The sequence below is a fragment of the Chenopodium album genome, chromosome 4 (genome assembly GCF_948465745.1).
Source record: "Chenopodium album chromosome 4, dcCheAlbu1.1, whole genome shotgun sequence".
Classification (NCBI taxonomy): Eukaryota; Viridiplantae; Streptophyta; class Magnoliopsida; order Caryophyllales; family Amaranthaceae; genus Chenopodium; species Chenopodium album.
In genome coordinates, this window is record NC_137837.1 from 31,933,059 (window position 1) to 32,005,147 (window position 72,089).

At 33.9% G+C, this 72,089-nt stretch overlaps 3 protein-coding genes and 1 long non-coding RNA gene across 6 annotated transcripts; 2 read left to right on the forward strand and 2 right to left on the reverse strand.

The window, feature by feature from the left end:
* Nucleotides 1–11,765: 11,765 nt before the first annotated feature.
* On the reverse strand, nucleotides 11,766–15,747 carry LOC145627837 (uncharacterized). Its single transcript, XM_081680181.1, has 4 exons — nucleotides 15,573–15,747; nucleotides 14,840–15,485; nucleotides 12,729–14,752; nucleotides 11,766–12,634 (listed from the first exon to the last, which is right to left on the reverse strand). The coding sequence occupies exons 1-4, from the start codon at nucleotides 15,745–15,747 to the stop codon at nucleotides 11,766–11,768; spliced, it is 3,714 nt and encodes a 1,237-aa protein (XP_081536307.1).
* A 1,698-nt stretch (nucleotides 15,748–17,445) lies between these two features.
* Nucleotides 17,446–37,962, forward strand: LOC145629079 (phosphatidylinositol-3-phosphatase myotubularin-1-like). 2 transcript variants are annotated; one of them, XM_081681563.1, is made up of 19 exons: nucleotides 17,446–17,697; nucleotides 17,793–17,861; nucleotides 18,011–18,085; nucleotides 18,927–18,998; nucleotides 19,850–19,919; nucleotides 20,998–21,047; nucleotides 23,743–24,035; nucleotides 24,139–24,212; nucleotides 24,296–24,359; nucleotides 24,449–24,514; nucleotides 25,494–25,593; nucleotides 25,686–25,799; nucleotides 28,042–28,211; nucleotides 29,444–29,528; nucleotides 30,860–31,072; nucleotides 31,825–31,884; nucleotides 32,000–32,064; nucleotides 34,585–34,864; nucleotides 36,912–37,962. In XM_081681563.1, the coding sequence occupies exons 1-19, from the start codon at nucleotides 17,590–17,592 to the stop codon at nucleotides 37,422–37,424; spliced, it is 2,541 nt and encodes an 846-aa protein (XP_081537689.1). In that variant the 5' UTR covers nucleotides 17,446–17,589; the 3' UTR covers nucleotides 37,425–37,962. The 2 variants fall into 2 exon arrangements, with proteins under 2 accessions (XP_081537689.1, XP_081537690.1); XM_081681564.1 differs by having other exon boundaries at nucleotides 25,518–25,593.
* Nucleotides 37,963–46,037: 8,075 nt separating this feature from the next.
* Nucleotides 46,038–49,339, forward strand: LOC145626907 (uncharacterized). 2 transcript variants are annotated; one of them, XM_081679364.1, is made up of 10 exons: nucleotides 46,038–46,345; nucleotides 46,878–46,971; nucleotides 47,058–47,105; nucleotides 47,178–47,255; nucleotides 47,514–47,807; nucleotides 47,893–48,160; nucleotides 48,262–48,402; nucleotides 48,480–48,554; nucleotides 48,765–48,844; nucleotides 48,953–49,339. In XM_081679364.1, the coding sequence occupies exons 6-10, from the start codon at nucleotides 48,020–48,022 to the stop codon at nucleotides 49,059–49,061; spliced, it is 546 nt and encodes a 181-aa protein (XP_081535490.1). In that variant the 5' UTR covers nucleotides 46,038–46,345; nucleotides 46,878–46,971; nucleotides 47,058–47,105; nucleotides 47,178–47,255; nucleotides 47,514–47,807; nucleotides 47,893–48,019; the 3' UTR covers nucleotides 49,062–49,339. The 2 variants fall into 2 exon arrangements, with proteins under 2 accessions (XP_081535490.1, XP_081535489.1); XM_081679363.1 differs by having other exon boundaries at nucleotides 47,522–48,160.
* A 2,275-nt stretch (nucleotides 49,340–51,614) lies between these two features.
* LOC145626908 (uncharacterized) lies at nucleotides 51,615–52,977 on the reverse strand. Its single transcript, XR_014111156.1, has 2 exons — nucleotides 52,454–52,977; nucleotides 51,615–52,107 (listed from the first exon to the last, which is right to left on the reverse strand). It is a non-coding gene; the product is annotated as an uncharacterized LOC145626908 (long non-coding RNA).
* Between the last annotated feature and the right edge of the window lie 19,112 nt (nucleotides 52,978–72,089).

The window sequence follows — 72,089 nt, forward strand, 5'->3', positions numbered from 1 at the left end:
TTGCTTCCGTTAAAACCACTATGTCGGTGTCTCCGTGATGAGCCAATTCTTAGGCGCTTTAAGCTAAGTGAGAAGATCTTTCGTCAGGTCGATCACTTATTTGCGGTTGTAATCAAATCGACTACTCAATCATGTCAAATTGCTTATAGGGGCTGACTGGCGTACCAAGGAACCCGAAATTGTTGTTCTGTCGCTGCTGGAATATCTCTAGTGCCAGGAATTGACTCTGTCGCCAGACCCTGTGATCTAGCGTCAAGCGCTGAAATGTATTTCCAGACGCTAGATGTTTTCGTCCGGCGCTGGAGTAGGGTCTTCCCTGTTCTGCTGCACCTGTATTTATTTTTGACTATAGAACTTTGCCAATCTCTTTAATTATCTTAGGGTTGACCTAAGGTTTAATGTTGCTTGACTCATCGACTTGACACGACTCAAGGTATAAACTTCACTCGATATGTTTGACTGACTCGAGGTTGACTCGACTGAAACTGTTTGACACATGTGTTAGACTCAAATCAAGGTGATGTGATACGACATGACTCAATGTGTACATGACTTGTGTGTGCATTGTAATGTGATCGTGCGACTCAAAAATGCAAAAAAGCAAAAATTTTCCATCATTTTTGTGGAGGGTACCGACTTTCTGCCGAAAAAGAAAGACGCGAAAAAAGAGTCGAAAGTTTGAAGATGCATGTTGAATGGGCTTAGTCAAATGTTGTTTGATACTATATCTCAAGGTGCAAGGATTAATCCATCCTAGACTATCTCAACTGTTGACTCCATGATGAAAGTATTTGGGTAACTTAGGCACGGAGGCTAAGTACTTCATACTTCATGATGCAATGACAATTATGATTGATGAGTGATGTGACAAGGCATGCTTCATCGTTATGTTAAGATTTCATGACAAAGAGTTCCTAAGGGAAGTATATTTGGTCATGTATCTGTGCAGCGTGTGAAAGTGACACTAAAGCTAGGCCGCAAGAGCTAAGTGTGTGGAAAAATATTATTTTTAAAGAATCAAATGGTGGTGACTCTTGGGCTAGGTAAGCTAATGATGTAAGGATCAAGCCCCCAAGTCTAGCTCTACATGAATAGGGATGAGCATAGGGAATCCCTTGATATGATCATGGTGTAAGTGTGTGAATGTGAATATAAATGCATTTTTATTACGGCCGAACCTCGATGTGAGGTTGCCTACGTATCCGTTAGGAATCAGGCCGAACGTAGCTCTAGCCGAACCTCGCACAAGTGTGTGTATACCTCAAAAAGGTCTTTTTAAGGGTTGTAACGTGGTTAGGCTAAAGGCTGAAGAAGAAGGGGATAAAGGCTCAAAACCCTAGATAAGCCCCCAAGGTGTGCAACCTCGCTTTTGAATCTTTGTATTTTCATGCTTGAGGTTTTCTACTCTATTTTTTTAGCTTTTTCTTTTGTTTTAGCATTTATTTCATTTTTATAAGTGTGGGCAATCTCGATCATGTGGTCTATCACTCACTTGGCATTCATGTTTCTCAGGCACGGTACCGAGCACTCGATAAGAGACGCAATCTGAGACGTGTTCTTATCAAAGACATTTTCATATCAAAGACATTGGAACACTTACCCTTTTGTACACTTTTATTATTATTATTATTATTATTATTATTATTATTATTATTATTATTATTATTATTATTATTATTATATATATATATATATATATATATATATTGCTTATTTTTTGCTATTTTAATCTTTTGAAGTCATTCAAGCTTTTATGATATTGAAAATTGCATAAGTTACACACCATCCCATCCCAAGGTTAGGTGGATGTAGGTTGAAAAAGAAAGGTCTATCGTTAGACGAGACTCAAAGTGGTTTATGAAGAAAGGATGTATATTTGAAAGGTAAAAGAAGATGTGATATGGCTACAAGGGGTGCCTCAAATCATTGGTATACCTTGTGCTTAATTCGACATGAATTTTTTTTTTTTTTATGCAATATAATGAAATGATCATATATAAGGAAATAAATGTTCATTTTATTAAAAGAAAATATATAATGATCCTACAAAATAAATCTAAGGAGAATAAATAGGTGCCTATGCTAGACTTATTAGGGAAAGGGTAAACAAAAAAGAAATAGAAAAAAGAGGTCGCGAAATCTTGTCGTTGAAGCTTGCCTCTTGTCTTGTGTTGTTTCCTTTATCATCACTCGCTCTTCTTGTTAACTGGAGGCATGGGAAGCTTGTTATTATCAATCAAATGTTGGATAGCCTCCTTTAGCTTCCAACAGCTCTCAGTAGTATGACCCCTACCTTGATGGTACTTGTAGTGTTCGTCTGGATTCCAACTAGGCAAGCTCTTTTCAGGTATGGGATCTTGAATAGGTCCAATGGGAGTAATGAGTCCTTTGGCATGGATTCGATCAAAGGCAGTATCGTAGCTCATCCCAATGGGGGTGAAGTCTTTCCTTAGTTTCTTCTTAGATCCTTGGTTATTCATGGCTAAAACTTCACTGAGATCAAAGGTACTAACATTGTTACTAGAGTGGGCGTTTTCGGAAGAAGAAGGATTGTCGTTCTTCTTTCCTTTCCAGCCACCGTGGTTACTATTGTTAGTAGCTTTTTGCTTTGCGAGGTCATCTTCGATTTCAATTCCGATGTCATAAACGGCCTTGAAAGTATTCAGATTGTGTTGATACTTTAGATGCGTCGAATACTTCTCTTGGAGATTCTTGATAAACATCCTCACAGATTCTTTTTTAGTGGGCACCTCAATCATCTTAGCAGAAATTTCCCTCCATTTATTAAAGAAAGAAGTAAAGCCTTCATTCTCCTTATGAGGAAGAAGTTCCTTGTCCAGCGAGACCCCTTGTGAACTCATGCCCTGAAATTTATAGTCACTAGATAGCTTGCTCAAACTTTCTTGCATGAGGTTCATTTGTTGTTGCTTCACGGGATCATCGATCTTGAGTGTGAGTAGCTTCAATGTCTCAGTCACGGTAACCAATTGTTTCCTAAGCTCATTGACTTCTTCTTGACTTGCCATTATCTTTTTAGCCTTCCTCTTTTGACGAATTGGTTTATCAAAAAGTGAGACTTGAATAAAGAGGTTGTCCTTGATTAATCGCCCTTCTCTCCTCGACCAAGTACTGTGCAAAAAGGAATTTGGGGATATTCACTGTTAATTATCTGACTCAAGCTTTATTCGACATGCGATGGATGGAGGAAGTGAAGAAAGATTGGAATAGAATGTGAAGGAAAATGATGTATATGGAAGGATATGAAGAATTAGGAATAGGATGTACTCCCCAACTCAAATGACGGAAAAAACCGACTCATGCATGAACCTAAAACATGGTCATGGTGACATATACTCAAAGTGTGTGCTAGGACTAGTGAGTGTAGGTGACATGTTGAGACTCGTGTCATGACCATGTGGCTAGACTATGTGACTAGACTCAATTAATGACTTGACAAGGTGTTATTGACAGCGAAAATTAACCGAATTAATTAGCAAACTAGTTAATTAGACACTAGGTGATGACTCGACCAATAATCCAAACTGTCGGCCAAACGACAGGACTGGCGTCGCACTGTGTAGTGTAGTTCCAGATGACAGAGCTGTCGCCAGGCGCCACACTCCACAGAGTGGCGCTACAGTCCAGACTTTGGCGCCAATGTTGGAGCTTCAATCTGGGACTGTTTTCGGTGTTATTAATCAACAGGGGTATGCCTAAAGTCGTACTAGGTCAATTCTGATTAAAATATTAGACTTTATCGACTCAAATTAATTAATTAATTAGGAAAAGTTCTTTAAGTCATTAATTTATTTAATCTCAACCCAAGTCAAACAAACGGTTAAGAAAACGTAGAGTATATGTGCAACAAATAATGCACAATTAGTCAAGTAGGCACAATATGATGCAATGAGTTTGCAACCTAGCCATGGCTCTAGTTTTCTAAAGTTCGGGATATGGTTTAGTCAATAGAGGTTCCATGTTTAATTGTTCAGATGCACCGCGCGGAAGCCTAATCGTGAAGGGTTGGCGCGAGTGGATGGGACACCGCGAGCTTTAGAAAAACTCGCTTCCATGGTTTGGTGAATTCAACATTCTCGGATGTACCCTTTGTTGCACACAGCGTTCAATCGGGTAGATGGAGCATGAATTCCCAGAGGGTTATGTCCATATGTAGAACACATATGGGTTTCAGAAAAGTGAGAAAAAATTCAATCAGGAAGTAGGATCGAGCAAACAATACGAAAAACTGGTCGAAATTAGAACGCATATTTCTGGCTCGGTATTGGGGGAAGTTGGCGCCAGCAAACAGAGACTGGTGCCAGTTTTTAGCTGTAGCGCCTGGCGCCAATGCTGGCGTTTGGCGCTACAGTTAAAAGTCTGGCGCCAATACTCTAGCCCCTGGCGCTAATTCCCACATGCCTCAACAGCTTTCTGTGCTCGATAAAATTTTCCAGTTTCGCGCGGTGTTATTTCGGTCCTAGTTGTGAAAGATATTTCTCAAATTTCCTACGTGTAAAATCCTATGTTTTTAACTCATTACGGATGGTCTTTCCAATGAGATCTTTTTTATGCATATGACAATAATGTTAATCAAAATTACGCACATGAACTACTTAGAACGTTTCGAGTCTCATCCACTCATTCTAAATCATTGCCGAAACAAATTCAGGAATTAAAATAGAAATCCTCCCCAGTGGAGTCGCCAAAAACTGTAGGGAATAAATTTCAAGCGCTAACCCCTAGCTTGAACCCCACTGTGATCATACACTAAAGTACGGTGGCGTCCAAAAGGGAAGAACATAGAGCAAAAGAGTCGCCAACAAGTTTTAGGAACTTGTAAACCGTTCACAGGGTGAAGGTTACACCCCTTAACGATCCAAGAGATCATCAACTCCATAAGGTCTTGAACCAAATAAGGGTTCGGAGATGAAGGTACAAATCCAACCTAAAAGAGATTGAACCTGCCCTAATAATAGGCCTCTACTTTATTCTGATCGTATTCATGTGCGCTTTCTGACTAACATGCAATCAATAGGATTACCCTAAACCTGTTTATCTATGTTGGTTGAATATTAATGCACAAATAAACTATTATTGGCGATCACTTGAAATTATAATCACATTAACCCTAACAAGATTATTAATTATCTTATTAAACGTGATTACAAGTACAAATTCCCTTTAAACATGCATAAAAGGTGTGATCAAGTAATAACAATAAATATCAAGAAACATAATAATTATAATAATAATCATCATAATAGCAATCATACTAATCATAATAATAATAATTATAGCAATAATAAAATTATAATCATAATCAAAACAATTATAAAAATAATCATGAATCATGTTAAAGCATAATAATAGCAAGATCCTAGGCATGATACTATCAAGATTAATAACAAACCCCAGCATGTCACTAAGCAATAAAAATCAAATCTTTAACCCTAACATGATACTAACAATCATAAATATTAGGAAGAGAATAGGAAGCATCGTAACAATCATATTTAATATTAAAATTACCCTAGACATGATACTAGGAATCATAACAATTTAAACATGATTTCTACATCATAAAATCAATAAAAACCATTAAAGTACTTACTTTGATGCCTCGTACCTCTTTCTAATAACAAAATACACACGTTAGTAATTTCAAGGAAAATAATAAACAAACAATTAAATTAAATAATTGAAATAGAGATTTGGGACCAAACCCTCAGAAATTAAACCTTTCACGTCTAGGGGGAAGGCAACTTCGAATATGGCTAGGTGTTTCTAGATCTAATGAATGCGGAATTTTGTATTTGAAAAGCAAGTTTAGAAAAAGAGAGAAAGAGATGATGAATGATTAAAAGAGAATAAGAATGAAAACTGGTTGTAGGTGAATATAGATGAATGTTGATGAGAATTGGTGAATGAAAACGGAGTTTTTACGACGTTATTTATAGTGAAAAATCAGCCAAAAAGATAAAATTATTAAAACAGAGTATTGGCGCACAAAAAAAACGAACCAACGCCAACGCTGGCTGCTTGGCGCCAGGCGCCAAGCGTAGCGCCAGGCGCTACAGCTGACGTTTGGCGCTGATTTCAGAATTTCACGCGTTTTCTAAAATTAGATAAATATTGCCGTACAGGAGGATAAAATCGTATCTTTCCTCAAAAATGCTCTTTGATTTTAATTAAAACTCTGAAAAGTCAACAAAAGTCAATTTATCAATGCTAATTGAATTAGGAATGAAAAGAACCTTCTAGAAGAATCTAGAAGACTAAAACCATTCCTAATTGCATTAGGAATGATAAATCATATCAGGCCCTCCCCTAGATCATTGGGCCGCATATAAGGCTCAAAACGGCCCAGTTTAGTAAATTGGCCATAACTTCCTCAATATTCATCGGAATTAGACTTATAATATATCGTTGAAAAGCTCTTGTCAAGCCCCATCCAACTACACTAATATTGGACCCATATCATGGACCAACCAAACTGGATTGGTTGTTTTCTTAAAATAAGTTTTCAAAAACAGGGAGAAGAGAAAAGAAATAAAACTATCCGCAACACTAAACTTTCCACACTTTCACTTCATTCGATTATGGTTTGACGTGAAAGGTACTCATCACCGGGTTTGGTTTTGGGGAGACACAAATGGGTGTCTACAAAACTACATATTGTAGTATTTATGAAATTAGATTTACCAAAACAATTTATATCTATACTTTATTATTAGTATTTAAAAACTATAACGAAGAAACTAAGAAAGACACATGTCCCCATCCATTATATTAAACTTCTCTAACCATAGTGACACATGTCATCTTACACTATTAATTTATGTCGTGTTTTTAGAGAATAATGCTCGATTCGCGTGTTTTTGTGTTAGTTTAGAGAAATGCATGCTTTTAATGGCTTTCTTATCATTTTATTCATTTCTCGGCTATTTCTCTTGCTTCTCCGTTTCTTTGTCTTGTTTTGTAGGTACGTCGCGGGCTATATGCATGGGAATTGAAAATAGCACCCACTAGGATCAATATGCACTTTTCGGAATTGAATTTGAGTTTGAAACAAAGGAAAACGAAGGATTGCAAAGTATCAAATAGGACCTTTGTGCATTGTTTTAGTCATATCTCAAGTTCTACAGATTGGATTAGGGTGATTCAAGTTGGGTTGGAACCTAGACTTGAAGAGCTTTCCAATGATAGGTCGCACGATTTCATACAATTCTTAGATTGGAAGTTACAGCCTTCTGAAGTTGGCCCTGGAAAACTGCCGCGGGCGCGGGCTACAGTACCCGCGGGCGCGGGGTTGCTGCAGCTCCAAAACTGCCGTATTTGGGCAGTAAGCACCCGCGGTTGTCCCGAGGGCTCCCCGAGGGCGCGGGCCTTGGCCCCGCGGGCGCGGGCTTGGGCCGCGGGCGCGGGCTTGGGCCGCGGGCGCGGCTATCGGGGTGTTAGTTCCCCTCCGCGGGCGCGGGTTTCTAGGTCTTTTACAATTTTAAGCTTCTTTTCTCCTTTTGTTTATATAGTTTTTGGTTTCCTTTATTATTCATTCATGTAATTCTTTAGTTTTAGAATAGTTTTCTCTCTCTTAGGTTGAGAGCTTCTCTCTCTAGATTAGGCTAGATTAGGAGTAGTTTTAGAGAGAGAAAGTGAGGAATTTAAATGGTGATTGAGAGATTGAAGATGCAAGTGTGACAATTGTGTTGGAGATCTTCTTAATTATCAATGAGCATTTCTAAACTCTATCTCATTCAATTGCTTTGTTTAATTTGATGTTTGTTTGGTTTGATTTTGATATTTGATGTTTGATTAGAGTAATTGTTCTTGATATTTTGTTGATTCTTGTTCTCTATAGTTGATAGTTGATTTGATGATGTTGTTTGAGTAGTTGTTGGCTAGGAATTGGGTGAAACTTGTATGATTGATTAATTGTGATTAATTTTGGAATTGTGTTGATTAATTGTTGAGATTAAAGTGATTAGTGAAGGTTTGCATGTGTGTAATTCAATTTGGCCTTGAGAATTATGCTAGATTGCATTGTAATTGCTAATGACATGAACAATTGATTTAGGAATTGTAATTATCAATTGGTTTTGATTGTGATTCTCTTAGTTTGTTATTCATAGTGAACCCTAGCTTAACAATTAGGAGATAGCTCTTTGATTCCTATTGATTGCTCTTATCATTTATTCCTCACAACCTTTGATTGGCATGCTCTTCCCAAGTTGTTGCAATTGACATGATTACTTGTTGATCCCCGTTCCTAGTGTTTTATTTCCTCGGTTACTTGTTTTGTTAGTTGTTAGTATTCTCTCTTACCTTCGTCTTCGACCTAGCTTAGGCGCATAATTGAAAGTGCTTGAACATTACCGTTCCTTTGGGTTCGACCCTTGACTTGCCTCTATACTCGTATTTAGGTTTGTTAAGTGTTTATAAATTTAGTTTGATCGAGGGAAGATTAGATAACGACCTAGTTTTCCACTCGTCATTCATACACACTTCATCTCCCCCCTTTAATTCAACCTTTTCCTATTCTCTCTTTAATTTAGCCCTTCCACTATTTCAGCCTCTTTTTCGATTAAAGTTCCAAAATTTTAATTTCTTTAATCATGTTTCCTATTACATATTATACCCTATAGTGACTAACTAATATTTCCTCACTTATCTCTCAATACAATTTTTTCGATTACATATTATACCCTATAATGACATACTGATATTTCCTCACTTATCTCTCAATACAATTTTATATGAATAACCAGTGCATTGCACGGGCCAGAAGACTAGTTAATCAATCAATCAACAATAGCTTAATATTAAAACAAACACCAAGAGTGACACGTGTCACATCCTTGTACTGTTTTTTCCTCCAAAATTCCCCTCTCTTTTTAGTAAAAATATTTTCTTTATATTTATTTGAAATATTTGTATATACAACTACAATGATTTTATTCCAAATCTTTTAAATTACGGAGTATCTTTATAATGATATGTTCGTTTTTATTTGGCATTCTTAATTAATTCTTCCACACACGCATATTTAACTAAAAAATTATTCCAATTCTATTTTAATAATTTTTTAAATGGAGTATTATTAAAATTTACCAAAAAAAGTAATAATAAAATTGATTCTCATAATTGTTATTAAAGAAATTATGTTAAAACATCACTTAATTTTTTTTTCAAATGTCACTAATATTTTATTTCAATTTAGATATTAATTATACATTCAAATTAATGAGAATTTTGTTCAGATAATTTACTAATATGTAAATTTTATCACAAATTAAGGACTTATGGGGTATTAGATATGACTATAAAAATACAAACAAACAATACATCGCAGATGCTTCATCTAGTTAAATGCTATTAGTGGGATTAATAATTTTTTTTTCGATTCTTATAAATATCTTTGTAATTATGTTAATATTTGCACATTTTCTTTATAATTATATATCCATATATATGCATTTTAGCAATTACTAATTATTAATAGGAAAATTACCTAAAATAATTTGAACTTTGCCTCATCCGCAAAAATTTATCCCAACTTTTGACTATTTTAACAGTCCAAACTTTAATGTGAACCTGCTTTAAATGGTTCTAACCGATCATCCAACGTAACTTGTTATAAAAAGTTACTTGACAAGTGTCGACACATGATTGATAAAAAATAAATTAATTAAAAACAACTGAAAACAAACAACGATGCCAAACAACCCATAATTAACTACTTCCTCCGTTATTTTAAGTGCTCCATTGGTGTATATGCGGAGTTTTAGACAAAGTTGTTAATATATATGTGGGTATGGCTAGGAATAAAAAATTTGAAAAAGTAAGAGGAAGATATATAATTGGGAGACCATTAGGCATAATGTGAGAGGGAGAAATCAATCAATAACTATATACTCCCTCCGTCCCAAATTACTCGCAACGTTTGACTTTTTGCACTATTCATACATCTCATTTTGACCATCATTTTTAATTATTATATGAATGCCAATGTAATCATATAAGATGTTGTTGGATCTATTTTAATGCATAGTATCTTAATATAAACTTTTTAAAGCTTTTATAAATATATAATAAAAGATATGGATGGTCAAACATATGAATCAGCAAGCGTGTCCAGTCTAAATGTTGCAAGTAAACTGGGACAGAGGAATTACTAAAAGACACACCAACAATGACACACACACACACACACATACTAGGTTAATTCCCGTGCCATGCACGGTCATAATTAAATTTTACCATAAATAAATAATAAATATGGTGTTAATTCAACAATAATTTATCCAGAAAATTTTTTTGTAACAAAATAACTTAAATTAAATGTAAATATTATTGAATGAGATTGTATAAAAAAAATCTATAGTAATAGAAACTTAGAAGATATAACGTTTTATATAAGAAAATTAAATTATTAGCTTAGGTAATTAGGTTAGTACCCATATACGAAGTCATATACATTTGTCCATAAATTTTTGACACACTTTGATCGGCATAATATGAAAATTTATTTGAGTTCATTTTACTTTAGGATAATTAGTATTCCTTAATCAACTTTTTAAATATATTTTTAGTGAGTAGTAGGTTTTTTTAAAATAAAATAATCACATAAATGTTTAGAACAATTAGATTTAATTTTCTAATATATGTTATGTACGAAGTATACTATAACAAAATTATTTTGTTCTTATAAACGTTATGTATAGTTTTAAGATTAATACTCCGTACAAAGTATGCTACCAAAATGATTTTTCTTTAAAATTGATATTGATAATATTATAATAATCTTGGAAAACAATATATTCCAATACCTTATTTTTTTAAATCTATGTTAGTATTTTTGTAATTAAAAGTTTCCTAGTATATATAGAATATATGTAAAAATTTTAATTGAGTAATATTAGATTAAATATGTTGTCAAAATGGAAATGACTATTATCAATGGTTATAAAATATATAGATGTCGTTAAAATATGGCAAAAAAATTAAAAAGGAAAGGGAAAAAAAAAGCGTGAAATTTTTTAACCAGGAAATGACAAGTGTCATTCCTGGTTTCGCCTTTAGTATAAGTTATTGATTGATATATATATATATATATATATATATATATATATATATATATATATATATATATATATATATATTCCATGCACGGTGATCGTTATAGATTATTAATAGATAAATATTATAATTATAAATTAGTCGAGGAATAATAAAATTATGTGATACGTTAAATTTTAATCGTAGCTTCTAATACACAGTTAAAAATAAAACAGGCAAAAAATCCAAACAATATTTTTTTTTTGTTGTAAAACAAATCACAAAATATTTTTAAGAATATAATTTTTGGTTATAGTTGTCCAATTTTCTGTTTTAGAAAAATTATTTGTGAGATCTTTTTACTTTAAATATACTACATTAATATGGAATGTGTACCATAAATAATATTATTTTTGAAATTGATTTGCTTCCTTAATTAATAGACTTTTTTATATAAAATAATAATAATAATTAAAGACACACCAGGAGATGACACGTGTTATTGCTGGTGTGTCTTTTAGTATATAATATTGATTGATTGATGATAATATATATATATATATATTAAACTTTTAAAAAAATTATAGAAAATATACGTAAAATATTTTCTTCCAAAATTTAGGAAAAAAAAAATCATAAAATAATATATTTACCAACTTAGATATCTAACCATATTTTTTTTTTTTTGAAGAAAAGCTCCAATGGAGCAACTAGCTTTCATTCATAGAGAGATCGTCGTTCAACAAAGAAGAAATACAAGAAGGAAAATTAGAAAACCAAATACGACTACCAACCTCCCATGGCAAGCAATGAGCTAAACCATGAGCGACCTTATTACCCTCTCTACGAGTAAAGCTCCAAGAAACACTACTAAAAAAAGAACTAGCATGATAGATATCATCAAATATAAGGTGAAGACTGCTTCTTCCCCTTTCTCGTGCCACAATTGCGTTAATGATAGCAAGACAATCACTTTCCACCACCACCTTAGAATAGCCCGCCTCTACTGTTGCATTAATTCCCAATAAAATCGCTTTTGCTTCAGCAACACAAGGCTCCCAACGCTCCTCTGTCCTCCAGGCTGCAGCAAGCAACACCACTCCCCTCGAATCATGCACCACCGCACCAGCACTAGCCCCAAGACCTTCACAAACACCCCCGTCTACATTCAACTTCACCCAGCCATCTCTCGGAGGCTTCCATTTCTGCTTCGAGCCACGGACCCCCAGCCCTTCCACCTTCTCCTCTCCCTGGAGCTCAGTCAAAAGCTTTAACACATACTCCATGGTGCGCTTCGGATCACATCGTTCCCCCTCAAATAACCACTTATTGCGCGCAAACCAAATAGCCCAGCACATGGTCATAAAAAGGGCGTGATCTTTAGATGATAGACGCTCAAAACACTCCCTAGCAAAATCCCCAAACTCGCTAAAACAGCCACTAACCACATCCCCTAGCTCGCATTCGTTCCACAGCATCCTGACAATAACATAACCTCGAAGCGCATGGAGCTCACACTCCTCAGCAGCCCCACAAATAGAGCATGTAATGACCCTCCCTGGCAGCCTCCTACCAAAGCCTACAAGAGTTGGAAGAGCCCCCCCTGACAGCACGCCAGAAAAATACTTTCACCCTAGGAAGGGTGTTAGTACTCCACACCGTAGTCCAAAAACGAGCTGCAACAAGAGAAGGGGAGGCCCCGTCCCCTCTAGCATCACCATAAATGGCCCTGTACGCCGACTTGACAGAGTAATCTCCTCCTTTTTCAAGATCCCAGCACACCGAGTCCTCCGGAAGCCGACTACTAAGTGGAATGCCGAGTATGCGCTCCCACTCAAAAGGAAGAAACAACTCCTTTATTTTTGCTACATTCCAAGTTGCTGTTGGAAGGTGGATTAAATCACACACTCTCAAATTTTCATCCGCATTACCTCTAGGGGAAATGACCTTCCTAGATTGAGTGCCGGGGATCCACATACTCTTCCAAACCAAAATGTCAATGCCATCTCCAACTCTCCACCTTAGGCCTCTTTCCACAACCCATTTAACTCCCCAAATACCCCGCCAAGAGTAACTTGGGGAATTACCAAGCTCCGAATCCAAGAAATCACCATTCGGAAAATAACGAGCTTTCAACACCTTAGCCACCAAAGAATCTGGAAACTGCAATAATCGCCATGCTTGTTTGCCTAGAAGAGCCGAATTAAAAGCTTTATAGTCACGAAAACCCAAGCCCCCTACCGCTTTTGGCTCACATAATTTCTTCCAAGCAATCCAATGAATCTTCCGCTGTCCTTTCTTCTGCCCCCACCAAAAATTAGCTACCATAGAACGCAACTCGTCACGAAAAGAGGAAGGAAATTTGAAAACACTCATCACGTAGGTCGGAATAGATTGAGCCACAACTTTAATCAGAACTTCACGACCCGCCTTTGATAAAAATCCCCCCTTCCACCCTTGAAGCCTATTCCACAGCTTCTCTCGAATGCCCTTCGTAAGCACCCTCTTAGACCTCCCTATCACCGTAGGAAGCCCCAAATACTTATCATGCACATCCACAATATTCACCCTAAGAAAATTCGCTAACTCCTCTCTCCTATCCACCGGAACACCCTTACTAAAAGTCACCGTAGTCTTACCAAAATTTACCAATTGCCCCGAAGCTACCTCATAAGTGTGCAAAATGTCTCGAATAATATTAACTTCCTCCGCCTTGGCCTTAGAAAAGATAATACTGTCATCCGCAAAGAACAAATGAGAAATGGTAGGAGCCGACGGAGCAACCCGGATCCCGTGAAGAGTACCCCTTTCCACCGCCTTAGACAATAACCCAGACAATGCCTCTGCACACAAAATAAACAAATATGGGGAAATAGGATCACCTTGCCGTAAACCCCTAGACGGAGTAAACTCCCCTGAAGGTGCCCCATTTATAAGAACCGAGAAAGAGACAGTCGAAACACAATGCATCACCCTATCAATCCAACTCTCCGCAAAACCCATCTTAGCCATCACTGCCTCTAAAAAACTCCACTCTACTCTGTCATACGCCTTTTCCATATCAAGCTTAAGTGCTAATGAACCACCTTCACTCCCAGAATTCTTCATATAGTGAAACATCTCAAAAGCAACCAGAATATTATCCGTAATCAGTCTACCCGGAACAAAAGCACTCTGGTTTATTGAAGTAATCTCAGGAAGAAAAATTTTCAGACGATTCGCAAGAACTTTAGTAATCAACTTATATACCACATTGCAAAGGCTTATGGGTCTATATTCAGTCATTTTATCCGGATCCTTTTTCTTCGGAATAAGCACAATAAAAGTTTTATTAATCATTTCCGGCATCATATCACCATTAAGCACACTAATGACTAAAGAAGTAACATCAGGACCCACAATATGCCAATAAGTCTGAAAAAATAGAGGGCACATACCATCCGGTCCCGGGGCTTTCAACGGATGCATTTGCTTGAGCGCTTGTAACACTTCCTCACTCGAGTACGGAGCCAATAGCCCAGAGTTCATGTCCTCGGTTACTCTTCGGTCAATCCCCTCCAAAGCCTCAGCAAAATGTGAAGGTTGTGAAGAAGTGAATAGGGCCCGAAAATAGTCAGTAGCAACTGACTGAATTTCTTCCTCCCCGGCATGCCTGACGCCATCTTCAGTCAGCAAAGATGTGATACGGTTCTTGCACCTGCGCTGGGAAGCTTTGCGGTGGAAAAAACCTGTGTTGCGGTCCCCCTCCTCAAGCCAAAGCGCCCTCGATCATTGTCTCCAATACACTTCCTCCTGGTGAAGCAACCGATCAATGTCTTTAACAATTTTTCTCCTCTCTTTCACTTGCGCCTCTCCACGCCCTCCCTTATTTAAAACAACTAGCCTTTTCCTCTTGCTATGGATCTCCTTAAATATTTTCCCAAACTCCCTATTGCTCCAAAATTGCAACTCCACTTCACACGCTGCAATCTTATGCTCCACCGAACCCCCATTCAACTGCCACACCCCTTCAACTACACCCTCACACCCCTCGTGTTCAATCCACAATTGCTCAAACCTAAAGATCTTTTCACCGAATTTATTATTAACCCCTCCCTCACCATCCAACATAAGCTTAATAGGCGAATGATCAGACCATTCCCTCTCCAGGTACAACAACTTAGCATTAGGGAAAAAAGTAACCCAATCTTGGCTAGCAAGGGCTCTGTCGAGTCTACATTGAATGTTTTCTTCTCCAAACTGCCCATTATCATATGTAAACTCGTAACCAGAGAAGGGCATGTCAATAAGCTGACCTACATCAATAGCATTTCTAAAGTTACTCATTTGCCACAAAGCTCTGTCCCGACCTCCTTTCTTCTCCGTCTCAGAAATAATTTCGTTAAAATCCCCCAAGCAAACCCAAGGCATATCATTCCCACTAGCTAACTCTTTCAACAAACTCCAAGAAACATGTCTATTAGCAACCTCCGGCCACCCATAAAACCCCGTAAGCCTCCACTTATCCGTCCCCTAACCCTTCACAATTGAGACATCAATATGGTGTAGAGACATAGAACGAAGCTCGACACCAATCCCTTTTGCCCACATCAAAGCCACCCCACCCGATCTACCACAACTATCCACCGCAAGTCCCTCATACCCAGCCAGTTTAGCTTTAATCTTTACCATCTCACCACTACTCAATTTCATCTCCGACAGAAAAATCAAAGACGGGGCTTCTCTCCGTACTAAGTTCCGGAGATTATTAACTGCAGAGGTATTGCCCAACCCTCTGCACTTAATACTTAAAATACTCATTGAGCTTGGAGGGACTGTACTTCGATAGTCTCCGCCCCTCGCCATCCAATAGAAGAATTGTCTACAAAAGTTTTTTTATGCACATTTTCCAACACCTCTTCACTCAACTCCTCCTCCCTGCTTCTTTTTCCCAGCAATTTATCATGATCTATTTCCATACTCTTGCTTCCACTCACCCCTTTTAATTTAGCAGCCTTACGCCAAGACTTCCCAGCCAATTTCGTGCTAGTTGAGGTCCCCCCTTTTCCAACAGAAAAAACTAGCTGCCCTTGTCCCATATCCCCCTGCCCCTTACACGCCCCTGCCTTCTCACTTCCTCCACCATCAGTTCCCTCGCACACTCCCAAATTCACACCCCCCACACTGATTGTTTGATGAAACGAAGATAACTCCACCTCTTCACCAATAATCCCCTCCTCCACCGTATTATCCCCCCCTTCATTTCAACCTCTGTCTCTTTGATCCGTAGCACACTACTCTCATTACCAGCATCACACATTGGAGTCTCCTCTTCACCTTGTCGAGTAACAAAGAGTTGTTTCCGAGTCCTTACTACAGCTTCCACCTCCTCCAGCTCCTTCATCCTACCCTTCCTAGGAGATGCTTTCAGCCACCTCCCCCACCCCAGCTTCTGTTTTTTGCTCTCCTCCGAAACCATCACACAATCACGTTCCGCATGTCCTATAACGCCACACGCATAACAGAAGAACGACAGTCTTTCGTAAGCAAACTAAATCATAATTTCCTTCCCACTCTTGTCACGGATTCTTTGGCATCTTCTCAGAGGTTTTGTCACATTAATCATCACTTTCACACGTCTAAACCTGTCCAGACCGAGAACATCCTCCTCTATTTCCAGCAAGTCCCCTAAATTCATCGCTAACTCTTCCACATCCCTGTTCGATCGACAATTAAACGGCAAATGTTTGATTTGAATCCAAAACGGTGAGTGCGTGAGGGAAATCTGATCAGGTTGTTCGTGTCCTTCCACTTCTTTGAGCACAAGAAGCAAATTATCAAAGCACCAAGGTCTACCACTCAATACCTTCTCCTTGTCCCTCCAATTGAAAAATTAAAAAGCATACAGATTGGGGCTAAGAGCCCTAATTATTAATTTGTAAGAGAGCGCCCAAGATTTAGTCATAGTGGTCTTGAAAGCTTCTACATTATAGGGTCTATCAGTAATTAATCGGCCAATAAGCATAAGATCAAAATTTTCGGGTGCGGAATCCGATTCCACCACCCCCAAGTCCACCACACTACCTTCAACTTCATCCAGCCTTAAATTCGCATAACGCAGAGCAATTTCGTCCGCCATAGATCAGTCAAGGAGAACAGAAATCAAAGAAATCGACACACCGGTAGAAAAGCCCTAGACGAGAGAGAGACCCTTTTCTTTTCAAGGGAGTTATTTTGTTTTTCTAACCATATTTTTTTATTCCTATATAAGTATTTAATTAATAAAATTATTATAGTAAAAAAATTCATGAATATAATCTTTCAATCTAACGTAATTATAGTGAATGAAGTATTTTGAAATGTAAAATAAACAATATAAAAAGAGAAAGTGGACCGGGCCTGACAAAAGATTGTTAAACACGTGCTCCCTAAAAGCAACGCCTGTTGTGAAGGTGGAAGGAGTCTCAAAACACTTTTCTGTTTTCTCTCCCCTCCTCCATAGATAGTTATTATTTTCTCTCTTCTCTCCGGTTTGAGTCATCGGCAACCCGCCGCATGGCCGCCTCAAAATCACATTCTTTTCTTTCTCAATCTCGATTTTCCGATACCGAAAAGATGGAGGGCACTGGTAGTTGGGAAGCCATCGAATGGACTAAGAATGAGGTTTTTTATAATTCTCTAGCCCTAGAATTTAGGATTTTTCTTAATTATTATCATCAATTTCACTTCAATTCTTGTTTTCATGATTCAATTTTCAGCCTCTTGGTCGGACTGTTGCTCATGGATTTTCCAGATTTTTGTTTGAAGCTGAAGAAGTTATTCGAGAGGTTTCTGATTCTTTTGTTTATGAAATTGTATAATTAAACTCGTATTGTGTTATTAATTGTGCCTTTTTTTAATTATTGTTTGTTTGATTGGATTTTTTGCAATGTATATTAATTCGGTTTTTGTTGTTCGGAATTTTGATTATTGTTAGGGGTATGGTGTTGTTCTTGTGAACACGGATGAAGCGGGCACCTTGCTTGTCACTAATTACCGGCTACTATTTGTGGTAAGTGAATGTGATTGGTAATTAATCCGTTTACAAGACGTCCATTAAATAGTGATGATTTTATTGAAATGAACTGAATTTTGGAGGATAATGGTTGAGATGGGTATATGATCATACCTCAAGGGGTAATAATAGGAATAAAGATAGTTAAATGAAGTTAAAATTGCAGAAATTAAGGATACGATTGAGGGAAATTGATGAGGTATGATCATTTGGAAGTTGGAAATTTGCGATCATGGGGAATTTAGAAGAAGTCGTGGAAGGCAAAAGATGACTTCAATGGAGGAAGCTAAAATTGATATTGGATTTGCAGGAGCATATAACACTTAATGAGGAAATAGAGGGGGAGTACCTTTGTCAAACATCAACAGAGAAGAACCCTGGTTCATGCAGTCGACCACATTTTATTGGGTTTTAGGCTTTGGTATTGTTGTCGTTTTTGTTATTTGAAGTGTGTTGGAACTAAGATGGTGTATGAATTGGAGGATCTTATTGAAGTGTAATTTCTTCCTAGTCATTACGATATACAAAGGTATAATGAGCTACATAATCAAGCCAGTTTGTGTTGTTTTCAAGTATCTTCTTAGTATTTATTTTTTGACAATCTAGGTGGTCATTAAGTGGTTAGATCATGAAGATATCATGAACATGTAATGTAACCTTTTTTTTTTTTTTTTTTTTTTTTTTTTTTTTTTTTTTTAATTTTTATATCTTATTTATTGTTTTTGTCTGTTCTTATATTTATGTAGCATGCTGTTTGGTGAAGAATCTCAATTTAGGTGCTTACAATGGTGCTGCGAGTTTTATACTATAACACATGTTTCTTATTTGATTTTACTAGAGTGAGAAGACGAGAGACATAATTGCACTTGGAACGATCCCATTGGCAGCAATTGAGAAGTTTAACAAACTAGTATGTTTCAACCATTCAGGGTCTGATTTAATCTATGCATGCATTTAATTTATCACTCTCCTAGAGTCCTAGATATATGAAACTTTAAGTGATTAGTATAGCAAAACTGCCCCCCTTCCCTTAGCAAAATTGAAAGTTTTTAGTATATGTATTTCGTCTTTTCCTTACTCTATAAGAGTTCGATATGGAATTTTTTTTTTTTATTTTTAAAATTTTTTTGACATAGGTTTATTTAGTCTAAACTTTGCCTCACTCCTCTCTCTTTAATTATTCCCTTTTTTATGACTTAATTGCTGCATGTAATTTAATAAATTAATAAATATGATTTATAAAAGAAGTACAAATTCTTCAAGCCCCACCCTTTTAAGTGTTTTCTTTTATTCTGATAAGGAGTAATGAATGGATGAGAATCGTTCATGAAATACTTTAATCTAACACATTCCATGGTTTTGAGTGATCTTACATTTGTGGATGTATATGTAATGTTATTGTTTTTCCTCATGTTTTTTTTTGCTTGTGCTTCTCTGCCTAAGAGTTTGTTTAACTGCTTAAGTTGATTTATCCATGGAGTGATCTTGCATGTGTTGATGAACACTATTGTTAGATTAAAATCCCTTATTTTTCCAGCATGGTTTTCTCTTTTAAAGACATGTTACATGACTGGTTTAGTTTCTGTCCTTCAATGTTGGTTCACTGGCAAAGGGTAATCTGTGTTATTTCTGATTGTGAAACATTTGTAGTCATTATACTGTTGGTAGTTAATCTTTATTTATGTACCTATTTAATGTATATGTGGGTCTTAAGAGAGGCAGACCTGTTAGTAATGATATGTTTGCTATGTGAAAACATAGGTTGTTAAGCAAACATCAGGATCACGTCAGTCAGACAAGTCTTCAGCACGACGTCTTCTGCAGGTTTTTGGTAAACTCTCCATGCTCTTTTGCTCCCCTAATATCTAGGTTTGTGTAATATGCTTGACTTGTGGTCGTTGAAAGAAATTCCCCCTCCGTCCTGTAATATAGATCCCACTCTATTTTTATGGTCAAACTTTGAAAACTTTGAACGTTAATTCTCATTGTTATGTAACAAAAAAAATGCTCCAGTGAAACATTTTTAGATTTGTCTCAATTTGTAGTTTTGTAATATCTACTTTTTACTTCGTATATTTTTTTTGTTATTTCGCAATTATAGATATTGATGGTCAAAGGTATGTTTTAAGACTATACAGACAAACATGGGATGGAGGGAGTATATGTTTAGAATAGGCAAACATACCCGGGGCATCATTACCCTTTTGTGTAATCATTTCTGATTTCAACTCGCTTCATCTCAATTCCCAAGATGTGCACAAACACACATTCGAGTCTTAACTCTTAAATAGTGTGAAGGGATTAACATAATTTGGTAACTTTACCACTAGGTTATCTCATTGGCTCCTTGCAGTAATGTTTACTGTTGTGTCATCTGTTTTTGATCTTATTTGAATTTCATATGCCTTTGGGAATAGAGACTATTTTAGTGAAAGTGTCAGTTTATGAACCTTTTCAAATTTAAGTTAGATTTTGTTATGGTTTAAAGGTGCTAAGATAAGGAAAGTAAATCTTGAAAGACTTTGGCAAATCTTCGACTTACTATGTACTACCTGTATACCTCTGTTTGTGATAGCTCTTAACACTTTAATTCATCACGCTTGTCAATGTAAAACTTTTAACTATAAATATCACTAATTATGTATATGATAAATTATAGAGTTAATATTTCGAAAATGCATATTGAAATGAATCGTACAAGATGCCACATTAATTAATTTTTCTTACATATAAATTATAAAAAGTAGTTAAATCATCTATCATTCTTCCTTATAAATTATAACAAGTGGTTAAATTGGATTTTGTGAATAATGCCTAAAGTCTAAGTGTCAGGAACTTGGAGGCAGTAGGTATTAAGCTCCAATACAATCTTTCTAACTTTTTCTTTTTTTATTTGATCATCAATACAGGCAAAGATTTAAGGATTATAGTATTTGGTTTCCGAGCTCGAACTAAGCAGGTAATTTGTGTAATACACCTTTTATGTTGATGAACTGAATATTCCTAATATATCTGTTGTTAGTGCTGAATTATTCCTGTTTGTCAACTCTGTTCATTTAGGCATAGTTTGGTAATAAAGTATCACTTTTATCCAAGTTGAAAGTATTATAGTTTTTCTTTTTGTTATGTAGATTTGGTGATATTGTTGTACTATGTTTTGGATATATTTGCTTACATGCTTCTAATTTATTTAAAAGCTCTAAATCATTTGTTGAATTGGTAGCAAATTTAATACTACCCCCGTTTCATATTTTTTGCAACTTTTGTCAAAAGTGGATGCTACACATTATTTGCAACTAATGTTTTCTTTCCTTTTTAGTTTGTCATTTCTCTCTCTCTCTCTCTCCTCATCACATGCATTCCTATTTTCTCTCTCTATCTTACACTCACAAACAAATTTTGCCTAGGAGTCCGTGCACTATTCAAAGTTGCAAAAAATGTGAAACAGAGGTAGTATATATGATGTTCCCACTATAAATACATTAGATGAGCTGTAATGTCTTTTGCAGCAATGTGTTTCATTGTACCCTTTTGTGAGTTGCAAAAACTGTTGCAGTGGTTGGTCTCTACTTATGCCCATTTTAAAGAAAAAAGGTGATTTAAAATGTAGGACTTCCAACCTGATGTGACATAAGTTTATATATCTGAAAGTGCTAAGGAAGTTTTATCAGCCAGTGATGGCTGAATTGAATAAGAACGGGTAAAAGCTTAATTTACTAGTGGCCTAGTGACATAGGCACATAATATCGATTTGGATTCTTGGGGAAGATAATGTACATTGCTATTTTGAAGAAAGAGAGATACAAAGAATTGAACAAAGTTTAAAGAAATGCAGTTTGAAGGTCACTATGCCCCCATTTAAAGTCTCTTCTTACCACTTTATATTCCTCTCCCTACTGTAGCCTAAGTTGTATTCCATTTCCTTTTTTGTTTTATTTACTCATTTATTTTCTTTTGAGGCGATCTTTGTTTCTCTTACTCCCTCCGTTTCGTAATAAACACGACATTAGGTGTTGCACAAAGTTTTAGGAAAATTATACAATGGGGACGAAAGGAGAATTTTATAATATAAAGTATGAGAGAGAAGTTAAAACAAAGTAGTATAAGTGGGGTTGGTAGGAGAGAGAAATTATAAAAAATTTGTGAAAGTGGAATTAGTGGAAGAGATAAAAAATGAAATAGTGGTGTGTCCTTACCAAATAAGGAAGTGTTGCAATTACTACGAAACACATAAAAGGAAAGTGTTGCGATTATTACGAAATGGAGGGAGTACTATTTTTCTATATTTCTCCTTACCCATGGTTGCATATTTCAGTGTAATTATATACTTCTTTCGTTTTTTCCCTACTTGTAACATTTCTGTTTTCGTGTTCGCCAATGCGTAACTTTAACCATTTATATCTTCAATCATGCATTTATAAATATTAAGATTTAATAGATAGACATTGAGACGAATCTAACAAGATCCCATATGACTAATGTATTCTATAAGTATAAATCACAACATGTAATCGAAGTTGAGTGTGTGAATAGTGTACCCTATTGAAATGTTGCAATTAAATAAACAGAGGAAGTATTGAGTTTGATGTACTTTATACTTCTACTTCTGTGTTTTTTTCCCGAGGTAGGGGTGGGGAGAACTCAGTTAAGTAAAAATCTGAAATCACTGAGAGCAGCTGGAGCATTTGTTACATTATTGCATTGGCTTTTTAAGGTGATTTATTCCAGTGCATTATTGTATGATGAGTGTAGGAATTATATGTTTCTAATTCCTTTTTTGTCCAGTTCATTTTTTCTTGCACTTTTATAGACAATCTGAGAAGAGATATGGTTTTGCTAATCCAAGGCCTCATACTGTATTGAGTTTTAGGACAAAGTCTCTTTATTGTTTTTTTTTTGGAAATGATGTATCAGACACTCAGTCACTTACCCATATCCTTGTATCCAAGTCCAGGTGACATAGGCTGTGCTTATGCAACTATTATATTTTGTGGATCCTTAGAGCTCTATTATTGAGTAATATATGGATTCCTTCCAATATATGTGTAGGTATCTTGGCGAGTTTGATAGGATTGCAAGTTTGCAACATTTGACTTGGAAGCGGGGTTTAATCTGGCAGTGGACAATGCCTTTTAAGTCATGCTTGTGGTAAACTAGCTCATGTGTTTGGTCTGGCTCTTTGTGCTTTTCACACTTGGATATTTCGTTGACAACTTATTCTCAAAGCAATAGTGCTTGATAGACTTGTTGGTTGCACAAATTCTACTAAATTCTTAGGATTTTATTTCTGGAAGTAGTAAATTAGTAACTTTAGAAGGGCTTTAGTTTGAAAAACATTTAGAGTAGGATATTTGCTATAATATGTCACTTACATCAGTGTGGGATTTTGTGAAGCGTAGCTTCGCTCCTCCGCTGTGGCTGTGCTTTCCCTGTGGGTTGGGGATCGCGTCTTTCGAAAATCCGAATTCGAGGTTGGGGCGAATTCGGTTTTCTCAGTTGCCTTGTCGCGCGATAAATTGTGTCGATCTGGAGTAAACTCTTGTACTGCAGTAGTCTATGATGCATACTATAATTTTCACTTTTTTGATTTGTTTAGTTGATTTTTGCTGTAATTCATTTTTCAAATGTGATCTCTAAACTGTGAAGTATAACAGAGACGTGCAGTTTGTGAAGCACTTTTGAGGTGTACTAGACCGACAAGATTATGGGATCTTTATGCTTTTGTTTGCGGGCCTTCTAAATACTTTGGCAATAATCCAAGGGTCCGGTTGTTAGATGAATATTTTCGGCTTCTTGGCATAAGATCCCACTTTCAGCCATCAGATTATATGATTGATGAGGGATCATATACGTTATCCAATAATTGGTGGAGAATAAGCAGTATAAATTCCAACTACACATTGTGTGCCACTTACCCTTTTGCTTTGATTTTTCCTAAATCCATTACGTAAGTATCATACTTTTGCTTTTTCCTTGTTTTATGGCTGTTATACGAATTGTGACCTTCTAGAAGGTATTGATCCATAATTTCATCTTGATGCTAATTCCAGTGACGAAGAAATTCTGCAGGCCTCCACTTTCCGGGCTAGATGTCGTCTGCCTACAATTTCTTGGTGCCATCCCGGTAGGCATTTGCAATAAGTTAGACTATCTCATTGCACTTTGCAGTTGATATCTCTTACTGACTTTAATCATGTGAAAGCATAGGTACTGGAGCTGTACTAGCACGCTCATCTCAGCCATTAGTTGGTCTCATGATGAACATGAGGAGGTAATCCTGCTTTATACTCATGGGTTTAAGTTGTTGTAAACTTTAGTTTTGTTTGAAGTCTACAAAATGTTGCTATGATTTATGCACAGCAATGCTGATGAAAAGCTGGTGGCCGCACTTTGCACACAGTTCGCTAGTCTAAAGGATGGGAGGAGGTGTGTCTGTTTATCCTATAACGGCTATAACTGATATTTCTTTGTGTTAATGTGCTTTAATATTAGATTTCAAATGCATCATCCTTGTTTCCCGGGTCAAAGTTTCTGGCCCTCAGTTTGTCGTGTTTGAGTCAACTTTACCATCTGCAGGCAATATTTTGTTTGAATTTTTAATCTATTTGTGATTGTCTTGAGATTTGATTCCACCATTGTATTTTGTTTATTATAGAAGAAATATTTGATAAATGAGATAAATCATTAAAGAGGTCATATTCGCATTTATACGATATGTAACTGTAAGGCTGTAACTTAAAAAGGAGTAATTGATGTATCAGTCTAGACCTACTGGGAGATGTTTGATAAATGAAAAATTTAGGGGGCGTTTGGTTCGCAAACTGGTATAGGGTTGGAATCAGGTATGAAACCATAGTGGTATGGGTTTGGAACTTGATTCTTAATACCATATGTTTGGTATGCTTATGGAATGCAATTTTTTTCTTTTATTTGATACCTAAAAGTATGGGAATGAGCCAAACCCACCTCCCCCCCAAGGTTTCTAAACCCCATACCTTGGGGGTTTGAGGTATGGGTTTGAAACTCTTAAAATCATAACCAAACATAAGGTATGGGTTTAAACCATTCTAAACCCATACCTTATAAATTTTTTGTCATGGGTGTTTAATACTGTGTAGCAGATTTCTTTCATTGCATTACTGAGTTCATTCATGGACTTTTTTGGTTTGTGGATTTATGTATAAATATTCGATCTTAGCTTTGATATTGCTTTTTAAGTCAGCTCATGTGTTTAATGATCCCAAATTTCTTGTTGCAGTAATTACTTGTTTCCTTTCTTGTTGCATATATCAATATCCTTGCTGGTTTTGTAATGTAGTTCTTTATTGGCTTAAAAAAAAATAAATTCAATAGGATGTTTCATTTAGTTATTTTATATTGATTGAGGTAGGAATTTTGTTTTTAGGAAGTTATATATTGCTGATGCAAGACCTAGGAAAAATGCTCTAGCAAATGGCGCAATGGGAGGTGGTTCTGAGTCAGCTGCTAATTACTTCCAGTCAGAGGTTTGTCTCATGATGTCTGCTTTATCTTTCAATTGATGAATTCTTTGATCCTCCCACTGCTGATTTCTGATGTTTTCCCAATTTCTGATCAGATAGTTTTCTTTGGCATAGACAATATACATGCTATGAGAGACAGCCTGTCCCGTCTTAGAGAATATTTGGATACTTACGGAACCACTTCATCTGATGGAATGTCCTCATATCTTGTAAGTATTGATCTTGGTTTTTACTTTCTTGGCTTGAAGCCTAAATTGTCTCTGCTACCCTTTATTTTGTTCAAAGGAATCCCTCCATTCCATTATCGACCACATATTTTCTTCTCATTATCTCATATCCATTTGAAGTATTAATTATTATTTTACATTTTATGTATTAATGCAATATTGGTTTGTAGTTATAAAAACCACTGTAATAATCAACACCTTTAACAGTATTCATATTAGCTGTCAAGAATCTTGTTTTGGATGTCATTATCTATGAAGCTTGGGTATTTTGGTTGATCATCATACCCATACTGGACATGTGGTGCTGCGCCAGGGTACCGGACTACCGGGTACTTTGATAATAAAATTTATATGAATTTTTTTTTTCAAACAAACTTTGTTTTCAATTTATTCATTTTGATGATTTTTTAATGTCTTTATATATATATATATATATATATATATATATATATATATATATACATATATATATATAATAATAATAATTTTTGACAGAATTTTTTCATCTATATAATACCTGATTAGCCATACTCATACCCATCCTTGTGCAACCTAGGATGTCATAAATTAGTTGTCAAGTTTGTTTTAATAGACTAGCCTAGGGGATGGGGCATTTTTAGTAATACAAAGTAGTTTATTAGAGTTAGCTTGGGGAAAGGGTAGAGATTTTGTTAGAGGATTAGGATGTCAGAAGGCTATTAGAAAAGGTGATCAGCTAGTGTGCCTTGTGAGGGGATAAGCTGAAGTTAATTGAGTTAGCTTGGGGAAAGGGTAGAGATTTTGTTAGAGGATTAGGATGTCAGAAGGCTATTAGAAAGGTGATCAGCTAGTGTGCCTTGTGAGGGGATAAGCTGAAGTTAATTGAGTAAATTTTAATTTTGTATATTTCATTGATGGGAGTATCAGGCCACTTGAAGGCCTGGGTTTGTAATTCTCCATTGTAATGAAGTAATTTATTTGCAACAACCATTTATATAATGTACCCAGTCCCCATTCTCATCATCCTTCTCATTTATACATATCTAATTTACCAGTATTTAACATATCCATTCCTGAATACTCCAGTAATTAAAATTTCCTCAAATCTAAAAGATGATTGAATGAAAGTAAAAGTGGTGGTGGGGAGACAATTTGTTGAATTATATTTCCCTTAGTTTTTTTTCCCTCTGAATTTGGCAAACTGTACTTAAATTGTTAGATAATTATAGTCGTTTCCAGTCTGGCTGCGGTACGGCACCTGAACTCAAAGCTACGATCAGATCCGAAATGATTTGATAGGCACGGCGCTTGTATTGCTCTCCCACAACCCCATTTTCATGTGAGATGACACGCCCCAAAACTCTCATGCCTTTCTTGGGTTATCAACTGATTGAACAACCGGGAGCAATTTACTTACGACACTTAACTGACGCGAGAAAAGTCTGGAGAAACCTCTGAATTATTTCAATATTGGGATCTTATTGTTTTTTTCTGCTTTGCAATGAGTTTTGTTGCTATGTCATGACAAAAATAATAAAAACGTATGAAGCAGGACCACTGAATACTAAAGGGAAGCAGAAGAGTATGCTCACAATGCTGCTATCAGCGAGAACATACATTTAGTTCCAAATGCAAGCACTTAAGATTCTTGCATTTAGCTGGGTTGAGGAAAAATCAACTTAAAATGCCCCAACTTTCATCAATGGTATCTTCCAATATATCAGAATAGCTATCACCCTTAAACAAACAGGTAACACAATCAACTAGTCAAGCCAGCTAATACAATACCCTAGTCAAAACCAGCTGTTGCAGTCAATTCTTCAAACCAAACAATCAAGGTCTTGATGGATAAACGTTTTTAAATATGAGTCTGGAGTTGGAATATTGAGTGTGTAGCTGTAAATGACTTCAAGTGACTTTTATTTATTTATTTAGGGTTTTATTTATTTATTTATTTTTTGAGTAACTCTATATTTCTTGGCCCAAAGCAAAAATCAGGTCATATCTTCATGTTATATTAGGTCGACGTGAAATATGCCTGGTAGATGACTAGTTGGAACGTTTCAAATCTTGACTGTATTAAGTTATTTACCCCTCTCTGAACTGTTGCTGGAATGACCTAATTACATATACTTTTAAAGTTCTGTAAAATTTTTGAGCTTAATGACTGCTTGTCAAGTATAATGTAATTGTTGTATGATTAAATTAGTTTATAGGCGTCTACTTATACCATTTCTATGGACAGAGACATGGAGGGTCAACGTGGGGGGGTGGTAATCTTAGCAGTATGTCTACTTCAGTGTCAACCCTTGGTGACAGTGGGTGGTTGATACATGTCCAAAGTGTTTTGGCTGGTGCTGCCTGGATTGCTGCACGCATTGCTAAGGAATCTGCATCAGTTCTTGTTCATTGCAGGTTAGAAAATTTTCATGTGATACTTGGATTCTGTCAAGTTTGCACTAATTCAGGGTTATGTTTTTGGCTTCCGTTTTATATGTTTTTACTTAGCTCTTTGTCATATTGTTCCATGTCCCAAAAAGATAGTCACCATTCCAATTTAAAGTATCCTAGCACATGGTTAACATTGAAGTTGTACAGTTGATATGTATCTGAGTATCAAATACTGGTACTGTTATCCCTTCATTCCAAAATCCAGTGAAGTAGCATTTTACTGCTGTGAAGGAAATGGATTTTTTGAGTGCTGGCCAGAAAATATATGATCATTAACAGCATGTTTTATAAATGAGATTTCAATGAGAAGCTGTCTGTAAATTGATAAAATTGGGAACTCCTTAATTTTAGCTTCTGTGGTTATTGATTACAAGAATCGTTGAAAAGTAAGGCTGAATAAATCTGGGTGATGCTGACTGATATTTTTGCTTAATTTGTTCAAGTCTCCCCTCCAATTTATAATGAGAAACAAAACAATTTAAAGTAAAAGTGTATAAATTTTTATACATTTACTTTTTGACAGAGCTCCATAGTTTCAATTATTTCCTGTACTTCCACATTTAAATGGTTCTTAAATGTTTTGAAATCCATATAAAAAAAGAGTATAAGTTTTAGCTAATATAATATACTTCCTCCGTTCCCTAATATTGCAACAAGAGGGGAAGAAATGGAATTTTAAATGAGGAGAGAGATAGAGAGAAATAAATATAGGGACCTGTGTGATGAGGAGAGAAAGCATGTGCATATGTGGTAATGTTGCAATATTTGTGAAAAATCTTAAAATGGTAATTGTTGCAAATATATCATAAAGAGGAAGTAATATTTTAGCTTGGCTTGGTATGTTTCCCAAAAAAAAATAAAAATAAAAGAAAAGCTTGGTAGAGTATTCTGTTTATGTAGGGTTTATAAAGAATGGTATCTAAATTATGTAACTAATACTTCCTGGAACAAGTAACTTTGAAATAGATTGTTTAATCTTGTGAAATACATGACCATCTGGAGAAACATACTTTAAGGCTTTCTTGTTGTTATTTTGCCATGTATTTATGAGGACACACAATGTGTATTATGTGCTAGTGTGATGGCTTGTAAGTGTTGTGTTTTTTTATGGTGAGGGTGAGTGCATTATATTTATACTGGGTTTGCTGTATATCCTTTTTCGTGGTTATCCTGATAATAAGTGGTGAATTTCTCAGTGACGGTTGGGATAGAACAACTCAATTGGTTTCGCTTGCAAGCTTGCTGCTCGATCCTTACTATCGGACAATTAAGGGTTTTCAGGTAATACTGTGAATTTCCAATGTTTATGTTTCTAATTGATACATTGCAAATCATAAAGTTCTTATTTTGATGTTTAATTTTATTTACTGGAATTGGTGTAGTTTCTTGCTAAACATGCAAACAGGAGAACCTGAGATAATTTAAAATAAAATCATGAGATGTAGGAAAACTGTGAACTAATTATTACAGGGAAGAAGATGAAATAAGGGCATACACTATTTTATGCTTAGCCAAGTCCTGAGATCAATATATTGTTGAAGCAGTTTTTATTTTTATTTTTTATTTTTTATTATTTATTTATTTACAAATTTATTATTTTTTCTATTTAAACTTAAGTATTTGATGCTTTTACCTCATTCTGATTGGTAAATATGGCGATCCTTAAGTCAACTTGTGTATGTTTAGGAATGAAGAACATCTTCAATAGTGGACTTGTCGTGACCTTTTTACTATTCTTATCCAACTTTTATTTGTATCATAAAAAAATTGTGGCATACATTACATATTGTGATAACAATAGTTGACAGATTTGCTAAGTAAAATGTTTCCTACAATCAGTTATCGACACTTGCTGGAGCTATAAATTTGCAGTATTTGTTATTACAGATCATCACTGAAGTAGTCAGACCTGTCACTATTCTAGCTTGCCTAATATCTAGGCTTCTAGAAACTACTGAAGCCTCTCATTTTTGTAACTAAAAAATATATATGTAATAACTGGCAATAAAACCTTTAACTAGCAATAAAAACAAGATCTGCAGTCATAATCAAGAGCTTGAAGTAAGCTGGACCAATATATGAATGGAAACTCATGTTCTCTTCACCTGATATAAGCTTTGCACTTTTCAGTCATCTTCTTGTTATAGAACATTCTGCATTACCACCCATATTCAGTTTTCACAATAAGAATATTATGGCTTGTTTTATAACTACTTCTAGCTGACAAGCTTTAGATACTGCTATATTTCCACTGTAGATAACATAGAATAAAGAGTTCTATAAAAAATAGAGTCTGCACATGTCCACTCTGTCAGGCTAATCAAGACCAACAGAGTTACTACTTCTATGATTTACAAATGAAAATCAATCATCTAAAAACAAAATTTACAGAAAATCAAATGGCTGTAAGCCCCAGCTAACCCAAAAGAATTTAGAAGTTATTAGACTCCTTTCCCCAAATAAAGACTTAAATGTTGAAACGTTGGGGGTCTTTGCCAGCTGTGTTTAACACCATAACTGCTTTAGAGTTTGAAGCATAAGAGTTTATATGTTTCAAAAAGTCAATACAAACATGGCCTGACATGTGGATTTTATTTTTGGTCCTCTATCAGGCACTTGTTGAGAAGGATTGGCTTGCTTTTGGTCATCCATTTTCTGATCGTATTGGTCTCCCAAGTTTATCTGGGAGTGGTACTATGCCTTTAGAACTTTCTTCCAGTGGTAGTTTCCATTCATCTCCTATACGCCAGCAGTCTGGATCAACACAACCTTCTGGCTCTTCACACACACACAGTTCACACAGTTATTCGCCTATTCTTTTACAGGTAATTTTTTACCCATTTCTACCAATAACGTTTGGTGTTATATCTGGAATTTACCTTTTCCGTACTTGCAGATTTTGTATATTTTCCTGTTTATTGCTCCTTTTTGAAAGTTTGTTATGATGTTACAGAAGTTGTTTCTGTATTGATTATTTGCTTATCTTATGTGGCCTTTTTTCATATATATTATTTTTTATTCATTACAATCTTAGATTAAAGAAAAATGAGTCATATTTCATTTGTATGATGTCTGTGTACAGTCAACCAAAAGTCCAAAACACATTCAAGATTCAACTGTTTGGTGCTTCTTGGTACTTGGTTGATAAACTTCAGCTGGACAATTTGTATTAATATTATATGCATGGAAATCCATTTCCTTATTGAGTTCTGTTCATCAAATGTTAGGAGTATATCTATTTGCATGTTGAACAATTTCGGGTCAAATGAGTATATCAAGGCTGTCGTAAAATTTTCTATTGGTTGGTTTATTTGTGGTGCTTGTTTGAGAATGGGAGATAAAATCAGCCACATTTTTCTGTGCCCTGTAGTGTGATTGCAAAATAACTCCTATGACTACGATTCCTCCTTCACCTTTACGTCATTCTAGATATATCCTTTCTTCTGTGCTTTTCCTCCTTTCATTTCTGTTGCTTTATTGCAAGTGTTATCCAGCTTATCCTGTTGTAACGGATACCAATTGTTATTTTAAGTTTAATTATTATCAGCTACGTAATTCTTGATTTTCTTTGCTGCAGTGGGTTGATTGTGTTTCACAGTTATTGCGAATGTATCCTTTCGCTTTTGAATTTTCCTCGGTAGGTTTCCTCTTGCTGTAATTCATACTAAAAGAACTATAGTTTAAATGCTTAAGAAATTTGTAGTCTATTGCTGAAGAGCTGATTTATTAGTTTTTTTCCCTGTCAACTGTAGGCCTTTCTGGTTGATTTCTTAGATTCTGTGCTCTCTTGTCGTTTTGGAAACTTCCTATGTAATAGGTATTCTTCTATCTTTTGTATTTTCTATGAGGCAATGACTGATTTTCAATTTGAGATGGTTTGTTTGGCATATTTCTTTGTTTTTAGAAAGCCCCTTGTTTTTGAAATCCCCTTTGATGAACAGCTGATTATCTATTTTTTTGTGCACTGTCCAATACTTGCCACCCCATTAGATACAATTTATTCAAAAAAAAAAAAAAAAAAAACTTAATTCACTTTAATTATTGTTTTGTTTTGTGCTTTGTCTTATTGACTATTTTCTGTGCATTCAGATATTCTACTCCTTTCAAAATATAACAAGCTATACTTTTCTATTAATCCTCCAAAATAAGACCAGTCATTATCATTCTGTTTTTTTTTTTTTTTTGGAATTTTCTGTCAGCATGACCTCTCCATTACTTGAGTATTTCCATTTAATTTCTGGTGATTTGATTTGCTAAAGTGATGGGTTTGTTGAAGCATGAAATTATTAAGGGATTGGTGTCCAATTATATCCGAAAATTTCAGCAATAGAAAAATTTGCTTACAAAGCGTGGCAGAATATGAATCATGAATACTGGATGTTTACGCTGCTCAATTCTAAACACATCTGTTATTGAAACTTTCCAAGCCCTTAAACTGAATGAAATTAGAAAGTTTAAACCTGAAACATTTCTAATGTTACCTGATATTTAAGAACACCTAGCTACAAATGTTACCTGATATTAAAGAACACCTAGCTTAAGCCCTTAAACTGGATGATTGCTCTCTTGCATCTTTGTTCAATTCTAAATTTGCGTTCTAGGTTATAAACCTTATGGTTTGTAAACTAAAATATAAAATGAAGGAATATTGGAAAAAAGCACAACTTTTGCGTTTGGGAACTCTACATGGGGTGCTTGTTTAGGGGGATTGGCTTTATGGGGATCGAAGGTTAGGTTGAGGATGGTGAATTGGTGGGTAGGATTTCATTAATATTGACTCCATCTCTTGTTTGGCTTTATGAGGTATAATTATTAGTTGTAGATAATCACCCACTTTTCCTCTCCTAATTATGATTTTAGTGGGACTAAAGGGGATTGAATCTCCATCCCAATACCCACAACTACACAATTCCTCCTTAAACAAACAAAGGAAATTCCTTTTTATTTTATTTTATTTTTTATTTTTTTATTTGGGAATTGGCAATCCTATCCCCACCCGTTATACCTTTGAATACGGTATAAACGGCAAGGAAGTGGGTAATATGGAACAGTTAAACTATGGGAATGAGTAGAAAAGAAAAGCTATTGAAATTTCTACTTCTATCTTGTTTGATTGTTTAATAAGATGAAATAAGAAATTTACCTAGTTTTCCATTGTTTGATTTGTTTAATAGGGAGACTATTGAACTGCAAGTAATTTCACAACAGTTTATTAGATTTCCACAATTTAACCCAGTATTTCCATTGATTTTGAAAAGAAAACTATGAAAAACAAAATTGCCCAAAGGTTTTAAGATTTTCATGGATTTCTACGGATTCACTTCCCCATTGTTTTCTCTCCAAATAAATAAATATGGTAGACCTGAGAAATCTATGCATATCTATACTTTTCCTTATATTTTTTCATCAATGTCATTAACACACTAAAAAGGTTAGGGACATTGATTGATTTGGAGAGAGTACTTCCATGTATATGTTCTAATAGTGGTTGAGCAAGGCTGCGAGGGGTGGCAATAGTAGAAATTAGAAAATTCAGAGAAAATATAAACTCCAATTGAAATAAAGGGGTGGGGTTTGTGAGAGTAATTAGGATTTACTACCAATCTAAGCTCTTGCCTAATATATCTCTTTGTTATCAGTATTTGGTGAAACACTTTTTAAAAAATGATGATTTCTAAAATTGATTTTGTAAACATCTTTAGCCTTCTAGAAGTTGGCAGTTATGACCTGTAGACATCTATTTCCAGCTTGTAAAATTTTTTCTAATAATTGGTAATAAACTACTAGCCCATCACAAAATTTTCTCACACTTTGTATTATGGGGTGTTATAAAGTCTTCCTTACATTTCATATTACACTTTTTTCATTTGACTCATCATTAATCTTTTTCGCTCCTTTCTCCCATTTTCTCTTACTTTGTCTTCTCTCATAGAGCGGGGTAGAGAGGTTTTCAGAAGTATGCAACATTTTCTGTACAATTATAAAAAGAGGATCTTTTAGCTTTTCCAAAAGGTGTTAAACAAGAAGTTTTGTTGAGTCAATTAACTTGCAAAGCTCCATCAGTTATGGTTTATAGAAATTATTTGAGATTATTCATGTCATATTATGTGGCATGCCTGTGATCTTCACATGTATTTCACTGGTATTTTATATGTTTTGCAATACTTATGCCTAAATTTTAGTTGATTTTCAGCTTCAAGTCAATAGATAGTCTTTGTCAATCAGTAAAAAGGATGGAGTTTGATACAATTAATTAGTTCCAGCCACAAAAATCTGAACAGCAATTAAATATTTATTTATTTATATTTTAATTATTTGCTTTTTTATGTGCATGTAGTGAAAGGGAAAGACAACAATGTAGAGTTTCTGAGGCTTGTGGATGCTTGTGGAGCTACTTGGATGATATGCTATCTTGTGGTGGTCAATCACATGCTCACTACAATCTCTTTTATGACCCAATGAAACATGATGGTCCACTATTGCCTCCGGCTGCTGCTCTTGCTCCTACCCTGTGGCCACAGTTCCATCTTCGTTGGGCTTGTCCGAAAGAAGTTGAGGCTGGGGACCTTGATGCTAAGTGTCGAAGCATGGCTAACAAATTCTCTGAACTGCAGAAGGTAACTGTCTTCTTGTTATTTATATAAACATCATTACTTTACTGGTTAATACCTCATTGTAATCGGTACAGCAAAGAGGAAGTATTAGAGGAGGTAAGGAATAAGTGGTTTGGGAATTTTTTTTAATTTTTTGTTTTTGTTTTTGTTTTTTTTTTTTTTTTTTTTAAATTGAAAGTGTGCAGTGGTTTGGGCAGTTGGGCAGCATTTGTTGAAAAATTCCATGTGCTGCTGCAACGGAAATGAGAGGATAGATAACGAGATATATAAACTTGCTTTTACTGAAGGTGATGATTTGTCAGCTACCTATTGCTCCATTGCTGAGTTTTCATAAAAATTCTAACATGCGGGAGTAAGATTGGTAATGCCTTAAATATGTCTCAGTTTTTGGAGAGGTAAGGTTTGAAAGTGGGGCAAACATTTCAGGTGTGTGGCCTAAGAAAAAAAAAACCCCAATTCTCCCTCTCCTTGCTGTTAATTCATCGGCACTCCTATGATTCTAATGGCAGACAATTTCATTTGTATTCCTAGGATTCTAATGGTGGGACCGTTTCTCTCTCCCTAGCCTGCTTCCGCAGAAAAAATATCATAGTTTTTTGTTTTGATTGAGAATATAGAACAGTACAGATTAATGAGTACCAGTGACTAGCATGATTACCTTATTCTGCAGTATGTTCAAACCGTATACTATAAAATGCATACATCATGGTGAATCAGGTTCTTTTCTTAATTCCCTTTATCCCTATCTAGTTTACACATTCATTTGACACTTGGTTTTAGGCAAATATAATTGACTTCTCAATTATTGTGATAGTTGGTATGGGACATTTTTATCTTTTATTTCCAACTATTATTGAAGGTGTGTAGTGGGTTTTTATTTATTTATTTATTTATTTTATTTTTTATTTTCATTTTTTTTTTATAAATGCTGGTTCGCTTTTATTAATTCCAACTAACCATTATTTTTAATATCCCGAAAATTGGGATGATTTCGCTTCTTTTGTTCCCTGTTGACTAGTGTAGATTTATTTATTTATTTTTTACTGTCAACGCCAACCTTTGAACGTTACAGCTGGTTAGCTGGCTGGTGGTGGGGAGGTAAAGGTGGTGTGTAGGGGTAGAAAAGGAATTAGGTATTTTATTTTAAAAAATATTATTTTTCATCAATTGGGCGTTGACACGTGACAAGAAAACTGGATATAACTGGGTGATTATCTTTTGGAACCAAAAAAAGCAAATTCCCCCAAAGTTCGGATTATAAGTAAAAGTGTGTGGCCCGGGAACGACGAAAGTTGGGTTTTTGGTTGGTGGGAAGATGGTGGTGCGTGGGTGGGGATATAGTGTTGCTTCAATGGAGAAGGTTAGTTGGTGTGGAGATGGTGGTGCTTAAATGAAGTTAGAGGTGTCCGGTAAGTGTTTGATAGGTGAGTGTGGAAGAGAGTATGTATAAGGGCAATTTTGTCCTTTCAAGCTAAAATGCGGGCGTTATTGATGAATTTTTGGGTGACATTTAGTAATCCCCTATTGAGGGTTTGTTCCTCATTGTATTTTTTATTTGGAACTCAAATGCTCCAAAATCAGAATCTGTCTTTGATCCAAATCAGCTTCTTCTCCTGCCTTCATTGTCTTCCAGTTCCTAGTATCCACACAACCTGAATTATGTCTTATAAAACTGAGAGCATACCAGTATACTCTTTTTGTATCTTGTAGGTAGGATTGGAAAGGACCTCCACTATCATGTCCTTAATTATTGGGTTTATCAGCATTAGTAGCAGCTCTTTTGTTTTCAGTTAATTTTAATTGTTGATCTAGTTGGTTAAAGGTCATTCGTTTGAAAGAGAAATTAAAATAAGATATCCAAATCTGTTGATTTCATATTAAGGGATAAGTGGAGAAGTTTGAAGATTATAAAAGCTGCAGAGGCACAGGGCCTTTAATAGGCAAATTTCCTACATATTTGAAAAAGTAAACATGCCAGTTACATTGTTTTTATATTTATTTCAATAATTATTGATTAGCTTCTGATTTCATATTTTCTTAATTCTTACAGGCTAAGGATACAGCAGAAAGGAAGGCTAGGGAAATTACAGCTGCCATGGAATCTCTGACCACGGAGTTGAGAAATGAGAAGCAATTAAGCAGCACTGCTGTGCACTTGGCTAAAAAGGCAAGCAAGGAAAATGCTGCTATCAAGCGTGCAATCCAGTCATTGGGTTGCAAGATTCACTTCTCAAGCAGTGGGGATACTACTGTTGATGTTGAACACTACAAGACTGAGTCTCCTCAAAAGTCAATTGACTCTCTTCCTGAACGAGATTCAGATAGGATGCTGCAGTGTGATGAAAAGTCAGATCTTTCTGTGTCCATAGCACTTATGCCTGATGATGATGTTCCAACTGATTCTTTTAGTCGAATATGTGAATCCCTTTGTCCATTACGCTCTCCTGATGGCCAGTGTAGGTGGCCTGAAGCAGGTTGTGCTCAGATTGGAAGCCAATTTGTTGGTCTGAAGGCAAACTTTGATGCTTTTGATCGGTTGTCTATAGATGATGGTTACTTCTGATACATTCTCGCTCCAAATTTTGAGCTAATCTTTGGTTTTAGGCAATATTTACCAGTTCATTGTATTGTCAGAGAGAAGGTAGGTGCTCTGTTGGTGCAAAGTTGCAGCTGAAGAAAATCTCTTTTTTCAGCAATTTTTGCAATATTTGCAGCAAAGTAGATGACTTATGATCCACCTTATGATTCGGGTGTTGGGTTTGTACAGTCCAAACAGCATATAGAGTTGGAAGCCTCGATTTACTAATGCTGATTGTAAGAAGAAAGGTTAAACTAATTTTTCAGAGCCAAACATTGGTGATATGCTGCTTTTTATTTGCTGATTAACCCCCAAGGTAGATGACCACCTCCAGTCTTTTCTAAAATAAAGGTGATGGAATTGTACAGCATTCACATACTTCTGCTATCCTGTATATGATATATTCTTGCCTAAAATCCATCTTGTAATATTTAATTTTTTTGGATTGTAAATAAAAATTTTAATATTGTTCTTAGGAGAATTCTGCCATGTTTGATAAATGTTAGGTTGTAATTTTCAAATAGGTTTGATTTATAAATTATAATAATCTATATATGTTGTGAAATAAAGGGAATAAGAGAAGAATTGAGGAGAGAATAAATCTGTGTATCTTATTCCATATGATAAGGTGTATATATACATACAATATATTAGGGTTTGATTGGATAACCCTAGATCTAGATTGTTCCGCAATGATACAAAAGAGGATAATGGATATCCACAAATATTTCATAACACTCTCCCCCTTGGATGTCCATTATCGAAGATTGTGCCTCATTAAAACCTTACTAAGAAAAACCCCGTGGGATAAAAATATAGTGAAGGAAAAAGAGTACATCATTCTTCGTAATACGCTTGAGATGCCGCCTCATTAAAAACCTTACCAGGAAAACCCAATTTGGGACAAAATCATGGTCAATGGAAAAAGAGTGCAGCGCGTATTTTCTCCCCCTGATGAATACATAACTGTACTTGAGATCTTCTAGTACCGCAACGATGAATCCAATATGTTTGGATATCTTCTAATATGTAGTAAGTAAAGTATCATCCGTTGATCTTCGACTCTCCCAAGTTGAAGTTGCATCTTCAATTCTTCAGGTCTTCACGTGAACATGTGAAGTGTCTTCATTTCACCATACTTGTGTTTATCTCTAAAAATTAAACTTATGCAGTTATGACTTCTTCTAGAAGTCGTTAATAATAGAAATTGATAATTATTATTTGATCAAACATTCATTAATAGACAAAACTTGACATTATTAATGTCGTTCTTCAATCTCATATGAATTATAATATAACATATGCAATTATATACATTAATCATGGTTCTTCTGGACCATAAGAAACAGTCTCACGCATAAGTATCCCGTTTCTTTAGAAGTTTCATAATTAACTACACGATAATTTTTCTACGTATAGAAATAGTAAATCTCACTAACTCTTATATACTCAAACTTCAGGTTGAGATGTCAATGATGTAGTCACATAAAATTTTCAAGAGTTTGATAATTGTAATATTCAAAAATTTGTAGGGCTGATTATTTAAAAACGTCGTATATAAGTTCTTCAAGAACTCTTCTTACATGATTCACAACATGTTATTAAATCGACGTTTTCAATATTTTCATCACAAGTATAAGCCCATAGGAACATAAGTATTTCTTTCTAATTTTCCATCAAAGTTGTAAATATGTTTTACTATACTTTGAATGAACATTGACATACACCACAATTATTATATAGAAAATAAAGCATGCAATATGATATATAAAAATATGATAAACAACTTATACAATGAGTAATGCATTTACAACTTCGAACATATGCAATGAATAATCTAATAACCTAAGACTCACACATGCATATGAACATAAATAAGACTCGAAATAATGCAAGACACTGTACAGTGTGGATTTTAAAAATCCATATTTCTTTGGACTTCTGGTCCATGATAAACTTTTATTATTATCAACATGTCGACATTAAAATGGACATATATTCCAGATCCCTTATTCACTAGTCCATTATATCATGCATATGCATTATTTATCGGTTCCATCATATACCGGTATCATCATATAATTCTTCAAGGTACAATTTTAATTTGCATGCTATTTTGACAATGATATCTGAATACATTTTTCATTGGTAGCATCATAATTTTTCTTACATCATAGGCCATCTATAATAATAATTCAGATATCTATACCACTTTTAGGGTATTTCATTCACTTTGGTATTTATATACTACTACACTATTAGTGTTAACTACACTATCTTGCCAAATATCATATCTATTAAACAAATCTTTATTTTGGAACCGATCATATACAACCTACACTTCAGGTGTAGTGATTCAAGTACAATTGGCAAGATTTTATCTCAATGTATACACATAATTAATATGACCAAAATGTATCTTCAACGCTATGCAACATGAGTCATAACTGAATACAAATCAAATCATAAATGTGCAACATATCTTGATAGCATATGGACGAAAGTTGGCTAGAAAACATTTTAAATTACCATTATTTATATAGGGATCATCAGTTTGATTAATTTTTGCCAACTTACTCCAATTCTCCCACTAAGTTGGTAAAATATCTCATATATAGGGGTATCACAGTGCTTCACCAACTTAGTATACAAATTTACAATAAAATTCATTTCATGGGAGGATCATAATCAACAAAATTTATCTCTCAGAATAATTATATTAAAACAATCTTTTATCTCTTCTAGAGAGCAATTTTAAATTATTTCTTCATTAACTATACATTGCATAATACATATGTATTTATTATTAAATCTTTCACAATTTGTTCTCTTCAGGAGATCAATAATTCAACATCAATGGGGAGACATATGTTGTGCAGTTGAATTTCCTTCTTTTCTATTTCTTATGTGCTGACATACAATAGCCCCAATCAAGAGAATTGTTATACAAATATAATATATATATATATATATATATATATATATATATATATATATATATATATATATATATATATATATATATATATTTTTTTTTTAATTTCACTAGGTGGTGATCTTCGGGATCACTAGAAACATTGATAGTAACACTAGTTACTTAAAATTTTCACATATAATTTGTACGTGGTGAACTTTTGGTCACCTAATATTTGTCAACATATAAATTATTCTAGTGAACTTCTGGTCACCAATTATTCAGATTGACCAATATATTATCTCTTGAACTTTTCTTTTTAGGAAAAATTGCAAATAATAATACAACCTTTGGCCGGTTCTTTTTTTAATAATATAACCTTTGGATTATTTCTGAATATTACAACCTATGGGGGTGTTCATTTTAAACAGGCAAAACCGGTTGGTAACCTGATTTTACAGGTTACTCTGACACGTGTCATAATTTAATTGGTTTTGTTAATTTAATTTAATTTTAAAAATTTAGTTAATGTTTTTAAATTTTTAAAAGATATAAAATAATAAAAAAAACACTTTTATTATTATTATTATTATTATTATTATTATTATTATTATTATTATTATTATTATTATTATTATTATTATTATTATTATTGTAAAAATAAAAAAAAATAAAACCATCACCCTACCACCACCTTCCCCAATCCCCACCATCCTGCCACCATTTCCTCTCCCTATACCCTGCACAAAGCTCGCCACCTGAGCCAGAAATCGGTCGGCCGATATCCAGCTCACCCACCGCCGGCCAACCAACCTCCTATTACCCTGACTAGGCCGCAACTCTCGCACACACCACCTTCTGCAGCCCTGATTCTACCCCAACTACCCCATCCCGACCACCACAGCCAACCTCCACCACTAACACCAGTGAATATGAACCGCAACCAAACTCCCACAAATCGCAGCCAACGAACCACAACCAAACTCCAACAAACCGTTGTCGTTCCCGATCTTCGCACCAACAGCAGCGAAAAGTCCCCCCACCAATTACCACAAAAAAAATCAATCAATTCCTCTCTCTAATCAAAACCCAACCGAAAACAATCAAAATTTAAATCAAACAAAAAAAAATCTTGAATCAAACTTCAAAATCACCAAGAAAATCAAACAAAACTTTTGGTTAGGGTTTCATTGGATGTGGTGGCGCGACGGGGGAAAGATGAGGTCAGGGTAAGGAGGAAAACATGAGAAGGTGGGTTGACCGCCGAAGCTGGGCGCCGGTCGTAGCGTCGCTGAGGAGTTGATGCGTTTGGGGGAGGGAGAAAAGAGCTGGCTGGGTGGTGGAAGGCGTGGTGGTGGCCTGGTGGGTGATGGGGGAGGGGGTTGGTGAAATTATAATATTTTTTTTTATAATTTGCTTAAAATATTAAATCATAATTAATGTTATAATTAGGCATAATTAAATGTTAAACAGTCTTATTGATTATTAAAAATAAAAAATTATTTATTTATTTAAAAAATTAATATTTAGACCAGTTAAATAACAACACGTGTCATGTGCAACCGGTTTAACCGGTTACAAGTTTTTTGTCTTGTTTAAAATGAACACCCCCAAAGGTTGTAATATTCAGAAATAATCCAAAGGTTATATTATTAAAAAAGAATCGGCCAAAGGTTGTATTATTATTTGCAATTTTTCCTTCTTTTTACACAAACTATTAAAAATCACAATCTAAATATAGCTCAATCTCAATGTTATGTCTTGCCATTCAATTTATTTCATATATTTAACATGAGAGAGCGTCAGCACATTATTTCTTTCATATCAAATGAAACTTTAGGTTTTCATAACGGGAATTTATTAAACCCCGGATGGCCTAATTATTAATTATCACATCCAATCACTTTTGCTTTAGTATTTAAATTATAATCAGTTTTATAATATTGGTGATCACCTTATTAGAGATACTTTATGCATGGCCATGAAAATGATGTGATATAAGTACACCAGTGTGTTTCTTTCTACAATTGGCAAGACAATTAACTAATACTCATACTCCACTGGAGCATTGATTGTAATCTTGATACATGTTAACCTTGTTGGACAACATTTTATACTCTTCTAGAGTACTTTATATAATCATATCACATTTTAATGTATTAGAAATGATCTCTTCAGGATATACATAAAATGTGTCACTTAGCTTTCTCAAATTTGTCATTGTCAATTAGTGCTTCTTTCCTGTTCCAAGGATTCTTATCGTTGTAACCTTTTGCATTACCACACTTCAGGTGTGCTAGTTCAATAGCAACTGATCTTGTCCACCTAGGACATCAACTTAATATATACATTTATAGCTATTATATAGGTAATGACATTTATTCATATCCATCTTCAGGATGGTATCATGCTAAATATTTGATTATCATGTGGCCACCTCTATTAAATAAATTATTGATGTTTAGGCTAGTGTATGTACCAAACTGACCATTAACATATTTAATTATTCATGTGCAAGGATTACATAAAAACAGTGGAATAAACACTATCTCCCCCTAATCCTTGCATATGGGGGTATAAAACTAGTCCAACAATCTTTAAATCCATCTTCTTCTCAAGCCATAAATTCTTTTAGCAATGCATATATCAAACAAAGCAAAGTTATTATTTTTCTCTATCCCAATTATATTAATCTCTTATAAGTGTGGGCATAATAAATATACTTTTAAATAAGTTGCTCACAAGTAATGTCGTGGATTAATTTCTTGAATTCATAACACTATTTCTTGCTCAAATAGCTAATATATGTAATCGTTTTGGTAATTCTCATGAATTTTCAATGAATTATATCAAAATAACATCATGCAAACATGCTTATATTATTATTATTGTTTCAATCTTGAGATTGCTCATTCACTTCTGGGAATGAGCTAATAGTCTAGTTGGGATCAAGGATCTCCACTTTTAACCCAAAGTTGGAATCAAGGATATCCACTCAAAGACCATATAATAATATATCGATTGCTCAAAGTATTTATTTATGTATTTATTTTCACTTTACATACATTGGTTTTGCTTACGGAGGATAATATAGCCAACAACATACCTTAGAAACTATTATTAGACATTTGTAAGTCATCATGTACATGTATGTTTTCATATTATACTTAAGGAAATAAAATTACTAGCAATACACTCCTTGTCTTATTATCCACTTCAAAGTAAATCATAAGTATCTCATATAATAGCGGTGTCATGGTTATTAACCATTATAATTAATTATCAATCAAATCTCTGAACATCTAGTTAGTAAAGAAAGGATTTTCCTCAAATTATCTTTACACAAATACTACAGTACTATAATTCGAGGTCAATAACAAATATTTATGTGGTCAATTAAATTATGACATGCATCATGTAAAGTATACCAATATAAGTAATTTTGTGATCATCAAGGAGTTACAAGTAAGATTAGTCCATAAACTTAAAACACATACTCATTATAATAATAGTTGAGCGTGACCTTATGTAATAGTCAAGATATACTGATGAATTAAATTATATGCTATTTATTATAATTCCTCATAGATACTAAACAATCATATCCTAGTTTTACAGTAATTCATAACAGACGTTGACTAGTTTATAATAAAAATAAAAAAATCTGATGTCATATATAAGAAACATCATATAATAACTTAATCATGCTTATAAAACCATCTATTCTGCAAACAATATACTTGCTCGGTTTTATTTATCTATTTTTTTTTCAATCATTTCTCTCTCTCCAATCACATAATCATGAATGAAAGTAATAGGTTTAATAGAGTACTACAAGTATAATGCTACTGCATACATGGCACAGTTATAAACAAATCGAATAATTAACCACATCAGGTACATAAGATCATGAGAGCAATGCTAAGTAGCCATCACGAGTCATTAGACATAGAATAAAATTGACACATAATGACATCCATAAAGGATTAATAATTGCAACAGTGTTGGGATATAGTTCATGATACATGTGTGTGAATTAAAGAATAATCAAGTACGAGCAACATAGGATACAAGTGTAGAGAATGTTTTATTGATGATTTCCTTCATAAAGCTTGAGAATATAAGTCAACGTCAATCTAGGGAGTAATGGTAGCAACAATATATGTACATCTAGTTTATAGGAGATAATTAAGGAGGATAATAACAAGATATTATCACTAAGATTATGTCAATCCTATTATCAAAATCATGACATGATTTGAAAGATACCAAACAAATACAGTAAATAAACATTGTCTAAAATGAGGCTAAAGGCAAGCGACACGGACTAATATATATATATATATATATATATATATATATATATATATATATATATATATATAAACTATTTAATCTTAAACATGGATCCAATTAGATATAGTAGATGAAATTTGTGCTTAACTATATAATATACTCTGGCAAAACGAAACAACAAACATACATAGATTATGAGGAGGCGTAATGGTCATTATTATTAATTATGCAATTTGAATGGATGAAAACCATTGTCAGCATATAATATTGCCCAAATTAAATCTGATCCAAAATTTTATCTTCAAGGATACTATCACTCAAGAAATTATTATCAATCAAGAAATTATTCAGAACAAATTAATTGATGAAATAATAAATCATATGTGGACCTTTGACTATCAGATCTAATACTCTAGGTAATCCATTCAATCGATTAATCATCAATAATCTAATTCTAAATTCTAATTGTGGCTTACATAAAAAAGGTGTATAACTACTAGAGTATGATTTTAGCATGTCGTCAAAAACAGAAATAAGCGTACCTTTGGCAGCATTAATATTTGCGGTTAATCAATCAAACGAGTCCATCGTATTGAATTTTACGGTTACTTTGATTGCCAATATCGAGATTAACAATCTAAGACTTCCCTTGATATTATGCTCATTTGGTTAGATTTGGTGCTGATAACGTGTTGTGAAATAAAGGGAATAAGAGAAGAATTGAGGATAGAATAAATCTGTGTATCTTATTCCATATGATAAGGTGTATATATACATACAATATATTAGGGTTTGATTGGATAACCCTAGATCTAGATTGTTCCGCAATGATACAAAGGAGGATAATGGATATCCACAAATATTTCATAACAATATACAGGATTATACTGGATTTGTTATTTTTATTTTTTTGACGGGTTGGATTCGTTATGTAAGGATAAGAATGTGGAACAAATAGAAGGTTTGTGTTTTTTTTTTGAAACAATAGAAGGCTTTTATTTGGACAAACAATATTTCTTTTTCATTTTTTTTTACATTGAAAACATAAAATGGAATACGGAGTATGATTTACGGTTACCCATTTGAATGTAGAAGACCGCAGATTGCAAGTAGATTAAAAAAAGGACTTTGGGCTAAAAACAAATTAGTGAGCTTAATTAAAATAAAATGGCTACTGGATTTTAAAATAATAAGCTGCATGATTACTTCAGTCCAATTTGCAAAACTGTCCAATGTGTAGTTTAATTTTTGGATTTTGTTTGAGGTACATTTAAGTGTCTACAGTACTAAATTTATATGTATAATATAGGAGAAAATCCCCGTTCAAAAGCCATATGAACGATTTATGTTTATAAGAGGTTATTCGCGTAATTTCACCAGGTACATTAAGGGTAAACTCGACAAAATGAAATATGGGGGTTAACCGGAGACAAGCGCCGTAAGTGTTCTCAAATCAAACGTCCGTTTTCGAAATGCCACATCTCGTTCTGAAAAACAGGCCCCGTGCTTGGCCCTGCCTAGTTCAGTACGCTTACGCGTGTACGTGTGCTTCTGAAATCGATTGATTTCATTGAGGAATTTGTGAGTGTTGAGGAGGTGGTGGGGGCGGCGTCCAGTTGGCGGCGACTACAATATAGGGCGATAGTTGCATTTAAGTTGGCCGCGTCCGAGGAATGTGTCGCTAGGGTTTCAAAAGGTATGTGTCGTAAACACAGTAATACACCCAGTCCCCTGTATGTTTGTGGAATTTGTTGTTTGTTGTGTTTGAAGTGTGCAATGCTTGCGTAATGGAATTGATTTGTTTGTAATTTTGTCGCTCGCGATATTGAAATATGTTTTTAATTGAATTGGGTATGTATTAATTGTTGCTGGTAGTTTGTTGATTCAAATGTGCAATTGATAGCTTAGATTGTTGGGTTTAATCATTCTCGTGTTTGAATTGTACGATCATTGGTTAATTGATATGATTTTGGTGTAATTTTGATTGTGTCGTGTTCGAATTCATGTTTGTATTGAATTGGGGGGGGGGGTTTCAAATGTTCCGGTAATTGTTGATTTATTTGTGCAATTCATGGTGTAGATTGTGCAATAAATTGTTATATTATATGGGGCAAAACGATGTTGTTGAACTTTAGTTAATAGTAAAAGTTGAGGAATTGATAGTTTAGATTGTGCAATTATGATTGAAATGAAGTGGTTTCAATGGTTGGGTCTGAATTTATATGCAGGCTACTTTGTTTGGCATCAGAGAAAGAAAGAATGGATTCATTGGAGAGTAAAAACCATAACTGCAAAAGGTGCAAAATTGCAAACTTTTCTGAGGTATAACTCATGTTGTGCGTATTATTCAATTACACTAGCCTGTTCAAGGTAATTTGTGTGATTTAGATTAAATTTTCCATTTTCAGGATGGAATACCATGTCAGATGATGAAGCTTTATCCATGGATATTCAAGGTACTTATAAATGTTTTTGTTATAAAGTTAGAATAAGTACATTGTTAACAAAGTAGCAATTTATTATTGTAGGATGACTCTTCAAGTGTTGGTGGGGAGGTGAAAAGGAAAGGTGAAGTGTTGGTGCACCATTTGAAGGCGCGATGTAGGGTAAGTGTTGATTTGCATTAGTAAGTTGACTAGTAGTCGATGTGGATTTTATGTTATAGGATTGAAGTGGTTTGAATTGTATTATGTGTTGATTTCGATTATATGTCATATGATAGTAGTTGTTTGAATGTTGTTATGTGTTGAGTTGGATTTTATGTTATTAGGATAGGGTTGAAATTGCAAAAACCAAAAAGTTTATTTGATTTGTTTTCCTTGGAATTTGTTGGTTAGCCGGCTAATACAAGTTGTTGGATAGAGTCTTTTAGGAGAATTTGCAAAATGTTTGATGAGCAACGTAGGCGATGGATTGGTGAAATGGGGTTTGCAGAGCTATTAAAAATTGGTGGCTACATGAATCTTCCAAGACAGTTGGCGTATTGGTTGATGACTCAAATTGATTCCTTTAACTGTACACTAACTAGCCTAGATGGTAGAGTTTTAAGCTGTTGCATTGGGTGTTAGGTATTCCCAATGAGGGTCTACCTATTCCGACATACAAGTCATTGGATAAAGAAATGTCCGAAAAGGTCAAAATGATTATGAAGACTTATGGTAAATCTTGAAATAACAAGTCTATAAAAACTGGTCGGGAGTACATATACGAGGGTATTCCAGTTAATAGTGAGCTCATTGGTAGGTTGGAAGGGAAATGGGAGGAAGATCAAGCGGAAGAGTTCAAGACAATATTCTTGTTGTTGGCTCTTGAGATGTTGCTATGCCCTAATTAGTCGTCGAGGTTGGCCGCGGATTTGGTGCCCGCTTTAATGTGTGCCTCAAGAGCTGCGGAATATGATTGGTGTTCCCTTGTGCTAAAGAAGCTGATGGAAATTGTAGCTATGTTCGCACGGCGGTTTTACGCTAGTGGTGTTGCTAGTGGATATGCTGGCTGCCTCATACTTATTGTGGTATGTGATTGATTAGGTTGGTTGGTCTATCTTGTACATCATTTACATAAAGTTTTTTAGTTATTCCTGTGCATTGAGTACAACAATAATGTGATACACAGGTTATGTATTTAGATCGACTAAATAGACATCCGGTACAATGGGGGTACTTCCCTAGGATGGAGGTTTGGAACATGGAAGAGATACGTATGGCAATTCGAGAAGATCGTTTTCCAGATGGTGGTGACTTTGGACAGCTCGGGGTAAGATTATTAAAATTGTTAGTGTTATGTGTATTCATTGTTTGGTTGTGATTATTATTCTTTGGTTTCCTTATTAGACTTTGGATGTGGCATACGGTGCAATGCATCCTACGGAAGCAAGAGATACAAATGGACCTGATGGGACATCCAAGGTGATTGATAAAATCTATATAGTTAATTAAATATTTGTTGCTTAAACTTAATTCCATTCCATAACCCTATTGTATTGGGCCTATTAAAAGGATGGAAAACTGGACCCATTCAATTGGGTAGTATGTGGTTAAAAAACTCAATTATAAAAGAATCTATAAACTTAATAGAACATTAAATTTTGACATATGTATGTAAAATATGCCTGACAGGTTGAGCGATTGGGCAGTGGTAGTGTTTGTTACAGGATCACGGGGGCACGAAAAAGGATCCCCAAATGTAAGTGTAAGAGGTAAGGAAAAGTTAATTTAACATAAAAATGTGTTGGTAATGTGCATATTGGTTACTGATTGTTAATCCACAAGTTGCTAATTTAGGTTAATCACTCCTATATATCCAGGTTGGTACCTGATTCTGCTATCTTCAAAGGTGTATCATCCTACTTTGATATCAACAACAATGTCGTCATAAGTAAAGATGTGAAGTGTAGCATAGACTTGAATAAATGAAAGTATTTCATGCAATTCATCAATTTGTTGTGCAGTTGGCTTCTCATTTTTTGTGAGTTGTGAATAATAGGCTGTTTTATAAAAGACTCTATTATGACTGGGTAATTTCCATATTTATTGGGCTGTATTGGGCTATTAGATTCGAGTCAAATGTATTGGGCCTATTAAAAGGATGGAAAACTGGACCCATTCAATCGAAAGTATGTGGTTAAAACACACAATTATAAAAGAATATGTTACGATTGGGAAATTTTCATAGTTATTGGGCTATATTGGGATATTGGGCTGTATTGGGATATTGGATTGGCTACAAGTGAAATCTATTGGGCCTATCAAAAGGATGAAAAACTGGACCCATTCAATTGGGTAGTATGTGGTTAAATAAACTGATATCTGGACCCCATTAAACTTTTTGGCATTTGGTCAACACATTTGGGTATAATTATAGGTTGTGTATTTTTATGGGCCGCCAATATACGTATGATGTTGTTAAATATTAACGTTAAGAGGGTAATCAATCAAATCATTACTCAACTAGTACATTACATGTTAGATTAATATTTCAAAATCTTCAATCAGCTTATTTTGAGCGATGTTTTAGTATTCTATAATTTCTAAATTATACATTATTGTAAATTATTCGTTATTGTAAATTATTCATTAAATATTGATGATATTTGTAAAAACAGCATGAGATACTCCATACGATACTCGTGATTGTAGCATAACCCAATTAAAGTTCCATTACAAACTTCAAGAGCACATACATTAAAAGCTACAAGCTGTCTAGCTTACAACCATAACACTATATCCTTGCTGAAAACCTTAAATACTCTAAAACATAACAGTTGTCTAAGTTAACTACTGGACATTTAGTCCTCAACAATAATCATTAGCAAAAGAAGTAAGAAACTCCATCTTCATGTGCTTGGAGAAGGTGAGCATGGCAATACCGTCCATTCTGTCAGTTTGTGATATTCCATACACAACAAAAGGTTTCAAATAAGCACAAATAAGACGTGCCATATGAATAGAAACCCGAGTTTCAGTTAAAATTATCAAATGAGGCATATGCATCTCTAATGTAGACCTCATTAATGGCAAAAATGTATCCCTTCCCAAATGACGATAATTCCAAACTAGGCAATGTATGCCTTTTTTGCCAATTCCATTCCAAAACCCTAAGTGGTCATTTGAAAGCACTTGGATAATGACCTCCACTTCTCTTCCATCTAGTATGTTCGAGGAGTAGGTTCTACTCTCCATAGAATTATAGACACAACCATAGGAAATGGGATAGTGAAAATTTTAAAATCATTTCTATAACTAAGGATTTTTAAGTGATGATCACCATGTGACAAATTACAACATTCAACAACAGCCGGTATATCCGAAAGGAGGATCTACCATGCTCAGCACTGATTTTGGTAAGACATGTTTGGACCCACATCCTTCCTTATCACCGTGGGTAGAGATGGCCCATCTTACAAATTGCTTTACCCCTCTTGGTAGCAAAGCCATATCGGATAAGTCCGGCAAGTGTATAGGCCTTACCCTATTGTTAGGAGTGATGACTACGAGATCTCCCTTCGGCTTTCTATTTCCTACGATAATTTATGCCACTGATGCAGCTTCAAGGAAAGTTATAGTGACCTTTCCATCTTCAGAAACCATCGGGGAATCAATAACCCCAAGGACACCCTTTCTTTTCCTTGTTTGAATGGAAGAAATGGGAGTACAAGATCGTACCATTTTCAACCCCTTTGTTTTAACAATTTGTGAACAAGGTCGGAGTAATATCTCTTTTGTACAGGGTTTTGGGTTGAATGGTTTAATCATACTAACATGGAGTGCTACTTTTTTGTTAACCATTTTTTCAGTGATGAAGCAACACAATGTTTGGAGGCAAAGGCTTTCAGTTTGTGATATGGATGTGGAAGAGGATGGATAGATATATTTAAGAAACACAGCAGTAGCTGTTGGGTAAAAATGAAATTTTTGGGGGGAGGGGAAATTTGGATATTTTTGGCGAGATTGAGCACCAGCACCAATATTGATTAAGTTTGTATTGGTACACATGTGAAGCATAACAAAAAGCAACCTGCAATTTTCAGTGTTGCAAAATATTTTTGTCCTCCACAAGAGCCCAACTTATTCATGTGACTTGTTTATATTGCCTTTTAGAGTTTGTTTCTATATGAAATTCCTATTCCACTGTGAATATATTATTTTGCAATTATGATTAAGTTATGTTGTTGTAAAAGATGAAAATGATTTAGCTTGTTTTTATTGACTTATGATATGTGGGAAGTTTGTTTTATTGACTTATAAATTGTACGAAGTAGTTTTTTTTTTATAAGAAACGTAGTAGCATGTTTAAGAATGCACAAATTGAATTCAAAAAAAATTTAACATAACTTAGTGGCGCACAAATCGAATTCAATAGAAATCCAATGTAAATATGTTTGATTTGGGGCAATTGAAATAACACTGGGGAATCAGCCCAACAAATAAATTGCAAAGGATCATGTCTAAGAATGCACAATCCAAAGCATTCAATAAGTCATTACAATACACAAATTGCAAAGGATCATGTCGAAGAATGCACAATCAAAAGCATTCAACCAGGCAGTAGAATACGTTACAATAAGTTAGTGATTAATATTAGAAATAGCAACTGCAAGAGGTTATGTCCTAATATTGACAAACAAAAGCCCCATGTACCATTGAGTCAAAATATTGGTACTAGTCAAGTAAAAGCCAAATTGCAATAACGAACCTAAAGTTAGGGGGATCAAGTGAATGTAATGCCTAATGTTGGAGGTTCCATATCTTCCAACTCAACCAGAGCCTTTTCACCAAGTTCAACCCCTTCACCCGCAATCATTTCCGAAACTCCTTTTCTGACGGTGCAAGTTAAAATCTTGTTGTTTATGTCAAACTGAATGGGCATTGTTGCTGGCCACCACCGACTCACATACAATCGTACATCATTTGGGTCTTTAAGACCTTGGACATGTGCACGGGCAAAGTGTAATGTAATGTTCTGAACCACATTAAACATCAATATAAGATACGATGAATCCAACAAGATAGGATAAACACTAACAAAGAATAGTAGCCAAAAAGATAGGATAAACAGTAACAAGATACACATTATCAAAGTGAAGCATCAAAATAATTGAGGCTAAATACTAACACCTTAAAAAAGCCAACAAGAAAATGTATAAACACTAACAAAGTAATCAGCCGCCAAGAAGATTTGATAAACACTAACAAAGTAAAGCAGGCGCTAAGAAGATTTGATAAACACTAACGAAGTAAAGCACCAAGAGAATAAGGCTAACAAATTAAACCAGCCAAGCCAAGAAGTATAATATCGTTTTACTTACGATTTTAGGTTTGTTGATGTAACCTTTGGTGAATGTGCATTCAAAAGAGGGTGTCTTCCACAAACACTCATTGGGCACATACTCCCTTTCGTCGACGTCACTTATTGAACCATCATTCTCTATGAGTACCCAAGGGTCCACTACTGTAATTTCTTTCTCGTCACGCCATATCCTAACCCGATAAAGCATTCCATCGTCGTCCTCTAACACTAATAGGACGCGGACTCTTATTCGTAAACTGCTTGAGGTGACAAACTCCCTTCATCCTTCACTTAAAAAAGTCTCGAATTGCCTCAGACCCTTAAACACATGTCTCAACTGCACAGGGTACACTTTGTTTTCAGTTCCGCGGTGAAGGCTTAACAAACGATCTGTACAATCCCTCTTAATCCATAATTCTTGCACCTCCCTATTCATACGAGCTGGAATACGCTGGTAAGATTTAATATTAGGGCCGTTTTAGTATTACCAATGATGTGCAAGGCATTTAAAAAATCTTGAAGTAGATAATCCGAAAATAAGTGGCCAACTCAACACAGTTGTAAACTTTTGAGGAGTATCGAGTATAAATTCAAATCGCCAAAGTGACATTGTTTTCCTATAACACTTGCATTGTAAATGTAGAAACGAATAATTATGTTTATTGTAATGATATTAACGATACATAAAAACAAGGGGCAAGTGTATTTACATAATACTAACAATACATTAAAACAAGGGACACATTTTTTTTAAAATAATATTAACAATAAATAATAACAAGGACCAAGTTTATTGTAATTATAGGGTAATTGAAAATGTATAGTAAATTACTCAAAATGGTAGGAATAAGGAATACCATTGTTACAGGTACTCTGAAGTATAATTTCCCAAATGAATCCAAAAGTAGGACCACATTCACACCCCAATAAGAATATTCACCTCCAATAAGCACAATCACCCCCAAAAGTAGGACCATAATCACCCCCAATAAGCACAACAATTTCTATTTTTGTCAACAACAACAATTTTCACTTGATTTTTTAGCGGCATATGATTACTGCAGGGGTTTATTTTCCATATTCGTAACTATATACTGAGCAAGCTTCAAAATAGCTATCCAACTTGTAATTAAGCAAGCCAACAGAGAAATTTAAAATTTTATTAAACAGTCGAATGATCCCAAATTAACATATATAAATGTACATATTAAACAGTTTATCCTATTTTAGTGTGTACAAGAATACGAGAAACAAATTAAATTTCCAAAAACCCTATAACAATAGAGTCAAAAGATCCCATTTTAACCCCTAAACAGAGATCAGTAACTAATACCACCCAATTTCATATTCTAAATACCGTCAATCTTCAAATAAATTAGGGCACATCAAACATGCCGGACACGAAATTGCAATTGAAGGCATTAGTGCACGTATGTAATGTAAAAACATTATCAAACACAAAATTGAGCCTCTATATCAATTAACATAACAAACGAATTAATAATCAAAATTTTAAGGAAGTAAATAAAAATCCAACACAATTATTATGTAAATAGATACATGAATAACACAGTGTTGGAACTACATTTATAGAAGAGGAATGTTTAGGATTGGATACATACTTGATCGGAGATGGGTTACCCGGATCTGGCCTCGGCCGGCAAGTAGTTTTGGAATACTCGAATGTGTGTGTGGGGGGGGGGTACGGATGGGGGAGTTAGGGTTTAAAGGAAAGTTGTGAAGGTAGTAAAAAAAAGCAGAAGAAAAGTTACTTTTCAATCCTCCCTTTACACGTGGTCTAAATGGGTGGATAGGGAGAGATGCAATTGTTCCTCCCCTTTGCACGTAGTATAATAGTTTTTACATTTAATAGAATAAAAGGATTTTGATAATGTTAATAAAATAAAATAATTTCATTTAATAGAATTAAAAGAATTTGATATTGTTATCTTGTATAATCATGTTTTATTAAAAAAAATAATAATAATCATGTTTTATCATGCATTGTAGGGAGATGGATATATTTATTTACAAAATTTTACAACCCATATGAAGAAACGGATGATATTTTGAGGGTTATTCACCGGCTCGAAAAGCTTAAAAGAAAGTCAAACACATGGTGTCTCCCAATGATATCCCAAGGAATACTCAATAACACACACAATGGTATCAAAACCAATCTGTACATGACTCGATTTATACCTCAATACCCAAATAGTTAAGTAAATAACCAAAATAAAAAGTTGGACAATTAGAGTCATAAGGTGGGACTTATAAACCTATCGAGTCGGCTAATACTTATTCGCCGACTTGTTAATTAAGTGGGGGTTAAAATCAACAAACCACCTATTGAGTCGCCTAATATATATGAAGTTGACTTTATAGGTTAAAAAGTCGCCCAATATATTCATGAGACTCTATAACTTGACTTATTTAATTAGGTGGTTTACATTAGATGTTCAAAGTCACTTGTACATAAGGTGCAACTCCAAAACCTTTCAAGTCGCCTTATACGTATTGGGAAACTTAATAGGTGATTTTTGTGAGCTATGCTCTCACCTAATGAGTCGCCAAATATATATATAAGGCGACTTAATAGGTTAATCAGTTTCGCCTTATTTGCAGATGAGCCATATGAGAACTCTTAATACAAAACGTCAACCATGAAGCCTAAACTTACATGATTATTGGCCTTCATCCCCAATCCCCACATTTGAGTAGTTTATGTTATTTTATTTGATTTTGTAAAATATTTTTTTTAATTATTTTTGAATTAGCATTATAGATAAAAATAACATTTGTAAAAAATCGTGGGTTGCACGGGACATCAAACTTGTTTTGATTATTTATGAGTGAGTAAAGCATACAACTACTCCCTAAAATCAGCCAAAAGTTGCAGTCACTAAACTCTTACAAGTTGCAAGTTACTCACTACTCAGGTGGTTGGAGGTCATATTTTAGGTAGCAACTTGATATAGCAGGTTAACTCCTTAACTTTCCCTAAACTATTGTACTAATATGTAAACTCCTTAAACTTTGATTTGTTTATTTTTGTGTTTTTAATATTTTTTAATTTAACAAATAACAATCTAATCATACATTTGAAAGTCAATGGGAACACTAAATATTAATTCTAAAACAGACTAAATTTTTTACTTGGACGAAATCTTTTCCTTTGCACTAATAAAATGGTTCATTTGTTTATTTTTAATTTTTTTTAATTAGATGATCCATGTACATTAACATCATAGTAGAAAGAATGGCTTATTCATTGTTCTTTGAAAAAGATGAGCATATTCATTGTTCTTTGAACAAGATGAGCATATTCATTGTGTGCCATTATATATCACATACGAGTACCTATTAGTTTGAATGTTTGATTTATTATACACATTACACTCAACAAAATTTATAATTAGCTGACTTCAAAAGAGAACATAGTACTAAAAATCCCTTATCGTCTCCTTAAAAAAAACCCCTCATCAGATCATCGTAAGAATTTGCAGCTGCGTGTGTTGATTGAAAAAAAACTTAAAATTTCAATTTTGTTGTGATACGATCATGATCAAGAAGAAAGTTTAGAATTTTTTGTGATGTTGAAATTTTGTTTCTTAATAGCGGTTGTCTAATTATATTAGTTAGTGTCTATAAAGTTTTGTAACTAAAAAGCCAAAAAAAAATTTTATTATTTTTTTTAAAAAAACCAAAAATATATAAATAGCCAATGTTTTGTCACTATTATGTACTTCATATTATTTTAAGGGGTCACTAATAGTATCATACATGTATTACAGTATATATATAGGTCTTGATAGAAATTTTTTAAATAATAATTTTTATAATTAAATGGCTAATTAATTAAAAATTATGTGAGGAACTTTAGGGAGTTGCAGGAAAGTTTAGGGTGTGCACTAAGTTTTAGGTCAAAAGATTAGGGAGTTTTACCAATTAACCTGTAAGTGAAGGTCACAAGAGGTTATAGTGAGTAACTTGCAACTTTTGAAAGTTCAGTGAGCTAACTGCAACTTTTAGCTAAGTTTAGGGAGTAGTTGTGCTCATTACTCATTTATGACCACAAAATAAGCTCAGATTTGGAAAAAAAAAACGTAAATGCTCCGGTTTACGTATCCAAAAATATTTGGCTCTTATTATGTGCCGAAGGGAGTATTAAATTCTGAAGTAAGAAGTGGTACTTTACAGGGGTCTTAAAAACCTACCCTACATGTTTAGTTGAAATCGATCTGTTGTCGAAATATGTGAAACCCAAAAAAATTTCATCCTAACCCGATTTGTAATCAATCCGAAGTGTTTGGTCATGTTTAATTTGAAATTAATTAGTTTTAAATTTCATCCAAATCCAATTTGTAATCAAGCCATATTAATTTAATGAGTATAAAATAACATGTTTAATTTTAAATTAGTTTAAAGCATGAGTATAAAGATGTCACCATATAAGAGAGAGGGTGAATTGTGGCCTACTAGTTTTCAAAGAATGAATAACATTTACAACTCCTCTAAATGCTAATTAAGATTATCCCAACTCCCACACCAATAAACACACATTACTTTAATGGGAGGACAATGGATGGTCTAGATAAATTTGGTAACAAGGTACACAATGATAATATTAAAAAGCACAATGTTGAATTAAAATCAAATTGAAGTGCAGATGTGCAATGATTATAATTCACGTGGGGCAATATTGCTCATATAAAGCAACAACATTACAGACATCTGTCCCTTATAATTTAGTATGCATGTAAAGTTGTAAACGTGTTGTAGATATAACATCCTAGAATCCAAAAAATCAAAAATAAAAAAAAATGCGGGTGGGGGGGGGGGGGTTTATGAGGAATCAAACTCATGATGCGTGGTTAGGTAGATAGTATGTGTGTATTATGTGGACCATTGGGACGGTACCTCGACCGTGTTATATACGGTAAAAAGAATTGATTTATAGTTAGTTTCTTGGTAAAGGGGGAATACTATACAAAAGTATTGTTTGGCTTTTTTAATTTTTTTTATTATATATAATTTTTTATTTCCTTCCTTTTATTATTATGGTAATACATATTCAAATAAGGTGAGTTTGAAATTGTAGATTTTTTTATTTTTAAAATTTTTTTTTTTTGAGGGAAACCTATAGTTATTATTGAGTATTAACCTTAATAATGGGTAACTATCAAGTCAATTGATATTTTTTGTAACGTTTGAGTAGTAATGACGTATATATAATTTTGGGTCACTTTTCCATAAAAAACCAAATAAACTCGGCTTAATTATATTCGACTCAACATTGGGCCAATTTATAATCAGGTACAAAAAAAGAATTCGGTTGAATTCAATTCGGGTCAACTCTAATTAAGTTTCAAGTAGATCTGAACCCAAATTCAACATGTTATTTTAAAATTTATTTTCATTTTCCCCTGGTATCCATTATAATAAGTGTTTTGAATTGAGAATAAAAAAAGGTCGGGTAAAATTACTAATTTTCGGGTTAACTTCGTTTTTTTTTTAGTCCAATAAGTTCGAAAACAATTCGGTTTCAGGTAAACATTTAGAGTCGGATAAGTTATTACGACACATAATTTTAAATAAGTTTTTATGTGACCAAATTCGATACATTATCTGTAATTTTGACAAAATAATTTAAAAAATAAAGATTCTTATTTAATATGATTTCACTTTTTCGTTTTAAATTAAATCGATTACGGTAGATAAATTATAAAATTACTAATTTTGAACTATTCCTATGTAGTCCTTATTTTCTTATGTGTAACAAGAAACCGAAATATTTCCTCGTAGTACGTGAGTTGTCCTATTGAAACCGTAAAACTCTTCCTATTCTCTTGAAACAGTACAAATAAAAAAGACATGATGTATTAAAGGATTGATTTCCAATAAAAGCCAAAAATCGATCTTAATTACACATCCCCCTAAATTTGGTCTTTATTTTTCTGAGAAAATTCCAAGAGCCTTTCCATATCCTTTTCATCCTCTCTCTACAAAATCAAACAAGCAGAAACCCTAAGGGATCAAATATGGCCGGAAATGATTACAATAATCCATTCAATGATGAGTGGTATCAGAAATTTCTGGAGAAGCGGAAAGACAAACTCCGGGGTGAGTTTCTAGTAGCCGCCGAAGTCCGTTCGCAAGCGACCAAGAAACTTGAGTCAATGATGGAGCAAATGAAAGATGTTGATAATCAGTTAGCAAGGTGGGATGCGGTGGCTAAGAGCAAAACCAAAGGTCAGGAACCAAAGCCTGGAAGCAACTTTCATACTCCAATTGAAGTTGATAGTGATAGTGATGAGGAACCAGTGAGGATGACTACATATGTAGGCTTTCACGGTGAGTCATCTAAAAGTAGGGGTAAGTGTAGTAGTGCGAATGAGGTTTTTTGGTGCTGGGGTTGAAGGAGGGGAGGCTGATATGGACATTAGCGATGATGAGGGTCAAATTTAATAGGGCATTGATATAAATGTAGCTATCCAGGATGAAGTAGTACAGGAGTAACCTGCAATAGGGGTAGATGATGCCCGGTTGGTGCAGGAGGGGCATCAAGGGGTAGATAATGCCGGGTTGGTGCAGTAGGGGCAACAACAACAGCAATTGAACGAAGGGGGGGGCATCAGAGGAGGAGCAATTGGACGAAGAAGAGGAGGCTCAGGAGCAGGATGATTCGAGGGACGATAAATCGGAAGAGGATGTTGGGTATCCATACAATTATCATTCTCCTGAAGTCTCTCAAAGTGATGATGGCGCTTATGGTTTCGATTAAGATTAATTAAACTTTATAAAGGTATTTTTTGTTAAAAGTAAATATGAATTTAGTGGCCAACTAGTTGTTTAGGGAGTTGGCCAGTTGGTTAATTAGATGTAATATCGGATGCTAAAGTAGATATGCAGGATGTTTTGATATTGGTAGATTTTTGAATATTTTTTATTTAGAATTCTGGATTGTAGTTTTAATTATTAGTCTATTTGGAATGTGATTGTTTTGAGTTTTTGTGTGATTGATTTTAAAACAAGATTTGGTTCATACGTATTATATACGATATGATTAATTCAGTATATGAGTAACTAATTTGATATTATCACGTTATTAATACGTATTTTTTGCTGGTAATAATTGTAGATTTGGGATCTAAACTGATTTTATGATTTTATAATGAACATCAAGATAAGATAGAGGGGATTAGTCCCTAGTCAAAAGAAAGTTTGTTAATATAATAAATCTTGATATTCAATTTTAATCATAAAATTAGGAAAAACAAAAGATAGAGTATGAATTGATAGTATCATGTTTGGATTTGTACTTATAATAAATACTGTAAATTTAATTTTTGTTTTTGAGAGGAACATATCTCAATAAAATGAGGATCAAAGTTTGGCATGGATCGTTCCAACAAAAATAAAACAAAAAAAAAAAAAAATCATTTTAAAAAAAAAGACCATGATCTAGCACAAAAGACATGTTGATAAGGCATAAGCCTTATTTTGATCCATTATATTCGGCATGACCTGTTAAAACACAAGACATGTTAGCACCACACGTCAATGCGTACATATCCTAGCATGCGCCTAATGAGTGAGTATTTTGACAACAATTTTTAGGATTGTCTTCCAAAATAAATGCAACTCAAAATAATTCCATGTACATTAAGAATGTAAATAAAATAGGTCCCAACATATTGAGTACCTTACTAGCTTTTATTACTTGTTAAGGTAATATGATGATAGAAATGTACTTTGCGAGTTAATAAAAGTATAGGTATATAAGTATAGGTTTAATAATATACCTTCAAAACAAATATATAAATTAATAATAAAAACACTAAAAATTAATAGTGGTAGTTTACGATGAATGAGCTAATAAAAATACTTAAATAAATATGAAAGTACTTTAACTGCAAAATCTCCCTCAAAAAAAAAAAAAAAAAAAAAAAAACTGCAAAATCAATAATAGTAATATATTTATTTTTTTAATCTACGTAAAATAAATATGAAAGTACTTTAACTGCAAAATCGATCTAAAAAATTCGAGTATATGGATGACTAAATAAAAATTCTTTATTTCTATTAGTAATCTATATTCGACTATGCATGACAAAATAAAAATTGAAATAATCTACATAAAATAAACTATATTGGGTTCATAATAATTTTTTTTAAAATAATTATATGTGATTCATGATTTGCCTCACAGACCCCCATGTAATGTATAATTGATTGATAAATTATTTTAATTTTGGATTATAATGGCCGATTTTACATCCCTTGATGTAATTGTCCAATTAACATATCTTGTTTTAGGACTCAATGTGAACCTAGATTCGCATGAACGATTATCAAATGAATTCAAATTGATGAAATTATCGTTGCATACTTTCAATTTTCATTGATATGCGAGTTTATTACGGGACAAATATTATGGTCCTGGTGGTAATTTTCATTGATAAAGAACAATGGAAGAACAATATATTGATTTTATTTATCTTTATATAAGTTTGACCAAACGTAAAAATAATTACGAATAATGATAGTCATTTAGTCATTTTAAGATTGAGCACAGTAGAATCATCCAAATTAATAGGTTCACAAACTACATCAATGAAAAAACATGTTCATGATAAACAGGAATGACACTAATACAATAATTAGTTCACTTAGCAATGACATACACTAACATTAACATCATTAGTCCACGTTGAGCCCATCACCTTCAGCACCACCCTTCATCATGGATTGATGGATCCATGTCAAGTCCTGATCGAAATAACCACCCTCCAATGTAATCATAATCATCGTCCGTATCAATTCCGTCGAAAGCATCCTACCCCGGAGGAGGGGTGTTAACACCAGGCTGTATAACGGAAAAGAAAGGGTATTAACTAAAAATGTATCTTATAATTTTTATAAATGGTTAAAGTGATTAAGTTCTAACTCTAAGCATACTAACTCTAAGCATAATTACATTAGTAATTTTAATGACCTAACTTTTGCATTATTTTATAATGAAGGTAAATTTATTTCCGGCATAATTTTATTGATTGGTAAATAAAATGCTTAACATTATCATAAGATAATTAACATTGTTGTACCTATGATTGCCAAATGAAATGATTCCTTATCATCAAATAATTATCACAAAATAATTAAATCATAAAATATTATGATTTAGAAGTACTTTATAGGAAAATTTAAAAGAACTTTTTAGGAATATTCTTACCACAACCTCAATGCCCATAACACATCCAGTGAAACACGATCTACGCATTCTGATATACGGCTCAGCCGCGTTCGTCCAAAGTAACACAACACCACCAACGACACCATTCCCACTAGATGAATACTTAAATGATCCGAGTAATTGTTTAATTAACTCCCAAATTTTAACAAATTTTGGCCTAGCTTCAGTGATAATGATTAAAATCGGATTATAACTAGAATGCAACATCCTAAAATTATCAAGAAACGATGGCCTAAGAAGGTCGGTCGCATTCCAGATAAGAACATACAAACCTTCTTGAAACACTTGATCGATTTTGCCCCTCCTTGGGCAGCTCCCCAGATAGTGACACACGGTGGTAATGGACCCCCTTTCTTTTGGTCACCCCTGAGAATATAGAGTTGTGTAACACAGACAATTGCGCTAGAATCTTCGTCACATGAATTGAATTTGTTCTCGCCCCAATGAAAATATGCCTTTCCCGAATCGGGTAAGCATATGTGAAGGTTGTCTCAGCGTCGAAAGTAGGGACAAGGCCGAAGATAGGAACTATGTCCTTTGGAAAAACCTCACTCTCTTCAAATTGGTGATGCTTGTAAAACCATTTTACAAACATTGATGACCCTTGGTGCTGGAGATAACCGTGAATGTACAATATGAGAGGTAGGTATGATGACTTTGTTTTGCCGTTGGGAAGCTTCATCATCCGCGACACCTTGGTAGCAGCAAACCTCTAGATCTCATCCATTACCATCTCAGCGCGGATCAGTTGTGGGTCAACCTCCTTATTTCCAATCAAATCTTTATGGTTGTCGTAGTACTTAATGATATTGAAATCAAGTTTAGGCCTAACTTGAGAAATATAAGGGGTGAAGTACAAAAGGGGTTGGCCGGGGTGCAGGAGGACTGTGTCACATACTCGGCGTCGACCATCACTTGGAATAGTTAACACAACCCGGGGGTTTTGACCGTGAGCCATGGATGGATTGAATGTGAAAGGAAAGGGATTTTAAGGTTGAGTGGTGTGGATAGGGGAAGAGGTGAAAGGAAAGACCTTAGTAGTGATGTAACTACTTGGAAATTAATTGTTCCGACAAATGAGGACAACTTTTACAAAAAATAAGGAAAAATTTGGATAAAGTTGTTTATCATTATGCTGATCTGATTTGTTTCACAGAAGAGAAGTATTATTATTATTTTTTGGGTAAGGAGATCTTTTTGGTGTTATCCAATGTATATATTAATATTAATAATTAATAATTGGAGAAACAACCATAAGTATATTTTAATGTTCATCTTATTGGTGCTTATTATTATTAATATTTTGATTGTACATTTAATAAATAAAATATGTGGGTATTTTACGATAACTGCAGATGGAGCTTTTAACAATTGGAACATATGGGGAGTGGCACGAAAATGGAATTGAAAAGATTACATTAGATTCAACTCGTACTCAGTAATTTAAAATGTATAATAGGATTGCTCAAGTTAAATTGTCTATAGATTACATTAGATTCAATTCACTATTAACCCTTCTACTCACTATTAACATCCGACGTACCTAATTTTGTTATCTCCAAATCCCCGAATTCTAACCATAATCAATTTAGTTCAGTTCAATCGCCCAAATCCCCAAACCCCAAACCCTAAACCCTAAGCACAAAATCCGACACCATAACCCTCCTAAACCCTAAACCCTAATCCTAAACCGTAAAACCCTCAACTCCCTAAACCCACAAAATCCGACACCATAAGCTCTGTAATTACATTAACCCTTTAACCCTAAACCCTAAACCGTGAAGCCTAGACCATTGTCCCTAAACCATTCTAAGCAAAAAATCTGATACCATTAGGTCTGAAATTACTTTAACCCTAAACCCTCCAAGACCCCAAATCCTTGACCAACCCAATCTTCCATTTCCCCAATAACCTAAACCCTATACCCTAAAACCTCCATTTCCCCAATCTAGTAACCCTAATTTAATGAAACTCTTAATCCTCTATCAGGCGTTATTTACACTATAGAACCGTTAAATAGAAAGGTTTTATATGCAACCTTTAATCCATTTTAAGGATATCCAATTTCAGAAAATACATATAATTTATATGCAACCTTTAATCATTATTAATTGGGGTATCATCAAACACTGACATACACTCTTTATATGTATTCAAATCATTCGATTCGACAAGTAAAAACAACATTTATTAGTACTACTTCGCTTATCCTAATAAGGTCCCTAAGTACCCCCTCAGCCAAACAATCAAGAATTTCATTTCTTGGCAGAAAAAGTGGATATGTTTCAGAGATTCTCTTTGGAAAAGGATAATAAACCAAGCAAACATAGATGTACTATGTTCGTCTGTACATGGCAAGTCACCCATTTAACTGAAGGACATCTATAATAACTAGACTGTTGTACCACTTTGTTGATGACAGCTCCATAAAATCAATTGTACTCGATAATATTCATGTAGCTTAGGTTACAATTTAGACTGCACCATAACTTTTTTTAACTTGATAATGTAACAAAAACAACAGGTTCCATTATGAAATATTCATCTTACTATGATAAGCAACAATTGAGCTAGCAGTTATAATTTTATTGTTTAGGGTAACATTTTTAACTATGGTAGTGGATTCGCTACGAAGTTTTAACAAACGAATATATGAAATTAATGATGCAATATCCATTAATATATTTCTAAAGAATAATTATGTTTGTTTAAAGACAATTTATGAAGGAAATTCAATAAATCTATAATTAAAGTGAAGTAGCTTAGTTTAATGAAATGTTTGATCAGATGGTAGGATCTGGTGCTGAAATGATATACTCCCTCTGTTTTTAAATACTCGCTCCATTTCTATTTTTTGCACTAATCATTTGTCATACTTTAACTAATCTTTCTGATTTATACATAAGAAAAATTATAGTCTTGTGGGTATTTGTCGGAATCATCTCAATGAATAGATTATTAATTTTCAATTTTTAGAATTTATAATTATTAAAGATATTAGTGTTCAAATATTAGCATCGGCATGCGTGTCCAAGAGAAATGGAGCAAGTATTTAAAAACGGAGGGAATATATATAAATAAATTAAATGTATCTTAATGTAGGATCCCGTGTTGCAATCCTATTACTCAAACTATTAATATCAGAGTCATATACGTTAACCCTAAACTTTAACCCTTAACTCTTAACCCTCCAAATCTCCTAACTCACTAGGTGACATTATTTTAAGATTATTAATGTGAAAATATGCTCTTAGGTTCACTAATAATACAAGATATACTTGGCTTTAAAATAATATATATATAATTTAATTATAAATTTAATTTTTTTTTAAATATGTTGTAAGACAAAATAAGAGTTTGGATGTATTATTACAATCCGTTTCACAATATAACATATGTACAAAACTATAATGAAAATAAGACCAGTAAGTACAACAAATAAGAATTTTGGTGCTCTATGTGATGCTAAGAGATGTAGCCCCAGTCAATACATAAAATGACTTGACAACACATAGCCCCTTGTTCAGTCAAACACAATCAAGTTTTATAGCACCAAACTACAACCATGTTATATCGGATATGTGAGGGAGTTGAGTATACAGTAGTGTAATGAGTAGTAAAGGGAAGTTGTTAAGTTGTCAAAAGGTTGATTTATTATTTCACCATATAAGGAATTCAGGATATTTATACTAATTATTGCCTTGAGCCACGAGGATCAAATCTTATCAAAATTCAAAAATTTATAATACAACCTAAGATAAGACTAACAGTAACATATTCACTAAGATACAGTATTATCCTTTTACAAATAACGGAAGATTAAATATTGCTAAGTGTTATTGAAAGCAATAATCATTTAATAATCATTTAATAATTATATAATAAATAATAAATATGAATTATTTAAATGATTAATTTCAAAATGTTACCATTGTATATGCTATGATTGAGATAACTAATCAATAGAATACAAAATCTATCATCAATGAAAAAATAAAAAAATTATTTCCACACGAATGACATCACAACCCTATCTGGTAGAGAGCCTTATGCAATTAATGAGTTTTGGTTTGTATGAACACAACACTGAGCTTTGTATCAATAAATCCCTGTAACAAGATTCTGTACAGGACAAAAGAGCTAAATTTAACAACTCATCTTACCCATGTTCTGAGGACATTTCAAAAAATGTTTGTCAACTTCAACCAATTACCTAAATTGATCATACATTTATATTTAGACAGTAGTAGTATTGGATTAGACATCAAAGCGGTAAAACTCACAAGGAAATAATAAAATCCAACGCAAATGGTAAACAAATAAATATTATGAAAACCATTTCATGTCAATAATACTATAATATTGCCGATTCCAAATCACAATATAATAAATTTTTTTCCTAACTTGTAATGGATTACTAATACTATAATATTGGATAATTCATATTCATGTAACAACCTCAAAGGTAAAAGAATATAAGATTAACAAGAAACAAATGATTATAACAAGGAGGATCAAAGATTAGATTTTAATAGCTTAATTATTTAGGAATTACTAAGACGTTACACTTTTTATCGAAGAATTATGTCTCTAAAGAGTTCATTTATTCAAGTATGACTTAACCATGTTTACTGAGCTTGTGACTTGGGAAATAACAATTTTATGAAAGGGTTTGACATCTAGTGAAATGATATAGCCTATAACATAGATGATAGCAGGCTATAACTTCATATGTAAAAAACAACTTGCTTTTATTCATATATGAAAGTAGTAATGGAGTGTGTGATATCCACAGGTCAATAACCACCTATCCTTAAAATAAGGGCACGCTTCTGCATTAGAAACATAGATTACACCAAACAATCCACGTACAACCCAGCCAAAATAACGACACCATGCAGTCTAAAATATGTTGTATCAGAAAAAATTGAAATAGTCGTTCACAGTCAATAAAATGTCAAACTCATTCGTTATTTGTTAATATTAAAAGTATTAGAAATAAATTCGATTTTTTTTTGTTATTGAATTACACAGATTCGTTGTGAAAAAGTGGAATTTATGCTTTATTATAGACAATAAATTACGTGAATTTAAAAGTTAATTATTGATCTTATTGTAAATTTTAATTAATCTAATTTTATATCAATTAATGAATTTAACTAACTACTACTGACATTAATCATTTGCTAAATTATATTGTTTAAACAATTCAGGATTAATAACACTTTGTGTCCGAATATAGTTTATATAACTTTGGAGCATAATCAATTCAATTAATTTAATAGAAATTAAGTAATAAGATACACAAACAAGAAAGAAAATTTCATTCACATGATCACACGTATACTCTCTTAAACCGGTCCTATATGTCAAAGATTAAGTAAATCAAGTCTAAGTCTTGGACCAATCACATGAGTTTTTGTTGTACTTAATCCTTAGTTGAAGGAAGATAAGAAGGATATATAATAGAATATGGTACTCGGGATTACAATTAATAGGAAGCATGAGAATATCCATATGTATAGAAGAAATGAACGGTAGAGATTTTAGCTTTAAGGAAAATAAAGTAAGAATAATGGAAGAGACCCACATGCCCAAATCCACCACATTTCCCATTATATAATTATAATAACACAAAGTTATAATTATAACAATATAACCGAAGATTAAGACTTAACAAATTGTCTCATCACCCCTCAAACAAAGAAGGCTAGCTACCTAGAAGAAGCAAAAAAGGCAATTCTTTAATTTTATTGAATTATTTATTAACTTTGTTTAATTTTATTATTCCAGAGTAATGAAATAAGAATTTGCTATACAAGTTATTAATAAAGTTGACACATATATGCAATAAAGTTAAATTCTAAACTATAAAAAAAGTGTCACGTGTTGACGAATAAATCAATCAAGTTTAGATTCAATGTAATAATCATATGATTAACGTAATGAATTAGTATAGATGATTCCTAAATGAAGTACCATGTAACTATTAAAATTATAAGTGAATCTAGAAAATAGTACATAATTACTTTATGAATGTCCAATACATAGTTCAAATTATTAGTAGAAATCTTGAAAAAAATGTGTTTATATAAAATACTAATATTAAATATTTGATTACTAAATGAATTACCATGTAACTATTCAAATTATATCTCAATCTACTGTACATACATTTATCCCCTGTCACTTAATTTTAAATAAGAGTTTTTTTTAGATATCTTAATAATAAATTTTGAAGTCAATCAAGTTTATCTTTATACTAATAAAGATACTTATAAAATACTGATAAAGATACTAATAAAATACTAATAAATATACTAAGAAATTGATTAAATTATATTATGTGACGTGTTATGAGGAATGGCTGCCACTATATAATACCTGGCTCTACAATTGTCTTAATCAAAAAGTTAGTTCAAACCCTAACAAGAGAAAACCCACTAAACCCCAAGTTATGGCAAGCCATCTTAACCCTCAAAACTCCAATGCCGGTGATGGAGACGATAAACTCCAAGGTGGTCGTCGTCGACCTGGTATCCCACAACCCCCACAACCCCAAGACCCAAAAAGGAATTATCTAAAATGAAAACCCAACGTGCTTTGTTAGAAATGTTACTTGAGAGTATACCATTTTGTATTGAAAATCCACCTCCTGTTTCTTCAGTGGGTGCTAGAACAAGTGGCGCCTCTTCTAGGGTGCTCACGATGAAGAGCTACCAGATGTGGATCTCAAGTCTCAACGAGACCATACCTACTGAAAATGGTCTAGCGGTGGTGTTATCTATCGTTGTGAGGAGCTACACACTTGGTGATGTTGGTGTGATGTACAACATCCAAACTGACGAAACTTTTAATGCTATTTTCAAGGATTACACATCTCGCATTGACGTGGAGCCTGAAAAAATCAAGCTGTACAAAGGACTTAGCTACATTCCATCAACTGCCTATACCGAATTAGTGGGTGTTGAAACTGGTTGTGTGCTCTATGTCCAGGGAATGGTAACCCCTTCTTTCATTTTCTTCTTATTGGTTTAGTTGATCAACATAAATTTAATGGTTCTTACTAGAATTTTAATTGAATATCTTAATTAATAGTTGAAGTTTGTATCTGTTTATGTATGATATGCAACATTTGGATGTCTTTCGCAATATTAATTTTGTAGACGTATGTGTGTTTTTGTGTTGTTGCTAAATTGTCATGGTTGTTGCAAGATTAATTTTGTATGAATTGTTATTATATTATGAGTAGCATTTTATATGAATTATATATTAATGGCTAGCAGTTTATATTAATGGTTAGCATTGTATTATGATTTGCAAATTGATCAAGAATTGTGTATTAACGGTTGCAATTGTTGATGAGTACATGGTTTTGCAAATTGATCAAGAATTATATATTAATGGTTGCAATTGTTGATGAGTACATAGTTGTGCAAAACTTTTGTTTGCAACTATTATGTACAGTAGCAAGTGCATGCATGTAGTATGAATTTTAACATATTAGAATAAGTATAGATTACATAATTGTATCTTGAAGTTGTAAGAATTATAATTAGACGTAGATGTGACACAAGTCATCATATGTATTTTTTAGTAATTATTGACGGAATGAGTTTGACATGTGTATGCAGGTTGGGGTGGTGAACACCTAAACTAGGACTAAGAGGTTCTACCTAAAGAACACCGGACATTGCAACAAAAAGAAGCTCCGAGTTTAAGGAAAGTTGGACTCCCCTCTTTGCCGCCTGTTCCACATTTGGGGGGACAAGTTTGACGTTGATCCGATTGATTTGGTGTTCTACCATGAGGACAAGATGGTGTGCACTCTTGAAACTATTAGGGAAGTTGGAATAAAAAATGGAGACAAGGTGGTTGTTGCTCCACACCCACTCGAGTGATATTCCAAAGAGTTGGTAGAGATGTGCTTTTGGATGGAATTATGTGGAGTAACACAAGCAACAATTGGTTAAGCATTTCCATATCCGCCACCACTTCTTTTGTTTGTAATATATTAATCTAATCTTAGGATGGTTATCCATCTAGTAGTTGTGGTTGGACAATCTGCACATCTAGTTATGTATTATGGTTAGCTTTTGCACGCAAACTTTTAGTTGTCTTTGGGATTACTTGAATCATTGGTATGTTGATGAAATCTTTTGCCATGTGTTGATGATGGCCTTAACATGTTATTGTCAAAATTATATGAATGGATTATGTTTGCATTTTGTCTTAGAAAAATAAAAGCTCAAAATACAAAAATAAAATCTGAGTATACACAAAATAAAGATATATAATGTCATTCGATTAAAGTAACATTGTCTATTATTGTAAATTCGTAATTGGTTAGGTTCTTGTCATATTTAGTTTTTTTACAGAATGTTAATCAATATTTGATTAACTAGACTAGTAAAATTAAAAGTAAAAAAAACTGATTAATTATTGAACTACCAAAAACCACCTTATTTAGTGCCGAAAAAAAAAAAACAAATACCAAAAAAAAATAAAAATAAAAGAATTTTAAAATAGTTTGGGAGGACCATGGATAATGCACTCTTTTTTTTTACCCTAATATAATACACTAATTTAATATGAAAGTTGTACATGTGCAAAACAAATACAGGTAGCATAACCCACCCGCATAGTTACATAAAAACTTGAGTTGTCTTTCTTAGTGTACTATAATCTTAATGTATTATAATTAATTAATTTTAACAAAAAATGACATCTTATTAATTTAACAAGATAATCTTAATTGTATTATAATTAATTATTTTTATTACACAACTCGGTTTATTAATACTTTGGTTTCTTTTTTATTTTTTTTATTACTTTGGCTTAATCCAATCAATTTTATTTATTTAATTTTTTAATATACAAGTAAGGTAACATATTGACGCCACCGGTATATATATTAGATACATTATTGACAATCATGAAATTCATTAAGTAATTCTATTTTTATAAAAATTGAAATTTATATATTAGTAAAATAATTATGGTCAAACCTAATTTATAATAGTCTTAAAGTTATTGTGATGTGAAAAATTATGGTCAAAGATAATTTATAATAGTCTTAAAGTTATTGTGATGTGAAAAGTTATAGTACGATAGAGTAAACCTCGGCCCCCTTGAGTCTTAATTCCTGGCTTTGCCCATGCTTAAAGGGTAAATAGTTACTAATTATCTAGGGTTTATGGTATGGTAATAGGGTTGGGAGGGTATTAGGGTTTGGAGGGTATTAGGGTTGATATTCAATCCAATTCAATCCAAACCGGAATTAATTATTTCCCTTTTGCAAACCGAAATTTGTTCCCTTCTCTTGCAACCGATTCAATGACAATTAAAAATAAATCCAAACCGAGTGTGTGGAGGAGGGAGGGGTTAAGGTATGGAGGGTTTCTAGGATTCAGTGTGGGAGGGGCATGTAGGGGTTAGGGTTTGAAGGGTTTTAATTTTAATAGGTTGCAATACAATATTTGTCTTGTAGTAAGAAATCAATATTCAAAAGTGTAGGATCTTTTTTTGTCATCCCAAAATCACTTACAATCACATTAAAAGCCAAAGTTAATCAAAACCATATCTTCTTGACAATGACAATTCAATAGCCTAGTTACAAAATAATAAAAAAAAACCAACATCCCTTAACATGTTGATTGAAGGAGTTATAGGGGGAAGATGTTATAATAAAATAAAAAATCGTACAATTTGGTGTGTTGAACTTAGGTATGTGACTACACGGACTACACTGCACAAAGTGTACTTCCTAGGTACCAAGGTTTTGACCCTGTGAACTTACCTCTTATTATAAGACTCCAAACTAACTAACTACTACCCTCATTCCTCTGTTCTTCCCCAAAACTGCTACCCATATACCAGCCATGGAACCAGCGCATGAAGTTCCTCACCCACCTGGCTTCTTCGCTGCATTCGTGACTCAAAATGGCAAAAACTGTTTCATGTACAACACAAACCGTGAGCAAGAAATGAATTTCAATGAACTTGCCTTTTTTATTAGCTAAAATGGATAAATGACAGAGGATGTCGTTGAGTACGATACTCTCCGCAAAATAGTCGCCAAAACCTATAGAAGAGCAACACAGGATGGATAACATGATGATGGTGAATGAGGCTGGTGAGATTTTTCCGGCGCACTTACCGAATAATGCTGTTGTCGTTCGTAAGCCGGAGGTTCAAGCTGCAATTCCTGAGCTGGAAAAGGAAGATTATGTCGAGTACGAGGGTACAACCAAAATAATTCCGAAATTATTGGCAGACAAGATGGACCCGAAGCCAATTATCCCAACGGTTGGGCCTATATACTCCTTCGAACTAGCTGGCTTCACTGCGGAATTTGGTAGCTACACGGATGATGTAGTTTTTCTGCAGGTACAATTCG

Coding starts and splice junctions, on each gene's coding strand:
- LOC145626907 (XM_081679364.1), top strand. CDS start 48,020: ATGTGTGCCTCAAGAGCTGCGGAATATGATTGGTGTTCCCTTGTGCTA. Junction 48,403..48,479: donor GTGACTTTGGACAGCTCGGG/GTAAGATTATTA, acceptor TTTCCTTATTAG/ACTTTGGATGTGGCATACGG. Junction 48,845..48,952: donor CCCAAATGTAAGTGTAAGAG/GTAAGGAAAAGT, acceptor CTATATATCCAG/GTTGGTACCTGATTCTGCTA.
- LOC145627837 (XM_081680181.1), bottom strand. CDS start 15,747: ATGAAATTGAGTAGTGGTGAGATGGTAAAGATTAAAGCTAAACTGGCT. Junction 14,753..14,839: donor TTGCTTCACCAGGAGGAAGT/GTATTGGAGACA, acceptor TTCCCAGCGCAG/GTGCAAGAACCGTATCACAT. Junction 12,635..12,728: donor CCCTTCTCTTGTTGCAGCTC/GTTTTTGGACTA, acceptor CAACTCTTGTAG/GCTTTGGTAGGAGGCTGCCA.
- LOC145629079 (XM_081681563.1), top strand. CDS start 17,590: ATGGCCGCCTCAAAATCACATTCTTTTCTTTCTCAATCTCGATTTTCC. Junction 25,800..28,041: donor ATGGAATGTCCTCATATCTT/GTAAGTATTGAT, acceptor TTCTATGGACAG/AGACATGGAGGGTCAACGTG. Junction 28,212..29,443: donor TCAGTTCTTGTTCATTGCAG/GTTAGAAAATTT, acceptor TGAATTTCTCAG/TGACGGTTGGGATAGAACAA.